Source organism: Leptinotarsa decemlineata, unplaced genomic scaffold, assembly GCF_025532065.1.
Source record: "Leptinotarsa decemlineata unplaced genomic scaffold, Ldec_3_MD MMD2_tig00078363_RagTag_RagTag, whole genome shotgun sequence".
NCBI classification, from domain to species: Eukaryota; Metazoa; Arthropoda; class Insecta; order Coleoptera; family Chrysomelidae; genus Leptinotarsa; species Leptinotarsa decemlineata.
Window position 1 is genome coordinate 775,424 of NW_027412728.1, and position 72,089 is coordinate 847,512.

Below are 72,089 nucleotides of genomic sequence, written 5' to 3' on the forward strand. Positions count from 1 at the left end.
AAAATGGTTTCGCTTCCTATTGGAGCTACGTCCGAACTTGTCGATAGTCATGATACAAAATGTTGCACACATCGATATGATTCCAAAAATATGCGTTTTTTAACGTCATTAGGGTGTTCAAAACTGGTCCTTTCAACGCATTGAATTTTTGTTGAATTTTTGATACGTTTTTTGGGGCGAAAATGAACGTTTTAACGCATAAAATTTTTGGCATTTTTCTGACAAGATTTTCGCGTCGTTTTTTGCATTATTTTTCATAGCGTGTTACAATGCAAATCATATGGGTTTTTGCACGAAATGATGGTTTGAAAAATAGGTTTTTTTCGATGCGAGAGTTTTGACAAAACTGTACATTCGAACATATCAAATTTTTGACTTTTTCTTGGTGCGATTTTCACATCAGTTCTACATTATTTATCGCATTATATTTTTGGAATGCAAAACATGTCATTTATGGATGATTTATTACTGAAATATTGTCGGCTTCTCTGAGTTCATCGAATATAGCTGTAAATTCATTGTCATGTGACGTATTTCCAGCATCTTTCGAAGCTATAAGCAGCTTTAATCTATTGCATAACACGTTTGAATCATCCCAATATACATACTCAAAAGGCTTATCATTATATATCCAATGATGAGTATCGATGGCGTAGGTTTGTAGAATGCTGGAACCAACATCATTGCTATCGTTACCTATACCAAGCGTTTGTCGCATAACTCGTTCGGATCATTCACTTTCCCAATTTCAGAGCTAGATACTTTTTTCTTATACTTTTTTGAGATTTTATTAATTTTGTTTTTGCGCACAACATCGACTTCTTTACTGAGTGGTTTCATATTGACGAATTGCGTTTCCATCTCTATTCACACACACTTATGTACTTGTCGAAGCCTTTTCAATATCGCCCTTTATTCATATCACATTCCCTGACAATACTTCCATACTTATCACGCCAACATTCGGCACACGTATAAGTTCTTTAGGTATCTTGTAATATGTATGACACAAATAAATAACATCAATGTCCTTATGCCGACCCATGGAATAATATTCACGATTTTTTTGCTGACCATCACAAGCTACATCATCGAATATGATCTTATCTAAAAACACAATTTTCTTTTGCAAACTCGTTATCAAAACCAGTATCAAAATAAATTTTCCAGTTTAGTCATTACCAGAAAAATCTTATTTCAATTATCTACCACAAAATTCTCCCATCCATGCTTCTGTCAACTATTTAATACATGTTCTTTTACGTTTACAATCAATTGTCAGTTTTCACTTCGAGTCGACAACAGTTAGTATTTTAAAAGCTGTAACAATGAGTGATAAAAAAAATGTGAAATTTTTTATTGATAATGAAACTGCAAAATTTTGGAATTATATTGCAATCAAAACAAAGATACACTCACCTAATGTGTTTTTGGACGTATTTGGAAGAAAAATATGTATACTCAAATGTATTTGTTGTGTGTTTTATGGTTTTTGAATTTTACAGTGATATTGATTTAGATGACATGCCAAGTAGTATTGAAATACCTGACTATTTAGTAAAAGAAAAGATTGAAAGGAGCAAGACTTTTATTTTGGCAATACATTTCCAAAAAAATTCAGAGTTTTACTCGTGCTCGGAATCTATTAGGGTATTTGTTGGACAAGTATGTATTTTGGTTAATGTTTACCGTGTTTCTAATTAAGATTTTTTATAGTGATTTAGACTTATCTGATATGCCCAAAAACATTTCAATACCTGTGGAGGTATTAAATTCAATGGAAATAAAGAAAGAAGTGATTGAGTAAGTTGATTCATTTCTTTCACAACTGAAATTCAATATTGACTTTGTCTTTAGATCTGAACCATCTCAACCTTCGGAATATGAGAACAACCTGAACCAACAGTCACAACTAATTGATGAATCATGTCTAAATATTTTGTGAGTTGTTCAAAACTATTTTCAGTATCGAAAAATTTCATTGTGAATAATTTCAGCTGTCCAAAAACTGTGACGATGTCCCCCGCTCCACCCACATTACTGCCTATTGATACACCTCATTCATCAATCATATGTAAACGTTGTGGAGTGACATTTTGTTTTTGCCCGTGGAGTCTCGAGTGGCATCAATCTCATCGTCAAGATCTTGCTATGTATTACGAATGTAACGAAATGATGCAGATCACTCCTGAATAAATGAAACATTTTGCTTGTCAACCGAAAACATAATTGAATGAATGAAATTTTAAAAAAATATTTTCGATTTTATTTGACAACCATCATTATCTGAATTTCAAGAATGAAATAGTGATTGCGTTTTAAGTGGTATAGTCAATTTGGAAATTAATGGTTCATCTTTCATTGAACCTCCACATCAAATTGCAAAAAAAAACATGCATGTATCAATATTAAAAATAATGTCAATGCCTGTTTCTCTTTTTTTTTTTTAAATCCAGTGAAGATACATTCAGCCACATGCCAAATGCCTTCTGAACTATATGCCGATACTTATTATCTAGCGAAGATACATACTAGCGAAAATTCGTCTAAGTCTAAGTCTAAGTGCATTTTCAAAAAATTTGATTGTGTATTATTGTCAACATAACCATACTTTTCGAAATATTTTTTGCACATCAACTTACGATGGCTCGGCCATAGCCGAACTCGGTACCAAAAAAAATAACAACCGTCTTGAAATGAAATGAATTGATCAAACCTAAAAGTTTTTCATTTGTAATGAACTGAATATTATTATTTTGAAACATTCAACCTAATATCTTACATGACAAATATTTCCCTGACTGAGAAGATTTCCCAAGTGATTCTGTCGCTATCGTTTTTGTATTACTTTTTTCTTTTTTGACAAAACGAAAACATGCTATTTTGAGAACGACTGATTTTTTTTGCAAAAAATCTACGGTAATATCATCAAAATTTCATTTTTTTCGTAAATACCTACATACTCTTTTTTTCGCTTTCACCAAAACAAAAAAAAACAATACTTTGTTTTGGTCTCAATTACAATTCGAGTCGATTTATAAAATTCCGATAGCGTTCGTTGTTTGCGATAATATTTTGAGTTCGTTCACTTTCCATTTCAACGGTCAACAAGTCGCTTCCCTTTCACTTTCTACACATACACACATTCCATACTTTTTTTTATGACGAAATGAGAGAGTCTTATTTTTCAAAAATCTTTTTTTCGGGGCTCAAAACGACTGACGACTTTGCGAAGTCTGTGGGGGCTGTCATGTTCTAGACGATAGCGTTCGCTGTTTTGCGGTAATCGTTTTCTGCGGTCGTGGAAATTTCACTTTGATATCGACGTTTATGTATTGCTGTCATAATCTTTCGCTACATTCACTTATGTTTCACTTTGCGAGCTTCTACATTGTCTCTGAGGTCTTTGACCAAAAAGCAGCCCACACCCCGGTCGTAATTTGAGGAACCACCCCCAAATCGAAGACCCAAATCGAGGGGCCAAATCGAGGTCCCAAATCGAGGGTCCAAATCGAAGTCCCAAATCGAGGTCCCAACATCAAGTCCAAATCATGCACCCACTCCAAAATCAAGGACCCACCTCCAAATGAATGACTCCTGGGTGCAATAGACAAAGCGATACGAAATGGCTACTCGAAACGAACATCAAAAATCGAAGACCCCGCCCCAAATAAAAAAACTTAAATCAAGGACTTCGCAACAAATCACACACCAAATTACAAATGACTTAACGACCCTCCCAAAAAATCGATGGCCCGCTCGAGGTCCAAAATTTGGGATTTATGACCCCCACCATGCGATACTTGGTAAGACCAATTCTCACATTTCTCTAGTACTTTCAAGATCTCACGTTGGCGTCAAACCTAAGGCTACCGCCTGGCACGCCGACGACCTGGGTTCAATTTCAACATAAAACTCCGACCACGTGATGACCGAAGCTGACAGCTGACACTGCTATCTGATGTTGACAGCTGGCAATGCTACCGACCACGCTCAGTTGGCAAGGATGTAACGAATGGGCGGGGTATGGCTTCGATAGGTGACAACTGGGGGAGTTGATGGATCCGTGACTGGTTGACCATGTGCGAAAGGGGGGCGGGGCTTCACACTGATTACCTGTTGCGGTCAAGGGGTGCTTGATTCTGATTGGCTGAGGGGGCAGGGGATGAAAAAAGTGGAGGGGGTGCTTGATTCTGATTGGCTGAGGGGGCGGGGCTAAAAAGTATAGGGGGTGTTTGATTCTGATTGGCTGAGGAGGCGGGGCTAAAAAAAGTGGAGGGGGGGTACTTGATTCTGATTGTCTGAGGGGGCATGGCTAAAAAAAGTGGAGGGGCTGATGTTATAACTGCTATCGTCAATGGGGCGAACTGGGTGAGGATTTCATCCGGAGATGGCACCCTCGGTGCCAAGTACAAGTTGACAAGTACTCCTGTACTTGTCAATAACACTAACCTTTGCGGATTGCCGCTTGACTCGCTTCGCGACAGACTCTTCAAACGAAGCAAGGGTTGCTTGCTCGTCGCACACCCCTCGAAGTTGTCGCCTTCTCCTCAACGGCTGCTTCAACCCTGCCTCCTTCTTCGAATAAGTGAGGGCTGACTGGTCGCACCACAGCACTCTCCTGCATTATCGACGCCACAGCATCGGTCAATTGCTGAGTGTAACCTTCCATTCTGAAAATGATAAAAATAAAAAGTAGATATAAAAAATTAAAGTACATTGTTAATTTACTCAAACTTGGCTCCTTGACGTATAGTACACTACTGCTGGTCGAGTATGGCTGGAGTGCTCTGGATCACTGAAGTTGTCGTACTGATTGTTGAGAAGCGTGCTCCTCGAGGTATCAACATCGTGCGAGCGTAGTGGGGCCACCTCACCCCCCTGGGAGTGGGGGGCGCGAGCGTAGTGGGGCCACCCCTCTGGAAGTGGGGGATGCGAGAGTGTTGGGCCACCCCCTGTGAGTGGGGGGCGCGAGCGTAGTGGGGCCACCTCCTGGAAGTGGGGGGCGCGAGCGTAATGGGGCCACCCCCCTGGGAGTGGGGGGCGCGAGCGTAATGGGGCCATTCCCTGAGAGTGGGGGGCGCGAGCGTAGAGGGGCCACCCCCCACCCTGGCAACGGTTGCACTCCACGCGGTCCCGCCGCCTCGATTCGCTACGCCACAATTCACCATGTAGGTTCAATTGATACTTCATCTGTTGATTTTGGTTTTGGTTCTAATTCTCTGACATTTGGGTTCATGTCCTGGATACCATAGTACTGGTCCATCTCTTGAATTACCATTATGTTTTTTCTCCAAAACTACAACTCTCTGCTCCAAAGCGTCATATTTTTTCACTGTAGATGCTGTTACATCGGAAATTTCCATTTCTACATCGCTATTAAGACTATCATATTTACGTGCAAGAGTTATCTGAGCCTCTGCAATTTTATCATCGAATGCTTGACGTGCATCGCGAGCAACATTACCTATTGTGGATTGTATTGCAGCTTGTAGGGCTAGAATTATGACCTCCTTTGCTCCATTAATTTCCCCCTCAAGATATGATACAGTTACACAATCACTCTTGTCAATTGGTTCACTTGTATTTTTCAATATTTTTCTTTGCATGTCATAATGACCATCTTTTGTTAATTTAAATCCATTCCCGGGAGGACCTCGAATGACATTACCACCCCACTTTCTTCTTCTACCAAACTTATCTATCGTTTCAGACATTGTGCACCTTACGATGATTCTTTTCAAACTGATATTCCTTTCATTAACATCATGCTATATACTTTGCAGTAATTGGTTAGGAAAATAGAAATAAAACAAATAATTCTTTGTTTAATCATTTTATATTCATCAAAGTAATACATATACATACACAATACATTAATATCACATTGCAGTTTTATTTATGAATACCTACAAAAATATCAATATTGGATTTTCCGGAATTGAAAAGAATTTTAATTATTGATCTCGACAGACAATAAATTGATTAGTTGATCCAGTGGACTCTCCTGAGTTTGTGATTCTTGAATAATATTAGTTATCCACCGAATGTTATCATTCGGATCGTTTTGATAAAATGGAATATCATTATGACCCCAAGGAAGAGTGTGGGTAATATTCGGAATGATAAATCGTTTATCATCGTGATATGATGATGCAACTTTATTCTTCGATTCAGTATACATATCATGCAACACGCTTCTAAAAATGAATTCATCTTTCTGAATATCATACCACCATGTTCCACGATTTTTTGGTAATCTTCGCATGTCAATTCATTCTTTAAAACCGAGCGTTTCACCCCTTTAGCTTTCTTGAATTCACCATCAATCCAATATTGAACTTTTTACTGGAATATTGAATTAGTTAACTATACTGTAATTGAATGTATCAAACCTACTTATGTTAGTTTTCATGAATTCATAAAAATTTTCTGTATTCACTTTCAAAATGAGTGAGTCGGTATCTGTGTACAGTAAAGAGACATTTTCACCAAAGTGTTGTTTGATGCATCCATAGAAAAAGTCGTACATGACTGTTTTTGATAATTCTAATATAGAAAATCACATATATAATGGTTTATCATAATGGACTTCAACTTCACCCAATTGAATGGCAACGAAATTTTCTGCGAAAATTGAACAATTTTTGAATTTTGGTCTGGATATGAGAGTGCTGGCACCTATATTTTCCTTTATATTTTCCCAATGTGTAACGAGTCTAACATCAATTCTGTTATCTACATTCTCCATTGTCTCTCCATACCGCATTATTCATTAGTTTATAGAAATCTTTAACAGATTTGTTGTTAGACATATTACGCATTTCAGTATTGAGATCTATATAGGGTTTCATCCAACGTGATTGTTTGAATTTCAATACTCTATGTGTATTCATTACAATCAAACAATTTTTGATGGCTTGCTGTAGATTCCTATAATGAACAATATATTTTCTTTCATCATTCAAATTTGAAAATAATTTGGGAATTTTCGATTGTGTACGAGGTGGTATTAATTATTCAACTGAAAATGGAAGATCAGAATGTTCATCATGCAACTCTTGTGGATAATGAATGTCCACTCCAAACACATACCCATACAGACTATCAGAACTCACATTCATCACATAAAGGTGGAGAATTTCATTAGGTGTCAACCATGTAAATTTACTTGTTGGTAGAGGTTGTGACATGCTATGTTCTTTGCATCTAAATATGTAATGAATGTGGAAGGTTAATTGGGATTATAATTTGGAAAACATTTCCTGTCACTACACTGACTAATTCCACCTCGTATACCTTTTTAAAAAAAGTGAATCATATTAATGTCAGTTAGTAATTCCAATTCAATATTCGTATACTTCAATATAGCATCCCAAGATAATTCAGGTGCAGTATAATATTGTGCTGGATCTAAGTTATAAATCTCCAAACTTGTAGTGCGAAAGTTTTCAAAAAATATCACATAATAGCAATACATCCGACTTCAAATACAAATCAGAGTATTCACCCAAATTCTGACACTCGAATAAATTCCACACATTTCTAGCCCTATCATTTTCTAATATATGTTCACAAATGAGTTTGTCATGAAACTGATTTTTTGTTGGAAGTGATGGATTCAATTTGTCAATGTCATCAACGAATCTATATGGAAATACACCTTTCTGCCTCATCAAATTGAATTTCTCAATTTGTGGGAAATGTTTATGCATCTCCAAACATTGATCAGAGGTCAAGTTAGCACCCAACTTCTCCAACGAATTAGTCATAAATTTATACCTATCGATAAATCTCATTTTGAGATATTTCTTCTTAACCTTTCCATTTTTATCGATATAGGTGTGTGTGAAGAGATGCTTAGTGGAAGATATGTATTCCTCTTTTGTTTGTGGGATGACATCAACTTTCTCTTTATTCCTATTCAATTCTTTTATGAATAAATGGCAATCATAGCCGCTTAAATTGTGGAAAATAATAGGTACAAAGTTAGGGATTTTGAAATTCAAATTACATTTTAAATGAGCGGCATGTGATCTTTTCTTTCCTGTAACATGACAATGATCTCTAACTTTGACTTCACCATCAATAAATTGTTTATTACATATACCACAAGTTCCGGCTGCAGCAAATTGTTCCTCTTCTTCGAGGGTTTGTGCATCTATTGGTATTGGGTATCTGGGATGATTTTCATATATCTTTTTCAAATCATCTTCAATGCTACTCACAAATTTCTGAGCTGCATCTACACCCCTATATGTAACAAATTTTGACAAATCATCATTATATGAACATTTTATCAGATAAGCAAATGAATATGGAGCATGTTTGAATGTTTCAATCGTGTATGAACTTTCTGGATTTGGCTCATTCACGTGAATCGGTTCAAGTACTGATTCAAAATCAGCATATACTACAAATGGTACCCTCATTTGTCTCTCAAAATTTTGAAACATTAATTTATTTTCCGCAACCATCCGACCATATTTATTGATCTTAAAATTGGTGGTTGGTGTTGTTGTACTAACGAGAATACAATCATTCATCTTATGACGTAAAAGCAATCTCTCGCTGGAAAAATATATCATACATCCATCACAAAAATATTTTTCGTGATCATGAGCTGATAGTTGACTAGGAACTAATCTTGAAAGATCTTTGATCCAACAATAGTGACTAATACCGGAGTCATCAGTTATAAGTAACAAATTGACATGTCTCCGGAGAATTCTCTGTGAGTATCGCAATGGACCAATCATATCATACTTCACTTTACCCTTATCAAATTTACTCTCTAAACCGTAAACATCAATTGGAATATCATTCCTATCTTCAAATCTCTCAATACTCTCAATATTAACTTCATCCGGAAAATCCATACCTGTGACATCTAAAACATTGGAAAAATGTGGATATGACGTAACTTCGGACACTTTACCATTTGCAGGATATAATGCTGATGTTATAGCCCAAGCAAAACAGTGTTGATCTTCGTTATGAACATTCACGACAGCTTTCCTCCATTCAATGCATTCAGGCAGCTTCACATATGAACGTCCTCCTAGTGGACTGTATTTATCAATATTGACTTCGAGAAATAGTATTTTTTCACAAGTCCAATCTAAATCACAAAAAAAATGAATATTACTACTCAATCTCGTTGGAGTTCAGAAAAAAATTAATACCTGAGTCACGTTCCTGGAATTCAGTCGTTTGAGCCACAATTACATCACGGAATCCATCAAAAACAGCATTCAAATCTGAAGATTGGTCAACTATTTCATTTTGGGAATTGAATGACTTCGTGTCCCTCGAATCTTGAGTCTGAAGAATATATTTCCCAAAAACTTCCATATTCACCTTGATGCTTTTATGGATCCTGATGTCCGATTCCAGTAATTCAATGACCTTCTGCCTAATCTCATTGAAAAATGACATCTAGCCACTGGATACAATCAAACTCTCAACTCTGTACGTAGCAATGCGGCAATTGAATGCATTCGTTATAATTTGAACACCTTCAGACAATTGAACACATGTATTATTTTCATGACTCATGGTTCTTCGGTGAGAGTTCACTTGTGTCATAGGAATTGTCACATTACAGCATTTGCAAGTATACATTGGTTTTGCATTGTACACTCTCATCCGTTTCACTGAAGGCCCTCCTTGGCAACTCTGGAGCTGATGCCGATGAAGATTACCACTACTAGTGAAAGATTTACCACAGTCACAGGAATACATTCTATATAATAGTTCTCACTAACTCACTTGATGTAAACTGACATAACCAACACTCGTCCGCTCCTTAAATACAGTCTGATCGTGCCCGTCAAGACGTCATAGCCAACCCCACCTCTCAACTACATGCGCCAAGCCCACCTCCCAACTGAATGCGATAACAGATGTCGATACGAACAGGCACTGGTCGTTGCGCTCTCGTAGAGGGTAGACGTTAGGCAGACAGTTCTCATTACTCAGCCACACGTCGTGGAGTGAAAATCTTGCTCTCTTACCTTTGGACGGATGCTGCTGTGACGTCACACCACTACTAACTTGGTGGGCTCACACCGACGGAACATTCATTACTTGAAGGATCTTTGAAGTATGCAGAGTATGTTTGTACATAGATAAGCACATGATGAAACCCTGTACCGTGCATTCTCACACACACACACACACCAATCAAATGGAATTACGTCACTATGTCACACACACACACACACACACACACACACACACACACACAAAATCTCATATGAAAAAAATTCTGAACGATCCATGCACCAGACCCTTCAAGGTCACATATCGCCTTGATGTCACTAAACAACAACAAAAAAAAGCAATTAATACGTCATAGTGGTGGGGGGGGGGAAGAACCAGCTGTAAACTGCTACTTTCTTCAATCAAATTGAGTACTGCTTCCTCAAGCTGTGGTGTTCGTACTTCTACATGGCGACCACAATCCTGCTTTCTTTTGTCGAATGAGCCATATTCTCGTTATCGTTGATGAAGTCGAGCAAATATCCTACACGAGGATGCTGCCGTTGAGGATACATTTCAGTATATTTTCTAGAAGCTTTCAAGCCATTCCCCTGATACAGACCGTAAACGTAATGCATATCAGCTATTTTCTCATTTGTGAGTAACATTTTAATAACAAGTGAATTATTAAAGTAACAAATTAAGAACAGAAAAACAATACACAATTAGTATTCATTCAATTTTGAAAATTCACAAACTGACAGCGTCATACCAATTCAATTGTCACTATCGCTAATAGAGACCTACTAGATAGATTAGTTTCGTATTTTCGCATTTATGACGATGTATCTCTGTAGTTGTTCGTAAAATAATTTTTTGCTGCGAACTGGTTTATTTTGGACAGAAAACCCATGAGACATTTTTTGTTAAGAAGGAAACAGGCTACCGGAAATAAATTTTCATATGGTAAACAAATAATAAGACAAAAACATTGGGAATAAATTTTAGGGGTTGCGTTTTCCACCCCTTTCACTATGGGGTAAATCAAATAAATTTCTGACTAAGTGTCTTTTTGGTAGTACAAAACGTCAGGTTAATTTCAATATTGTAACTTCTTTAGTGCTTGTGAAAAAAATTGTTATACAAATTTTATGTACCCCCTTTAAGGGGCTGTATCTTAACAAGGGATGCTCAAATTAAATTTCTTTACATGAAAGATCCTATCTTTTTTTCGATGAGGAATCACCTCAAATGTTTCACACTTATTTAGTTACACCCTGTGTTTCCAAGTGAAATGATTATTAATACTTTATGGTGGAATGGGTACCCCATTCGGATGGGTGGAAGGATTTCTCATTCCGCCGCTTCCTATGGTAAAAAATACCCCTTTCTCCTACCAACTAATTTCAAATTCACCAACTTGCTAATAAATGAGGTTCATGTCAATTATTTACATTTTGGCATACAATCCACTCATTTTTTCTTGTCAAAAAATTTTTGGATAATTTCTGCAAAAAAGGTTATTCGAAAAGTACTAAATAAATGTTACATTTGTTGGAAAACTCAACCCAAACCTTTATAGCCTTCAATGGGTAATTTGCCCATATTCAATACAAGTTCATCTTGAACTTGTATTAGATATGTCCTCCGAGGCCATTCTGGCTGCTTTACATAGGTTTATTGCCTGTAGAGTTACCTGCTTGAACATATACTCAGATTGTGGTTCTAATTTTATAGATAGTGAGTCAAATTCACGTCAGATATCTGCAAAATCCGCTAGATCTGAGTTTATCTCATGGAATTTCAATCCCCTTTATTCTTCTAACATGGGCGGAATTTGGGAGGCTTACATAAATCTTTCAAAACTCATCTCATACGTATCGTTGGCAATCAAATTCTCACATATGAGGAATTCAACACCGTAATCATTTAGATAGAGTTAGCGATGAATTCCAAACCATTGTGTTCTATCAGTACAGACCCTATTGATTTGGCAGTGCTCACACCTGCTCATTTTCTGACATTCTCACTCTTTCAGCTTTACCGGATCCTGATGTATCTCAGTTGACAATCAATCGTCAATTATTACAAAGACTACATCGTGACTTCTGGAAACGATGGCGCCTTGAATACTTATATCCCCTACAACAAAGATATAAATGTACCAAACCATTCGAAACAATTACTACGGGAACCATGGTTACTATTAAAAATGATGATGGTACTGACGGGGTCCCTCGAGTTGCTATTGTGAAAACTACAAAAGGTCTTATCAATAGACCTTAAGTTGAATTATGTCCTCTTCCTGATTCCGATAACCAGTTCAGAAATTGAGCTTAGTATTTTCAGAGTGGTGGGAAATTGTTCATTACCGAATATTACATTTTTATTTCTTTTCTTTTATTATTTTTGTTTTACACTTGTAAATATGATTCAGGTTGCATTTACAATTTATGCGATCAAATAATTTAAATTATTGTTTTCGAGAACCTTACTTTGATGAAATCCTACTACTTATTCCTACTTTTCAAATCTACTCATGCCAATCCTGTCCTTTTTTTTGTTTCCCCGAATTGGTCGTTCCGAAATATATTCAAGGGGAGGAGCAGAAAGACGAAAAACCTTCTTCGTCGTGATCGGGTGTAAAAACTGTAATACAATTACGTCGTGGTGCGAACCCACAAAGTTACATGTGCGATTTTTCCTTGTCTACTAAAGAACTATCACTCCAACAATACATCCTTCTTCCATACTACATCAAACAAGATGAGTTAACTTATTCATGTTGTAATTGATTTTTTATTCGTACTTTCACGCAAAGTTTGAGATCAAAACAAATTTTAGTTGTGAATCTGTGTCCCTATTTCATACACCGCTTTAAAATCGTTAATATTATGTACATGTATGAACACTTTTGATTTTTCATTTTAAACAAGCCTATGGTTTGCCACTTCCTTGAGTACTATGTCCGATTAAAAAACTCCTTTATATATATATATATATATATATATATATATATATATATATATATATATATATATATATATATATATATATATATATATATATATACAGGGTGTCCCTGGACTTCCTCTTTTCCTCTCGGGAATGTATAGATGGGGTCAAAATATCACCAGTACTTCATATAACATTTTTTCCTAAAATCCTTCGTTACCAAGTAACGGGCCCTCGAAGTTACAAAATTAAAAATGTTTTTCTTTGATAACTTTTCAAGTGAATATTGAAAATCATTCAAATTTTGGTAATTGAATAAACAATTGTTGAATTAACGTTATCATTATTATTTCTGCTTTGATAATTATTCATTTCAAATAATGGTGGACGAGCGGGTTTGATGTCGTCGAGTAGAACTATATTTTTATCAAGACTCGTTGCTCCGATCGACTTTCCACACGAGTACTTTTATTCATAAAATTGTACAAGTAACCTTATTTTGTTGAAAAATATTGAAAAATATCTGTCATTTCAAAGTTTTGGGGTGTGGACCATCGGGGGTAGTCAGTTCCTGACTTTGTAGCAAAACAACTGACTCCTGCATGAAAGCTCATCGACGGAATTCATTTGTTCAGTCAATTATCAAAATTTGGATGATTTTGAATATTCACTTGAAAAGTTATCAAAGAAAAACATTTTTCATTTTGTAACTTCGAGGGCTCGTAACTTGGTTACGAAGACTTTTAGGAAAAAAAATTATATGAAGTACTGGTGATATTTTGACCCCATCTATACATTCCCGAGAGGAAAAGGAGAAGTCCAGGGACACTCTGTATATGTTTTAGAACAATCCATAAGAAATTTTGTATACTAAATTGGATTTTTGTTTATTTGAAATTGGAGCTTTTACTTTACTGTATAATTTAGACATAAGGGCGACTGTAGACGAAATGTTAATTCTTGTGCATTAACAGAACATGTTAATTCGGAGGATCATAAAATGAATTTTGAAAATTAAAATATTTTAGATAGAGAAACCAATACAACGAAAAGAATATTTTTGGAAATAATACATATTAATAACGAAGAACATTCAATGAATAAACGAACTGATATTGATAGTCTTAGCAAAATTTACATGTACCTACTGAAATATTATAAAGAAAATAAAAAATCTAGTAATTCGAGTATCATTCAGAATTTTCCCACTTGACATTGTCAGCCAAAATTTTTATCAACTGTTATTTATTAATGTTTTTCTATCTGTTTTTGAACCATTTTATATTTTATTTTATATTTATTACTCTTTGATCATTCCCATATTGATTTCAATTTAAGAGCCACCGGTATACAGCTGTTTCAGCCTATTGGGCATCGTCAGTACCGGGCAGGCGGTCCTCGATTGAAGACAAAATGAGAAAAAACCAAGAAAGTACTTGATAAAAATAGCTGCGTAAACGCAAGCGAAACATAAGTGGAACCACCTATTGGTGTGACACCCAAGTCAACTTGCCAAGTTTTTATGTCAGTGTTGGTGGTTTGACCAATCAATATATATCTATTGCTATGTGGGATGGCAATTCGTTGTCGACTTTCTTCTCCATTGTGAAAGTGATGGTAGGTCTTACGCGGTTGATGTGTTTCACGAAGGCGTCTAGTTCGGTGTTCTAATGGTTCCATATTATGAAGGTGTCGTCAACGTATCTCAACCAGAGATGAGCTTTCTTGTGGGCTTCTTCAATGGCCAGAGTTTCAAACCACTCCATATATGTATTTATTATTATATTATATTTTATTATTATTTTATTATATTTATTATTATATTATATATTATATTATATTATATATATATATATATATATATATATATATATATATATATATATATATATATATATATATATATATATATATGTTGGCTATGACTGGTGAAAATGGCGATCCCATTGGTAGTACCTCATGTTGTGTAAAGAATTCGTTCTTCAGTCGGAAATAACAGATCCGTACACAGAATCCTAGCAGTTCTATAATCACTTCTATAGGTAAAATCATTCTATCTTTCTGGTTACCGTCTTCGGACAGCTTCCTCTGTATGATTGGAGTGCTTCTTCGACCGGAACGTTGGTTTAAAGGCTTTACACGTCGAAACTGATTAGTTGATCTTCATGTGTGACTTCAATTGCCCCTAGTAGTTTGAAAAATGCCTTGAATTCTTCACAATAGACGATGGTTTTCCTTGTAATGGTTGAATTATGGAAGTGAAAATCTAGGCAAGTTTCAAGTAGCCGAATCTAATTGTCTAGATTTTTATTTTTTTGTAGTTTTGTACAATTTGTTCCATTTTTTACTTGTAATTTGTTTCACTATTATTCCATTTCAGATTTTTTTTGCTCAATATAATTATTATTTTCAGCTATTCGTTAATAATCTTCTTCTTCAATTTTCCACTTCTTTTTTAGTTCTTTCATGGATTTCAAATCATTTTATATAATATCAGACAATAGAAGTCCGAACTAATACTACAATAGTACTAGTCAAGTCCTGTCATTTCATACCCTTATCAGATAATTCAGAAAGCACTTGCTACATGGATAGCATTTTACAAGTGTTGTTCATGACGAAGAATTTCAAGAACGAGGTTTTTACGATGAACGAGAATGTTTCCTACAATGGATCCTCATTCTAGTTTTGGCCTGAGTCGATGAATTGAATGATGTGGTAGTTGAAAGTCACTTGTTTAACAAAATTGAGTTCCCTAACTCCTGATATTATCAGTTCTCTTCAACTGAATGTTATCAACGTGGTAAGAAAATTACAGTGTAATTGAATTTCAACTGAATGTCACAATTTTACATTGGATACATTCGAATGGAGGCGGTTCTTGGAACACGAAAAAATCAATGTGCTTTTGCAGAAAGTTGCAGTCATCTGAACTGTTTACAGATGTATTCAGTTTCGAATTATCAGCAAACATCAATCTTCTGCAGTTCAATGAGCTTCACATATCGTTAATAAATAAACAAAAGACAATAATGGAACAAGATTATATTCTTGCGGGACTCCGCTAGTAGCGAAATACATATTTGAAGAAGAGCCGTGATAATATATCTGATCGCGTTCAGTAAGGAATGATTCCAAAAGATGGCAATGAATTTTATTAAAACCCAGGCAAGAGCGCTTGCGGATGAGTAATTTATGACTGCTCGTATCGAATGCTGTAGACAAGTCTGTGTACATCACATTGACTTGCCCTCTACTGTCTAACGATTCACATAAAAATCGAACAAAAACAGCTATATTACTGATAGTGGATCAGGTATTTTGAAACCATGTTAATGATTGGATATCATATATCGAGAGGACCAGTAGATTCGATTATCCTCGATTGTTTCTAGACGTTTGGCAAACTTATTGGGGATTGAGATTGGTGTGTAACTACTGATTTAATTTCGATTTTGAGCTTAATGTGTTAGACCAACTCAGCAGTTTTCCAAATTTCAGAAAAAAAAAGAACGTTTTCGAGAAAAGGTTTAAAATAATTGGTAGGAGGTTAATTGATATTCTCAAGCACTCTTTCGAAAGAAATGAAGGAATTTCGTCTGAACCTAGCTTCTAATATTTCCATATAATATGTTACTTGTTCCACACTAACATATATAAAAATTTTCTCAAGGATAAAACATAAGCACTGCAAAAAAATCCTTGAGGTGCTCTAAGAGCGGTGTCTGTGCGGAAATAGCCATTCACTTTGGATTTGAATCGTTGAGAAAACGTTCTCAGGTAGTTTATTCCACATAAACGCAGTTCTCCGAATGAAAGAGTTTTTAAACAGTGGAGTTTGAGGTGTACTGAGTTGAAGCTCAAATCGACGAGGAGCAACAGCCCGTCGCGTATTTCTGCTATGTATCGCTCTTGATATAATCAAATGTGCCAAGTCACTTGAAACCCTTCCGTGAGAGAAGATAGACAAATCTCCAACCTTTTTTTGATGTTCCAGGTCGGTAGCAGGTCGGTTCTACGTGGGTGCTTCATTTACTCACTCAATCGACCACTGAGTGAGTCGGAGGTTCAAGCCGCAGGCTAAACGTTCGATTCTCATTGGCTATCGTCCAATACGTGTTAGGAATCACACGTTAAAAGGTGATACCTTGAAGTCCTTAGCATCCACGAGTTTTGATTTCTGAGGGTTGTCGTTTGAGGGGTGCAACAACTGTTTAACGGAAAACAATTTTTCGAACATATTTCAAATATCGAGTTGCAAAATATGTTTGTGTCTACAGTCAGTCGGATGGCTTTTTTTCTGGTTGAAATCCAGCAGCTACAGGGTATGCTCAGAGGTGGAACTCCATACATGGGAACATTACTTCAAAGAAGATCTTATTTGAGATTCATAAAACATCAAAAGTTGCAAAGGTATGTACAGTTTTCTGGTTCGGAACAGTCTTCCAAGCTTTTGAGAAACAGCCTATACAATTCCAGCGACATGATTGTGCCAAGACATATTATTGGTGTCAATTTTAAGCACAAGCAAACTAATCGAAGCAGAAAATGGAATTGTCTGTTCTGACATTATTATATCTGGTTGAGAGACATTTATCTTTCTGTGAAAAAAATATGCCTGGGTTTTCGTGGCAATGAATTGAAACTTGTTACTTTAACCCCAATTCGAAATCACCTCTATATCTTCATTGAGCAGCCGAAGTCCTGAAATCCAAATGGAATGACAAGACAGGTGTGATATCGTCAGCAAATCAATATTTTGGATTCTTGTTGGAATACAATAAAAAAAGACATTATGGATCCCTGGGGAACACCAGCGTTGATGATAAAAGTATTCGAGAGATATCCATCGACGTCTACTTGCAGGAAACGTTCTGTCACTTGTATTTCATCTCACTATTATTCCATTTCAGGTTTTTTCGTCTAATATAATTGTTATTTTCAGCTATTCTTTTTTAATTCTTCTTTTTTATGTTCTTTCAGCGATTTCAAATCTATTTATGTAATATGTAAGTCTGAACTAATGAAATTCATCATGAAACATTGTCGATCACTCCCAAACAAACAATCGATAGTTATTTATCACCAAATTCAACACTTTGTTATATTCATTCAAAACGCGGTTACATACCGCGTTTTGAATGAATATACCGAAAAATGAAAATAAATCTATGATTGTGAAAGTTCTTCTAGCATCCTTAACACCAACAATGAAGTTTGTGCACTTGAAATATTTTTCACTCTAAAAGAGTAACGAAAGAAATATAATTTTTGGGAAAGAAAGGTTTACGCTTTCTACTTCTCAATAATTATACAATCAACGTAGAAACCATCCAAAGAGAGGAAGAAAGCAATTGATTCAAAACCAAACTTTTGACAAAGATGCAGAGAAGTAACTTTCAGACACAAACTGAAAATAAACGTCCTCTCAAACAACTACTTTCATATAAACATTGAATTACACGAAAAAAAAAATACTTTCGTTACAATTATTATTATATGAACATTGAATAATACAAAAGACACTTTTTTCTATTCAGTTTGTATTCCAAACATTCGTTGTGGAATTGTATCAGATATCATTCACAGACTAGCTATACAATATAATATGTGATAGAGGGGAACATTTCATTTGTATGAAACACTCTCACTGCCAATGGTGGATATTCGCTGTTTCGGAAAAATACTCATGTCTTAACATTAAAAGATGAAGCACTCAGTTCATCCAGTTTGTGTCTGAAAGTTACTTATTTGCATGATCTACACATCTTTGTGAAGAGTTAATTCCTAAAATGAATGCTTTCTTGCTTTCTTAAGAAGATTCCCATATTTTTCTAACGATGATGGAGAAGTAGAAATCCAAAACCATACTTTCTCAAGAATCGATCTCTTCCAATAACATACCTTTTTCAGTTAAAAAATATACATGATTTGTTTGATAGATACTGATTTTTTATTTATATTAGGGAATTTATTTTCTCCCTATTTGAATTTCAATTCAATTTCAATTATTCATGGAGTTAATGCATTTCTTGAAAGTCTTCAGAATAAACCGTGCAAGGTTTCACGAAATTATTACTATTGTTATCAGTTTGCACATTCGCTATCTAGCTAGCTTTCACCAACCAATTGGTTCCTAGGTATTTAATTTGAATTTTTATCAATGAAACGATGAGGGAAAATCAAAAGTTGTTGATGAAACACATGCTGAAATGATTATTTATCATATATTCGAATATATATAATGACTTCACATTTCATGTTATTGATACATTTCATTCAAGTCACACATTCTTTTGCTTTGGTATTTATGTCGATGAGTACATCGCTGAGTTGTTTCTTCAAATTATTGAGGCCACAGTCAAATTGTAAGCATCCCTTCGGAGTAATTTTCTCGATAACTTCTTTTTGTTTGTAGTAAACGTTTACGTGGTAGGTTCCAAGGAAAGATTTCCACAATTCAAAGTAGATGGTGCTTGCGAAGTATGGGACGTGAGGTTCATAATATGCACCTAAAGCCGAGAGTATTTGAGCAATGTTGATGTCGTGAGCGCTGTACATCCTGAAGAATTGAGCACTGGAAGAATTGTTCCGCATTTTTTCGAAATGTTCTATAACTTCGTTGAGGAATGTTCCAGCACCTGAAATATGATAAAGAGCGAAACCAAAATTATTCTGATATAAATGAAAGAATGGAGAATAAAAAATAATTTTTCATAAGTCCTCTTTGATTTCAAAGTCAGTTAGTTTTCAAGTATTTTGAGAGTGAAACCCTATCATCTTTCTTCTGAAACTTTCATTCGAATTAAGTTATCAGAAAAAGTTGATGAAGTTGATGAATTATTGGAATGAAATCAATTGTTCTATACCAAATAACTATGTTCAAAGAATGATCATGTGGAAATATGAAAATTGAAGGTGGAAAAAGCAAACTTCACTAAAACTCTGAAGTGGAAATATTACAAAATGGAATTTAAGATTACTGATCATGAAGAAATAATGAGATCAACAAAAATATATCAGGCGAATTCCATATTGGAACTTATTTTAGAAAAAAATCTTTTGGGTTCCATCTCCATATGGGTTAGAAGAAGGAAGAAAAATGCGTAGAATGAACTTCATGAAGATATGTAAATCATGCCTTGAAGTTTCTTTCAGTAAGAAACTGGAACAAAAAACGTTTTCGAAACAATTACTTTTTCCCATTCAGTAGAAACTGAAAGAGAATGAGAAGTTTTTGTCCGATTTGATGTCACGTTTTTTTGTAGCTTCATATCTCATGAATATTCATCCATGTGCCATGTTATACACTATACATTTGCCAACGACAATGTTGATGAACACGCTGTTCCAGGTTGGTTGGCGAAATTTTGCTCAGGAGATTTCAGCCTCGAAGATGAGCGCCGAAGTTACCGACAAATAGTAATCTAGGACAAGGATCCGAGGGCCCTGGTGGAGACTGATGGGTCAGTCTCCAAATGGTGGGTGGAATGGCGACAAAACTGGGCGGTAGCTCCCATGCGGTTTTTGATGATTTGAAACGTGTTGGTGAGGTCAAAAAGTTCGAAAAGTGGGTGCCCCACGATTTGAGCGATCGACAGAAATGGTCACGTTTCGAAGTCTGTTCTTTTTTGCTCTTCCGCAACTAAAAGGATCATTTTATATATCGAATCAGGACAGTGGTTGGATACAAATAAGACACCTGGGCACTTACCAGAGTTGAAAACCCATCAAAAAACACCATGGTTACCGTATGGTGGTCAGAGGCTGGTGTGATTCACTATTACTTCCTGCAACCAGGCCAAACCATCACAGCAGAGACATATTGTGAGGAAATCGACGAAATGTACCGAGCATTGCGTCAGCAGCAGCCGACAATAGTTAACAGACGATGTCCGATTCTGCTTCACGACAACGTTTCACAAATCACCGTAAGAAAGTCGAACGCATTGAGATTCAAATTTCTACCCCCCAGCATACCTCCCAAACCGCCCGCCAATTGTCTACTACTTTTTCAAGCACTTCAATGAATTTTCCACCGGTGGAACCAACGCCGATCAGGAGAAGTCGAAAATGGCCTTCGTCGATTTCATCGAAACACTAGCACACAATTTCCATGATGACAGAATTAGTCGACTCGCGTTACGTTGGCAAGAATACACGGTTTCGAATGTCACCTGATTCGTTCAAATTGAATAAATATTAACTGAGATATTACAGTTTGAAGTTGATTCATAAAACGGACGAAACTTTTTAAACAATCCAGTACTACAGTCATGTATTGATAGATGTCGTGAAAAGTCTTTGAAATGGAGTGAGGAATCATGATTAGTTCAAATCAAAACACACTCCAAATCACATATCATGCTATCGAGAATTCCAAAATAAGACAAAACCCAGAAACAAGGGTTGACGCATTCAGAACAACTCTCAGTAGTATTCTTTATGAATTATTGGAATGAAATCAATTGTTCTATACGAAATAACTATGTTCAAGGAATGATCATGTGGAAATATGAAAAAAACTTTAACTGAAAGTGTAAAGTGGAAATATAACAAAACAAAATTGAAGATTACTAATCATGAAGAAATAATGAGATCAACACAAGAATATCAGGCGAATTCCATATTGGAACTTATTTTGGGAAAAAAACATTTTGGGTCCATCTTCTATGCATGATTTACATATCTTTATGGGGGATTTTTACTGTAGTTATTTCCCTTCTTCTCTCCTTCGGAAATTTCCTACATTTTTTTTTTCATGATGGGGAAGTAGAAAGCCGAAACGCTCTTTACCAAAAACTAATCTTTTCTAGAAGTAGCCCCTTTCCAATTCGAGAGGTACTTTGTATTGCATCAAGTCACTTACTGAGACGTGCCAGTTTGGTGCTATAACCATAACTTTGGTACAAGTATCCTGCTAAAGTGCTTATTGGTTCCGGAAAAACTGCTTCTGTCCATGACGGTAAGGTATAGCCAAACTCGTTTTCAATAAAAAGGCTGTCAAATATTGACGAAACTCCACTCACAGATGTTACATTTTCGCCACTATGCTCTGTAAGGTAGGCGTACAAATCCCTGTACTCCTCATCGATATCTTTATAGAAAGTTTCGTTCACTAAAACGCTGTTCAGTTCTTCGAAATAAGCTTCACATTTGGGTAATGAAAGTATGATATTCGGATCTGAAGGATGAATAGGAATAGGACTCCAAGCGATATCCGGATTCCATTGTTCTGTCGGTGTTGGGGGAAACAGACCTAAGACGTTACATTGGGCTGACATATGAGTCCTATCAACATCGGTTGTTTGAATATGGAGGAAGTCACTGGAGTATGCGCTTGGTAAACTCGCATTATATCTTTCACGTGTATATCGGCCTAGTCTGAAGTGTTGTGTCTTTCCGGTCTGAAATGAATCTGAGTATTAATAATAATTTCTAAACAATCCTAAACATTCCGTTTTTCAGAAATTTCGTGAAACACGAATAGTTGTGCTAGGAATCGCAAGTTAGAAGGTAAGACCTCCTTGATTCTCAGCTCGCAAAAGTTCCGGAGGTTGTCGTTCGTAAGGGGACGAAAGCTGGTTAACGTTTAAATGAATTTCCAAAAACAAATTCCGAAGGTTTTGTTGAGTCTTCGGAGGAAATTAAGACCCTTCAGTTGCTGAAAAATTCGGTAACGAAGATTGAGTTGACTATGAGGAGTTGGTTTCATTATGAAAGTTGTTGCCAAAAAATATGCAGAACCTGCCTGCAAAATTCACTTGAAAAATAAAGGAAATACTGTTTTCAGAAGAAACTTTCTAGAACAATTTCACAGATTCTTCATCAAAACTTTACCATTGACGAAAATACCTAGTTATATGTAGATAATCATTCACGAGACTCGTGTGAGTTAAAACTCAACGAGTTTTTACCTTTTAACGAGCGATTCCTAGACCTATTCATAGTTACTTGAAGTGAGTTACTTTTCACGTCACTTCACATTCAAATGTTTTCAAAAAATGTTGAAAATTATGTATTTTATATTTTCACAATAATATTTTTTTAATAAATTGATGAATATAGCCGTTACTACACTTCGTGGTAAGAGATCATCATGAAAAATGAGAAATGAAACTGCAGTCTCGTTCTATAAGGACATTTTCAAACTATTACGATGAACTTAAAAATAATTGATAATATTAGCCCTTATATCACAACACTACTGTAGGTAATAACATAGGTACTTAACTTAATTGAGTACCTGAATTTTGTTAACCTGTGACAATATGGGTACGCTAATTTGTAAGCGGTGAGTGAACTAGATCTATTTGATCATTTATAAATCCTCATTATACCTGTACCAAAATTGAATATAGTTTATATTCAGATCTGAATTCACTAAGTGGTCTCGGAGCTGTTCATAAATATGTCTTCTAAAAGTGTACTAAGGGATGAGCCTATTGGAAAACCTGAATTCTGTTTACGAAATTTGTTGTTGAACTGTAAGTAACTCTGGTCTAATCTAATATATCTGAAATGAGATTGTACGGTATGTTGAAGAACATACTCTTTACATCGAATGAAACTAAAATTGAATGATGTGCCGTAGTTTTGTTACTTATTTTCTCTACTGAAATCAGCAAATTCCTAATGCTGTGACGTGGGACAAAATTCGTAATGTTTTTGAATTACTTATTTGGAACTATTTCAACTTCTCTCACCTAACGCTTCATATACAAAGCTACTGGTCTTTTGGGGTTATCTTCTTCATGTATTTTTTTCCGTTCGATAAGATAACTAGGAATGTGTCTTAACAAGTTATTGAAAAATATTAACAATTTTGTCCCATGTCATAGCATTGAAAATTCCTGACTTTAGAGGAGAAAATAACTGACCAAGCCACACCATATAATTCACAATTCAACAACAAATTTTATAAACAAGATTCAAAGTTTACCAATGGGCTCATCCCTTAGTCCACTTTCAGCAGACCTATTCATGAACAGCTTAGAGACCAACTTGGGTTAAAAGCATATTCATTTTTAGTGATAACAGTCATCACCCACTTTCAGCAGACCTATTCATGAACAGCTTAGAGATCACTGTAGTAAACTCCAACTTGAGTTAAAAGCATATTCATTTTTAGTGATAACAGTCATCACCCGAAGACGATTGTGGATACTTACAATCGAAACGTTGTGAAGTGACTTGGCTTGAAATCTTTTAATTTTCGGTTTTTTTTTTCATTGTTCAATTTTCAATTGTTGCTTGTATTTTCATTTTATTTTAATTCCTTTTCAGGGTTTTTTGCTTAATATAATCGTTATTTTCAGCTATTTACTTTTATTTTATTGATTTTTATAGAGATTTCAAATCATTTCATTCAAAACCCAAACGTTCCCAAATGTGATCATTCAGTTATCAGATTGCAAAAATGTATGATAATATCCCTTCTGAATTGGAAAAATCGAGTCAAAATTGTTTCAAAGTAACATTTAAGACATTAGTGTCAAAATCAGCACAATTACAGGTAAAATATATGATGGAATTGGCTGATATTTGATGAATATCCATAACTAATGTAGGTATTCAAAGAACACTTTATTGTGAGATTTTCACTAAACCTTTTTACAAAAGCGCAACACGTGTTTCGCCATACATTGGCTTTAAAGACACACCCGAAGAAGCTTGTCATGTGTTGCGTCTTTGTAAAACTTTTTAGTGGAAATCTCACAACAAAGTATTTTTTGAATACAGCAGGTGAAATGTGAAATATATAATTTACTACCAATGTATAAGTGCATACATCCATAATTGATGTTAGGTGAAATAAGGTACGGACTACAAACTCTGATAGTGAAGACAGATCAAGGTTGAGTGGAAGAACAAGTCATCGGTGATATTTTTGCTGAATGAATTGAACTTTGCCATTCATTTTTATTATTTAATTTCTAGATAAAAATGATAAGAAATCATTATTATTATCATATAAGACGATGGAAGTCCGAAATTCAGTTCGAAATTGTCCTGATAGGACGAATCTGCAGCAACTTCAGTGGTAAAACAGTTTAATTTTTCAAACTACTATTTTTCAGTTCCTGTGGATATTTGAACATCTCTACATAACCTATTTCAAATTATTCAAATATATCTGTAACTACAGATCCACGACTGGATTTTCAAGAGCAAAATATGATTTTCGAAATTACAACTCCACACTTACATTTGTGAGTTGTCCTGGTGCTACTGGCCAATATTCAGAAGCTGAATAAGGATCATTGGCATAGTGAGTTATTGGAGTTCTTTGGCCATGACGATATACCTGTGAAAAAAATTAAAAAGGTAAAACAATCAAAATAAAATCACCTGACTTCAATAAAGTTCCATTGATGTGCTTGTGCTCATTTAGGAACAAACTCTACCTGAACTACAGAAATCAAAGTGGATGTTGCCAAAATTGGTGTGATGAGAGTCACAAGGAGGACTAGAATATTAACTAGCATGATAACTGTTGAATTCAAATCACTTCTACAGCAGACTCCACAACTGTCTCAATTTTTTTTTGTTATATTTATATGATTTCGAACATGGTGTGTGGAGTCATATAAAAAAGATCGTATCAGGATTAATATTCATAAACTGCCAGTAATCAATTAGGATCTTTTAATTTTGTCAAATATTATCAAAGAGATTAGCCACTTTTATTATTTCCATAAATCATTTTCGACATCATAAATTTTTCAGACAATATGCGTTCAGTTTTTGGTTTGATTTGATGAACATGGAGATATAACTTCGTTTTATATGTTCATTTCAATGATTCATGTGGTATGTTATATTCTACTTGCACTGTTGTAAGCAAAAAATTCAATCTATTCGAACTCAGTTAGTTTCACCATTGCGATCAACGAAAATACGTTGCAATTGTGAAGCAATACGTAGCAATAGTTCGAAACCAGAATACAAATACAAAGAATTCGTGATCCACCACCTGTCTGGACACACTATAGGTTATAACCTAGTGATGTAAGGCTGTCCTCCGAGTCTTAATCTAATTTAAAAATTTAAATGTCACAATTAAAATTTAGAATTTAAAATCATGTACATTGAAACATATAAATAAAAACAGCACAATAAATAAAATAAAAAGAAGAAATAAAACTGTATTAGCAGGTTCCTATACTGAACACTTTGTAGGTCTAAAAGGTGCACTTTTAATTTTCTTTTAAATATATTTAGAGAGGTAGCATTCTTAATATCCTCCGGTAGTTCGTTGAATGCTTGAACTCCTTTAATGAAAACTGTATTATTTGAATTGACATTACTAGTCTGACGTATATGAAAGTTATTGCGATTTCTTGTATTGTATTCATGATATTCAAAGTTATACTTTAATTTGTCACGTAGATATACAGGAACATCACCAGTTTTAATTTTGAAAATAAATATCAATGCTAAATAACGAAAGTAATTTTTTACTGATAACCATTTTAATGTATTCAACATTAATGTTATATGTGTTCTTCTATCACAAGATAATATTACTCTCATTCCTCTATTTTGAAGTTTCTGAACTCTTCCAATTTCATTTTGGTTTAGTAAGTACAAGATGGTTCCACAATAAGTAAAATGAGGTAAAATCAAGCTATTATACAAAAGTAAAAGCGACCATTGGTTTAAGTGCTTAGATTGCCTACTTATGTAATTAATTTTGAATGCTATTGTTTTAATAATATATGAAGCATGTTCCTTAAAAAATATTCTATTATCTACAATTACACCCAAATATTTAATTTTTCTTACTAACTCAATTTTATCATTTGATATTTTAATATTGTAATTATATTTTTTGAAGTCATGGTACTGCTTCTCATTTCCTATAATCATGAATTTTGTTTTATTTTTATTAATTTTTAACGAGTTGAGGCAGCACCAGTTATATACAGATTTTAGTGTCTCATTTATTACATTATTTATATCAAGCAGATCATTTGATGCATAATATATTAAAGTATCATCTGCAAACAGATGAACAAAGCATCTATCAATTATAAATGAAATATCATCGATATACAATAAAAATAGAAGAGGACCTAACACGCTACCTTGCGGTACACCACACTCGTTTATAATTTCTGAAGATAAAATGTTATTCAATTTTGATTTCTGTTTTCTATTATCTAAATATTCCATCATCCATTTTAAAGCATCATCAATAATACCAAAGCTTTCTAGTTTTCTAATAAGTAAAGAGCGGTTAACAGTTTCAAATGCCCTCTGAAGATCTAAAAAAACAGCACCTGTGATTAATTTATTATTTTGGTTTAGTTTCCACTCATCTAAAACATACTGCAGTGCTGTTTCGCAACTGTGTTTGCCCCTAAATCCTGACTGTACACTACTTAACAAACTATTTTCTTCTAAATATTCAACAAGTTGCCTATAGACTACTTTTTCCAATACTTTCTCAATAGTACAGAGCATATTGATTGGTCTAAGATCAGATGCCTTATTCGAATTAGCAACTTTAGCAATTGTTGTTATAGTTGAAATTTTTAAGATTGATGGAATGGTACTGGTTTCTATAGAAGTATTTATGACATTAATTAAGGGCATTGCAACATTATCAAAACAATTTTTTAAATATTCTGCATTTATATCATCAGGACTTCCTTTATTTGCCAATTCAAAAATAATTTCCTTTAAAGTATCTCTGTTAATTAATTTAAAACTTTTTAAGTAGATATTGTTAGTTCTATTTACAATAGGAAAGTCTGGACCAATATAATCTATATTGTTGACTATTTCTTTGATACTGTCAACGTAATATTTGTTTAAAACCTCGGGCATTTCACATATATCTTTCACAACTTGATTTTCACTCACCTCAATCTTCGTGAATCTAAGTTCTTTATTATTTTTAGGTGTCATTTCCTTCAATATCTTCCACAATTTAACAGAGTTTTGTTTGTTATTTTCAATTTGTTGTTCATAGTATTTACTTTTTTCTCGTCGAATTACTTTAACTGCTAAATTTCTTGTCTGTTTGTATTTCTCTAGATTTGAAGGAGATTTGTTTAAAATATATGCCTGATAACTAATATCCCTAGCTCGGGTAGCTTTTTGAACAGTGTCATTCCACCAATTTTTATACTTGGGAAAAATCTTAATATCTTTTATTGGTGCTACTTCATCTAATATTTTTATAAGCTTTAAATAAAAGTCATTGTATCTTTGATTTATATCTAGTCTATAATTCCATTGTATTTCAGCTAGTTTTTCATTTATTTTAAGATAGTCAATATTTCTACTACGGCTTCTTATAACTACAGGTTCTCTATCATGTAAACTATCATTGGTATAGATCAAAATATTAAAATGTGTACTTATTTTGGGAATCTTTTTAATTTGTATACAGAAGTTTTCCGAATTTGTTAAAACTAGATCTATAATTGAACCACCGTTATCGTTATTAGATGGATGAATAATATCATTGACTATATTCTTTGAACCATTGTCAGAAATAAAATGCTTCAATTTAACACTAGCTGTTGTATCTACCAGCCAATCAATGTTAAAATCACCCGTAACAACTATATTACAGTTATTGTCACATAAATATGTCACTACAATGCTTTCAAAAAAGTCTAGAAATATTGGAATAGATCCATTTGGTGATCGATATAAACTAACCACAATATAACTTACGTTTTTAAACATGAATTTAATCATCATAAGCCAGTACTGCTTTGGTTCACCAAATGACCTATTCCAAACTACATTCACTTGTTTGTCTGCATAAATAATATCCCCTCCAGTATGTCGGCTATCACTGTTAATTCTATAAATATCATAGTTAAATATTGTTATTTCAGAATCAAATATATCATCAGTAAGATGTGTTTCTGACAAACATACCAGCAGAGGTTTTTCGTTTGAAATTAGCGTTGAAATTTCGTCAAAATGATAGGGCAGACTCTGAGCATTCATTGATAAAATAAAACATTGCTTTTTAGTTGTTTTAGTATTTATGTGTTTAAGATACCTAGACCTACCTTCCGAAAATTTTCATCATTATCTTTAACTAGATCTACCATCTGAAAGTTGGTATCATCTTTATTAATTTTTTCCGTCATTGATATATCTTCATTAATTACTACTTTAGTTTTACCTCCTTTTACTTCCTGTGTATTTACAATAATTAAATTACTAACTTTTCTTGGTTTATTAATTTCTTTTAATATTAATCGAGATATATTATAATTGCTTATTTTTCTTACATTATTTTTTGTTATGTTTAAAAATGTCAGTGAATGCTCTCTGTAATGATCTACCGTATACAAAAATTCTGATAACTTTGAATTAAATTTTAATACATACTTGTCACAATACTTACTCGGACTAAGAGGAGATAAAAATATCAAATTTGTATGAGTGCACAATTTTAACTTTTCTTTTATATATTTAAAACTAGGGTATTTTTTGCAAGTGAAATCATTGGTTCCTGCTAATACAACAATAAAATCTTTATAAGTGAAGTTTTGAGATACATTCTCGATATCTTCTATAACCTTATCGAAATGTGCTCCTTGTTTCCATATAGTCTGAACCATAGTACTTTCTTCACAATGTTTCTTCAATTCTCTGCCTATACCCTTTCCCAATTCATCGCTCAATATTAAAATTTTCCTTATGTTCTTGTCTTTTTTATAGATGTTATCTTCTGTATTCTCTGTTACCTTTTCCTTGTCGGACATTTCTTTGTTACCTTCACCCTGGTTTACTTTCAATTTCTGATATGTAGCAATCTCCAATTTAAGACTTTCAATTTTCCGTTCACTAATCTTATTATCCATTTCCAGTGCCTTTATTGCTCCAACCATTTGCTGATTTATGTTAATACATTCTGTCAAATTGGCATTCACTTTTTCTAATTGTGCCTCTTTTTCTTGTAATGCTGTATGAAGTTTATCCTTTAGACATTGTATTTGATTATTCTCGTTATTTAAATCTTTAATTGTTTCACTTTTACCTATTAATAACATTGTAAGGCTTTTCTCTTGCTCAAATACTTCATCTTCAAAGCTCTTGGTATTTTTTTTCAAGCGTTGTATGTATCTGTCTTTTTCTATAATTTCTTTTGAAATATTTTCGATCTGTGTATAAAGTTCCTCCTTTTCCTCTTTAGAGCTCTTTTCTAATTTTTCATATAAAATATCCTTTTCCATTAGTTCATCTTTAAGTTCTTTTATTTTAATAAGTAGTTCATCATAATCGTCACATTTCTTTATATCAGCGTCTTGACATTCTTTAGAACAGTAAATATCGTATCCAGTTAAATAAGATACATTTTTTCTCTTCTCGACACAGCTGTTATGATAAAGTCCATGGCAAATTACGCAACGGTAGCTTTTGAACTCCAAGTTTTTACAACATTTAAATTTTTTGAACTCCATCACCCATACAATCTCCGCTAATGTTAATTAAAACAGGTACGCCACTGGAACTCCATTTTAATTTGGTGTTTGTGTCTTATCACAACAGGTTTTTATTTCCTAGATTGTATTTAGTGAATTTGTTTAAAAAAAGTTTACAATTACTTAAAGTGTGTGTTATTCCTTTCAATTGTAATCAATTTTCAAAAAATATACAAAGTTTTCGAGATATGAAGATTCCGCAACTTTTGATACCAAATTTACCACTTTAAACTAGTTTTTTACCATTGAAAAACACAGTAAACTGGGAGCACAACAAATACGTGGTGTCAGTTACTCGACTAATGGAATAGTTCTCATTCTCATGGAATTTCAATCCCCCTTATTTCCCTAACATGGGCGGAATTTGGGAGGCTAACATAAAATCTTTCAAAACTCATCTCATACGTATCGTTGGCAATCAAATTCTCACATATGAGGAATTCAACACCGTAATCAATCAGATAAAGTTAGCGATGAATTCCAGACCATTGTGTTCTATCAGTACAGACCCTATTGATTTGGCAGTGCTTACACCTGCTCATTTTCTGACATTCTCACTCTTTCAGCTTTACCGGATCCTGATTTATCTCAGTTGACGATCAATCGTCAATTATTACAAAGACTACATCGTGACTTCTGGAAACGATGGCGCCTTGAATACTTATATCCCCTACAACAAAGATATAAATGTACCAAACCATTCGAAACAATTACTACGGGAACCATGGTTGCTATTAAAAATGATAATGGTACTGACGGGGTCCCTCGAGTTGCTATTGTGAAAACTACAAAAGGTCTTATCAATAGACCTTGAGTTATATTATGTCCTCTTTCTGATTCCGATAACCAGTTCTGAAAATAAGCTTAGTATTTTCAGGGGGATGGGAAATTGTTCATTACCAAACATTACATTTTTATTTTTTTTTATTATTATTTTTGTTTCACACTTGTAAATATGATTCAGGTTGCATTTACAATTTATGCGATCAAATAATTTAAATTGTTGTTTTCGAGAACCTTACTTTGATGAAATCCCACTACTTATTCCTACTATTCAAATCTACTCATGCCAATCCTGTCCTTTTTTTTTGTTTCCCCGAATTGGTCGTTCCGAAATATATTCAAGGGGAGAAGCAGAGAGACGAAAAACCTTCTTCGTTGTGATCGGGTGTAAAAACTGCAATATATATATATATATATATATATATATATATATATATATATATATATATATATATATATATATATATATATTTCTTCATTGCATATTGGTCAGCCCGGTATATGAACGGGGCGTTGGTCCACTCAGCACTTCCCGAATATATTTAGGTATATACTTTTCGGAATTCTCTTCAGTGATATGATTTTATTAATAGGCCCATCAGAGGGGTAGATTTTTTCTGAAAATAAAAATTTTACATATCCTTTAAACCTTTGTCAGCCCATAGTTATACAAATCGCTCTATGAAGAGCATCTTGGTCAGCCCGACAATGCTGCCACATCGAAGGGCTGACCAGGAACGCGATCCATTTCAATGTATCATTGGATTTAATCGTGAGGGTATCAAGTGTTTTAAAAATCCTGGCAAATCCAGTTTTTCAAAGGTAAACTATGTGTTAGTTTACCGGAAAAAATATATTAGGAAAAGAAAAAGATGCCGTTACTATTGACTATTTATGTTTCATATAGTTTCTGTATTATGTATGATTGATTACTTGTTTATTTTGTGGTAATTCATGATCACTTTAATGAAATGAATAAAAACACTTTTGTCTAAGTACCACTAGTTGATTTTATTTATACGACCAGTTTCGGGTTTGACCCCGCATTATTAAGTATTTTTTCAATACTTCAAATCAAATCAAAAATCTTCATTTCCGTAGACCTAGACGGCATGGAAAAAGTCACATAACTCAGTACAATTACACTGAGGTCACAATCATAAAACAACATAATTATATGATATATTACATAACATTCAGACCATAAAAGGGGTACAAAAATTAAAATTTAAAATTCCAAATCAGACTGAAAAAATTCATCAAGCGAATAAAATACCTTTTCACAAAATACTTTCCGAACTTTTTGTTTAGAGAGCTTTACACTAGTTATTTTTTAATGGATATTGGGAGCTTGTTGTACAGTTTTTTTGACATGATATGAGGTCCATTAGTCACCTTGGCTAACTTATGACTAGGAATTAAAATGTTATAGTTTTTTCTCAGGGTGAAGCCCGAAAGAAGACTTGTACCATCTCTGTTCTGAAACTTGGTGCAATTTGATTTAACGTAGATTACGCAATTGAAAATATACATGCAAGTAACAGTTAATATATTCAACTTTGCAAATAGTGGTTTTACAGGAATCGAGTTTTTTTTTAAAACAAATTGTTGTAATATTTTTTTTCTGGAAAATTAATAAGTCACTGATTCTTTTGCAGTTGCCAAAACAAGTAATACAGTAATTGAGGGCAGAGTAAATATATGCATAATAGTAACTTTTAAGAATTTCAATAGACACAAAATTACCCAGATTCCATATAACGAAACAATGTGTCGCTAATTTCTTCAGTATGAAATCAACATGATGATTCCAATTGAGTTGAGAATCAATAAAAACTCCTAAAAATTTTTTATAGTTTACCTGTTCAATACTTTTAATCTCAGACCTAACCAATACACTACAATCAGTTTCCTGAATTGTAAAGAAAATGGTGTTGGTTTTAAGATTATTTAGAATCAAGCCATTCTTAGAACAATAATTTTGCATGTTGGATCAGCATCATTTGCTCTTACTGACAATGTTTCACATTCCGAACCACTGACAGTAAAAGATGTGTCATCAGCAAATTGTATAGAGCACTGTGGATGATTAATTTTTGAAAGGTCATTAACAAATAAAATAAATAGTGTAGGCCCCAAAACACTACCTTGGGGCACACCTGTAACAACGTTTCGAAATTCAGAGAAAAATGACTCAGTCTGAAGCCTAACTTTAACAACCTATGTACGACCAGTTGAATATGTTTCAATCCTTTTCAGACTTGGACCACGAACGTCCATGTCAAACAGTTTATCAAGAAGAAGACCATGATGACTGATATCAAACGCTCGTGTCAAGTCGAAAAGAACACTTAGTGATTTTTCATCGTTGTCGAAGTTTGATAATACATGATTATGTAGAGAAAGGATGGCATCCTGGATTGACAAGCCCACTTGAAACCCATATTGGTTGTCAGATACACGATATTGTATTTATTTAAAAAGGACACAAGTTTTGAAATGATTCTTCAAATATTTTCGAAAATGGAGATAGTAAGGCAATACCTCTGTAGTTCGACATTACATGCTTATCGCTTTTTTTATAGACTGGGACGACCATTGCTTGCTTTAGTCGGGAAGGAAAAATACCTTCAAAGGAAGATAAATTGATTAGATAAATCAGAGGTTCCATTATTTTCAGAGCAGCCTTCAATAAAACATTGCCTGGCAATTCATCAACCCCACTGGAATTTTTCGAACATGCGAATTTAATTATTTCCACGAGTTCAGTTTCATCTATTGGATAGAGGAAAAGACTCTCAGTTTTTACACAACGATTTTCAATGCCACCAGGTGCAGTATTTTTCACTAATGACTCCACTGAATCGACAAAATAACTACTAAATGCTTGAGATATCCGGGACCATCGTCAACAAGTACACCATCGCCAATGTCAAAATAGCTGGGTAAACATTTAGATGAATCGTTTATAATAGTATTTTTCCTGATGATAGACCAGGCAGCTTCAGATTTATGTTGAGTCTTGAGAAATTGATTATTAAAGTATTGACTTTTTGAGAGCACAATTTTTTGTCTATAATTTTTAAGAGTTGCTTATATTGACCCAATAAATGTACATTGGTTTGGCTCTTGTTCAAATTATAAATATCTCTGAGTAATATACCTTCTTCAACAATATCCTTAGTAATCCATGGTTTGTGTCTACTTCGGCGACGAAATTTATAGGTAAGGTAATACTTGATAGTGGGGTCAAACCCGAAAACGGTCATATAAATAAAATCAAATATAGGTAATTAGACAAAAGTGTTTTTATTCATTTCATTAAAGTTTCAGTATCCCTACGAAATCTGCAATTGTTTGACACGCGTTAACTATTTTGGCGCGAAACTCTTTGAGAACCGTTACGATCTTTGCAATGGTCCTAATGCTATTTTATTAATTGGCTTGCCAATATTTTGGTATACTTAGAGAATAATTAGAGAATATATGGGTATATGACGATTAAAAATAAATATCATAGAATCTACTTAATTTTAAGTAATTCACTGTTTTCCAATTCCTTACTCAAATGAAATATCATTTTCCTGTGTTTTCATTTTTATTTCGAATGGATGTTCCAAATTTGGTATATCGATTTGATGTGAATGTGTGTAGAAAGTAGCAAGTATTAGAATAAATATGATACTTCACGAAAGCTCATCAAATTTTTTTTATTCAAATAAACGTTACAGTTTGTTCAGGACTGTTGTATTAAATATTCATCATGCATGTATTTCTTCAAGCATTACGATATCCATTTATCACTAGTGAATAATGAAATCATTACAGAAAAGCAAGTAGGCAAGTTCGTTGAATATGTCAATTTCATCCACCCGTCAATGAAATTTACCACTGAGAGGAAGATAAATAATTCATTGAATTACCTTGACTCAACCATTACATGAATTTGCAATTTTCCACAAACCATCTTAAGACATTACGGACATTATCATACATAATTCCTCTACACACTCTTACCAGCATAAAGTTGCTGCATTCAATAATATTCTTCATAGACTATTGAATAATTTCCAGAGAGAGCTGAGTTTGATCAAACAAATCAAACAAAAAGTACAAAAGCAAGCCATGGACCACATCTACCCAAATTCAAGATGCGATAACGTCAGTTATAAGACATTGTTATTTTTGGCTGAACCAATCAATAATATTTTTTTGAAGAAAGACTGCTTAAACTTAGCTCACAGAAATAGTAATAGTCCGAATAATAGTGTAAGTGCATTTATTAAAAACAATAAAGACAAAACTTCGGTATCGGATAGATCAGGAGTATATCAGCTGACTTGTGGCTCTTGCCCAAAACTGAATAATGGCCAAACAGGGAGATTATTTTACTAAGAATTAAAAGCTCAGATGTAATTTTGTGAATAGAAAGATCAATTTCACATTTGCAAACCACCTTTTAGCAGAAGTACACGAGTTCAGTCATGAATATGACATGTTATATTTAGAAGAGAAGAGTTTGAAATGCAATCTTCTAAAATGTCAAGCAATCAATAGATTCAAGAATTCGGGTAACTAACTAAATGATCAATTAGAATTGAATAACCGTTACTGAATATTTTTCAAATGTGGGGACTGGGACATAAGCTCAGGTCATTTAATCCATAACAAACTCAGGTACTTGAAATGTAGGTACTTTAAATTTTAAATTAGGTATACCAAGCATTAAATTTGTAAAATATAGTAGATAAAGATACGCCCGAAGAAGCCATTGTATGGCGAAACACGTGTCGTGTTTTTATAAAACTGTTTAGTGGAACATTTTTGACTGTGAGTTTTAGAAAGTATTTTGAAGTGTTTTGTGTGAGAAACTTTGCCAAAAATCCGACAGATATAATTCAACGCGACAAAAGTTGTTTCTTGTTAGGAACTTAACAATAGAAATAATTGTTGTATACGTTTTTGTGAGAGATTGTATCAATTAATCTAAAAAGTCGTTCACTTATACTTCAAGGTCCTTCTTCACAGTAAATTAGAAATCAACCCTGAAAAATCATCGTTGAATTCCTGATAAAATCACTTATCCAATAGATGGCATATATGGGGTTATTTTGTTTGATATTTTGAAGGGGAGTGTGTACAATACCTTATATTATTTCACAAAAATTAGGTGTTTCGGGAAATTTACATTACTGTCTTATTTATGGAGATATTGAACGTGGCTCCTTTCGAAAAAAATTCCCTATATGCAATCAATTATTTATATTTTGAGCTGTTTTGGAATCATCCGTACCTCTGAGTATAGGTTGGAAATGAGTCAAATCACTTTTCAGTATCGTCCTTCCATTTTTTATTTTTATCATTCATTTTTGGATCCATTTTCAACCCGTTTGATATCTTGATTGAGTTTTTCAACACACTGATCTTATTTCAGATCATCAGACACGCACAGTTTTGAAAACAATAAAACCTTCTCAAAAACAAACTTGGTCTAAGGAGCAAAACGAAATATAGTCAAAAAGTTTTTCGCTCCGAAAAAAAAAGAAGTGCTAGAATTGAATTGAGTTCTTGTTTGTATCTAAAATATAAGGAAAAGAAATATTCATCATTATTAAAAAATAGAAACTGGGCTGCAATCAAAGAATACGTTTACAGATGTTATAGAAAGAAGAAATAATATTAATATTTTTCATTTGATATTTTTTTACCCATGTTGTAGTTTCATTTCATTAGAAATTATGTTATTTTTTTCATACTACGTGATTATTAGTTAACCGAACAATTTTTGTCAGCAGTTCTCAAATTGAAGAATAATACTCCATTCAAATAAATGTTTATTCAACCTGATCAAATTTTTTCTGTGCTGAAATATTCCAAGTCTTTTTTATTTTGATTGAAATGTCTGCTGCAGGTTATAATCGATGATGATATGACGTATTCATCGGCATGAACAGTCAACATAATAAAAAAACGTTAGCTTGATCTCCACTTCATTATGTTCAACCTGAACAACATCATACCTCCAAAAACTGAAAGGGAGTTTTCGAAAAAACTATTGCTAAGAGAAAGAGAATTGAAACTTATTACTAATATCTGTTTCACAAATTATATCTTACCTTATGTTAGTCACTCAGAATTTCGTTTCGTCATAGAAAACATACTTAGTGCGATTTTTACCTAATTTTTGAACTAAATTATATATCGGAAATCCGTAGTGCTGCTGCGGATTTTTATATAGAATTTATTCAAATTGTAGACATTCTGGATAGTCACTATTCATTTCTCAATAAATTCATTACCAGATCATTCATCACATTTTAGATTTTTCGTTTGTGAAAAAAATGTCATTTCTCATCTACTCATTTCTACTCAGTCACACTTCGATTATTTTTGTGCAGTCAGGTTTTCAAATCTACAATTTCAAACTCAAATCCGAAGTTTCCTGCTTAATGTCTAAAATTGATTTACACAACGCGATTTCTGTTGAGGCGTCCATGCCAAATAATTAGAATTTAAAAATCTATATTTGAAAATACAAACAGGAAACGGTTTAAAATATGTCTGTCGCACCCCTACGAACGACAACCCTCACAAGTAGAAACTTGTACTAGCTAAAGATTAACGAGGTCTTACATTTTAACGTGTGATTCCGAACACTATATTGATATTTTCAACTTATAACATATTCAAATTTTTGTATCTAAGATAGCGCAGAAGTTAAAATTGCTTCGACAAGCTAAATGGAATAATGCACTGTTAGTAATTATATTATTATTATCCTAACTAGAACGGAAACAGTACATTTCCGTACTCGACACCGTTATCCGAAAAAGCTGATTTCGGGTAAGTAGTCGAATGTGGGAAAGTATGAGTTCAGATCAAGCATTTTTCTACAAGTGAATATGTTACGAAGCTCTGATAAAACTTTTATATGCGAAACAATTCCTGATTTAAATTGCTTGTAGATATAGGGTGATGGACGCATACGCACGCTTGTACAAAAAACATACAAAACAGGAACTTTTTCATAAAATTCTACATCTCTCAAAAAATTTTCCATCTCTATTATCGAATTTCTGCACCACGACAATCTAGTTAGAATCATGAAATGCAAGTGCAGCGTTGCCCGATTGTGGGCTGACCAACATGCTATCCATTGAAAGGGTTCGTATAAACCTGGGCTCACAAAGACACTATTCACATCAGGTGTATACAATTACACAGCCACGCCTCCTGGCGAAGTTTTGTGAAAGTAGGTGGTGTATCATCTATGTGTATATGGTGTAATGGTCGGCCCAACCGATATATATATATATATATATATATATATATATATATATATATATATATATATATATATATATATATATATATATGTATATATATATATATATATATATATATATATATGATATCTGGAAACTTCAGATATTTCTATCTTTTGGTAACCAAGTGTTGCCCATCCTTACACTTGGCTGCACCATACTGATGATGGGCCAAAAGCCCGAAACACGTGTCTATGGTTTGCCACTTTCTTGAGTGCTATGTCCGATATTAACTTCTGTTTCTATATCAAGACACTCAATAACTTTCATATTCGTATAATTTCCTGGACCCGGATGTCACGCAGGTAGCTATAGCTGCCTCCGTGGTGATTTTGATAGTTTTCTTGTAAACACAATATTTATCAACTGAAACCACAAATGTGCGGTTGGCTCCTGCTGGTGGCTCCGTGCATTTGTATTTCTATCTTTTGGTAACCAAGTGTTGCCCATCCTTACACTTGGCTGCACCATACTCCATTGGCCTGATCCCATCCCGGAATATCCTTTTCCAAATCGTTGAGTTTTTTCTCGCACGTGGATATTTCAACATTCGGGTCCAAAAATACTTTAGGAAAGCTAACCGTCCCACTTTGTTTTTCTCTCTTCAACGCATCACGAAGAATCGACCTTTTCTCAGCAACAATATTTCCAAAAGGCATACCCCTTACATATAGTTCATAGGCCAATTCATCGCTAAGTAAACGGTTGACATTCATGGTCATTTATGAATAGTCAATTATTTTTATGTTATTCTATTTCAATAAACTGGAATATAAACCCGACCTTTCCAAAAAAAACCAAAAAAAAAAATAAAGCAGTACACATTGAACCTTAAAAAAATGTTCACTTACTTAGTTCATAATAATTCAATAATAGGTTTGTTGAAAATAACTGTGCAAAGCCTTTCACTTAAGTTGTGTGTGTTGCAAAATGAATTACACCTTAGAGCAAATAACCTGTGAACCGACCTTCGCAAAAATTTGCCTCGTGAAATTTTCTACCTTGGATGAAGAAATACAGATTCAAAAGAAGAAGAATCTTTGAAAATGACAACAGCGACAGTGACAAATATAACTAACCACAATGTTGAATTTATATATGGGATGAATGTAAACAATCTATATTAATCAATAGGAACCATTGTCAGAAACAACCTGAACATGAAACCTAGAATAACACACTTTATGGGCGCCAATTTGTAACATCCGTTGTCGTAGATTGAAACGGGTTACTTTGTTACTTAGGGACTAAATTATGGGCTGCCGGAACTCAGCGGAGAGGGATGGTGGGTAAATATAAGTCCACTTGGAGGATAAGTGTATTGTTTCTTCAAACACACCAAGCTTATGGTGATTACAAGCTTATGGCCCAGAAGTATACTTTTGGGTTCACAGATATAAATGTAAACAATTTATGATTAAACTTGAGGTGTGGTAAATATTTGGTTTAGTCTAGAATTCGCAAAATTGTGCGGCAATGTTGATTCGAGGTCGTGCGGGAGGATGTAATACATAACAGGAAAGACCTTACATGCATGGGATATGGGAGAATAGTCTCCAGCAGCACGATCCATCCCCTGTACGCAGTCCACTCAGGCAATGATCTTTTCCATGCAGATAACTTGCTCCTCGGAAGACCGTAATCGGAGATATAAGGGGTGTAGTGGTCTAGCCTTGCGAGAGATATACCAGGATATAATTCACAACATCGACTTGAGGTGGTAATAAGAAGGCCTAAAATGAGATTAAGATTTAGAAGGATATACCCTTTAGGGTATTTTCGGGAAGTGGGTTCTTACCGTAGTTGTTGTGTGGCCTGAAGATTGGAATTTGACAAGAGAACGGGTACTTAATAAAAATCCCCAATATTGTGGACGAGTTATTCCTTTAGATAACCCAAATATAGTTATTCCCGTATTGAATATTTTGGTCTCTTCAAAGTGAAGAGCTCAAAATTCTTGCTCCAGAGAAGATAACCAAACTCAACTCTCATTACCAGAGAAAAAACCCTTTTCTTTTTCCTTTCTTTTTTTTTTCCCTATCAACGTTATTCAAGGTCGAATTATTTTGATTGTCTTTAGGCACAAAAAACTGAACTGAAGTGTTTTGAATATTATACAGGGTGGATGCTGTTCATAAATATATGATTTCAATACATTACAACACCAACAATCTAGATTTCATATCATTTCTAGAAACATGTGGATTCGTTTTCCGATGGCATTTCAGGTTAGCTTCCCAAATTTCTGCTACCGCAGTTGTCGGTTGATTGGTCAAACCACCAACACTGACATAAAAACTTGGCAAGTTGACTTGGGTGTCACACCAATAGGTGGTTCCACTTATGTTTCGCTTGCGTTTACGCAGCTATTTTTATGAAGTACTTTCTTGGTTTTTTCTCATTTTGTCTTCAATCGAGGACCGCCTGCCCGGTACTGACGATGCCCAATAGGCTGAAACAGCTGTATACCGGTGGCTCTTAAATTGAAATCAATATGGGAATGATCAAAGAGTACTAATCTATATATATATATATATATATATATATATATATATATATATATATATATATATATATATATATATATATATATATATATATACATATATATATAGAAACAGACGTTAATATCGGACATAGCACTCATGAAAGTGGCAAACCATACACACGTGTTTCGGGCTTTTGGCCCATCATCAGTATGGTGCAGCCAAGTGTAAGAATGGACAACACTTGGTTACCAAAAGATAGAAATACAAATGCACGGAGCCACCGACAGGAGCCAACCGCACATTTGTGGTTTCAGTTGATAGATCTCGTGTTCACAAGAAAACTATCAAAATCACCACGGAGGCAGCTATAGCTACCTGCGTGACATCCGGGTCCAGGAAATTATACAAATATGAAAGTTATTGAGTGTCTTGATATAGAAACAGAAGTTAATATCGGACATAGCACTCATGAAAGTGGCAAACCATAGACACGTGTTTCGGGCTTTTGGCCCATCATCAGTATGGTGCAGCCAAGTGTAAGGATGGGCAACACTTGGTTACCAAAAGATAGAAATACAAATGCACGGAGCCACCAACAGGAGCCAACCGCACATTTGTGGTGCCTCTGTGGTGATTTTGATAGTTTTCTTGTGAACACGAGATCTATCAACTGAAACCACAAATGTGCGGTTGGCTCCTGTTGGTGGCTCCGTGCATTTGTATTTATATATATATATATATATATATATATATATATATATATATATATATATATATATATATGACCTCATAGTAAATAACAGCTCGTACGTTGAACTTTCCTCAGACCCAACGTTGTCAATACAAACAAAAAGTAAAAAATTGATCAAATCTTTATATATGAACAATGAGATTGATGAGACAATGAAGAAAAAATAAACATCATATAATTCAGTATCTCCAAAATTTTACTCGCTTCCAAAAATCCATAAACCTACATTATCTGGTAGACCAATAGTAGCTTCCATAAAAGCACCCACAGAATCCATTGCTTCCTTCCTTACTGATATTCTCACCAAAGCATATGATTACAATAATGATTATTACATTAAAGATTCCTTTGAAGTGAACAATATCTTCAATGGTATGACACTTCCAAATAATTTTGTATTAGCTAGTTTAGATATAGTTTCCCTTTTCAGCAATGTTTACTTAGATACCTGTTTGAGATCCATAGAGAGGAAATGGGACTTGATCAGTGGTTTTTGCAATTTAACTAAAGATACTTTTCTAAATCTAATCTCCTTTTTATTCAACAACACTTATTTCAAATATAACAGTAAATTTTATAAACAAACTTTTGGCACCCCAATGGGAGCCAAAATAAGCCCTATTTTGGCAGCTTACGTCATGGACGACTTGCTGGACATCGTCCTGGAAGTACTCCCTTACAAACCGTTCTTCCTCAAAAAATATGTAGACGATATTATCATATCCATCCCCAGAGAATTTCTTGATGAACCCCTGTCCATTTTCAACAGCTACAATCCATATATACAATTTACACTAGAAAAAGAAAATGAAGGAAACAGTGTTCCTTTCCTAGACACTCTCTTCATCAGATCACCGAATAACGTGATATACATAGATTGGTATAGAAAACCGATGAGCTCGGGTCGCTATATCAACTATTGGTCATATCAAAACCAAAACATGAAGACGAACGTAATAAAACAAATGAAAGAAAGGGTTCTCAAGATCTCTGACATATTTCTTTTCACAAAAAAAACCTAGATCTCCTTTACAAACTTTTTTGGCAAAACTCATATCCACCACAGTTCCTAAAAAAAATATTGTACAGCACTTCATCCATAGACAATTTAAATACAAACAATTTCAGATTATCAAATAATAACAATATCAACGATACTTTAACTAATGTGAATGATCATTCACATGTTACATTGAATGCAGAAACTGCAGGTCCCACTGAGTTGGGTCAAATTTCCAATTTTTATGCACATCTTCCATACATTGAAGATATCAACCCAGGATTATCCAGAATCATGAAATCTGCCAATAATAATATCAAAATTGCAAACAAAAATGTTGTAACAATCGATAGGATTTTTTCAAAATTAAAAGACAAAACTCCCTATAACAACTGTTCGAATGTAGTTTACTGTATACCATGTAGAAACTGTGACAAAGAATATATAGGACAGACATCTAGATTATTAAAAGATCGGATCACAGCACACAAAAGTGACAGTAGGTTACACCCGGAAAGATGTGCTTTGAGTGAACATGTATCTAAACAAGGACACTGTATGGATTATAATTCAATTAAAATTTTATCAACTGAAAAAAACACTACCAAGAGGCTTTTCCTAGAAATGGTACATATAGCACACTCACAAAACTCCATGATAAAAAAAACTGATTTGAATCACCTAAGTGAAATTTACTCTTATTTAATTTGTATGGATAATCACAAAACAAGAAATCATCAAATCTCATCTAATGGTATTCTTCTCACAGATTGAATCTTCCATATACAATACATCATCATCCTTTCTCATTATTACTGTTTAATATAAAATCCATTAATCCATTAGGATAAGTTTTACTCAAAAATTGTTCCAGATATTGTTTAAATACAAAATTACTTGGTTTTAAAATGTAATGGAATTCAAACGTGCGATGTCTACAGCCAGACATTGCCCGAAAATCAATTTGTGACAATGTTAAGGTTTTATGCCACAGATCAAACAATTTGTTTGATGTCGAATGTCAATTCATTTTGAGCCCCGTAATTGGCGTATACAGCGCTTGCTAAATTTGGATTACATGTCATATCCCATTTTTTTGAATCATGAACGTGGTTTCCTCTTCAAGGAAGAGGTGGTTTTTTAAATTTGATAATATAATGATATATCATTAAGTCTACTATATATTGTTTGTCTGTAACGTCCTAGGTGACATCTTAGTAATTTTTCATATATGTTACGTCCATATTTCTTTCAACCTGCCACATAACCTCACATATACTGTAAGCTGGCTTGAATTATTATTTTATAAATATGACTGTTTTTTATCCTTATTGTAGCATCCCTGATGATGATAATAAAGATTATCGAAAGCTTGGAATCTGTTTTATAAGAGTACACAAAAAAATGTTTGGCCTGCTGCCATATATATATATATATATATATATATATATATATATATATATATATATATATATATATATATATATATATATATATATATATATATATATGTTCTTTTTATTTTCTAGAACATCCCGATAATGTTCTGTAAGAAATATGAAGAAAGTTCTTAACTTCACTAGTCCGTAATTTGTCTTCTCGATTTCTGATGGTGCTGGAAATGGCTTGAGGAAGGAAAGGAGGAATTAGGAAAAACACCACCCTTAACCCAATGAATACCGGATCAAAGCACGCTATAGTGACTTTCACCTTTCAGCGTAAAACTATACCGAATTACCGTAAATTGTTTAAACAATCGGACCGACCGACTTCCGATAATTTTCTTCTTGCTACTGTCTCTGACCTCTCGAATTTTTATTCGCAGTTAAAAACTTCTGAGAAGCAATGTTGCCAAATAATCAAACAAAAATTCTTCATTCTAATAATAAAGACTAATGTTACAACATATCCCCCACCCTGAAAAATTGTTTTTCAGCTAACTTGTTAACACCATGAACAAATAGGTGGGAGATACTGAAACGGTACAACAATAAATATCTAACCCATTATGGTAATACCAAATGTAAATATTCCCAAAATAACAATTGCATGAAGAATTACAATTCAATAAAGTAAATAAAACAATATTTGAAATAAAGATATAAGAAAAACTCTTTTTATTGAGTAGGTAAAGGACACACCTTAACCACCGGTCTAAAGTAGGTGCCTTCATTAGTCCTTACTGTTACATTACGAATAATTCCATCCTTTCCTGAATGAACATCAGTAATAATAGCTAATGGCAAATGAAGCGGTGGCAAATTATCATTTTTCAAAATAACGGTTGTCCCAACCTTAATATTGGGATATTTTGTATTCCATTTCTCTCTCACTTGTAAAGTAGTGAGATACTCTGAATGCCAACGCTTCCAATAATCTTGAACCATCCTATCTATTAGCTGGAACCGATCAATCCTGTTTATATTAATATCTGTTAAATTATCTGCAGGTAAACCTTTCAATGGAATTATTGTCAAAAAATGCGAAGGAGTCAATGCCTCAGGTGCTGATGGGTCCGCTGATAAACTACAAAGAGGATGAGAATTCAATAACGCTTCAACTTGTATCAACAAAGTGTTGAATTCCTCAAAAGTTAAAAGTTGCGTGCCTATCACTCTGAAGATATGAGTTTTCGCACATTTAACATGGCTTTCCCACAATCCACCCATGTGTGGAGCCGCCGGAGTATTGAGTTTCCACTCAATATCATTTATAGCTAATTCTGTTTGAAACGCCTTTTTGTACCGTTCGGAATTGACGAACTCATTAATTTCTCGAAGAACAGTCTTCGCGCCTTTGTATAATTGAGCCCCTCTCCGTCTTCCAAGGGTTATACTGAATGGGCCGAAATAGTCAATACCCGTATGAGAGAAAACTTTAGCTTGATGTAATCTTGATGTCGGCAAATCCGCCATCAGAGGATTTATCGTCTTGGGTTTCAAACTGAAACACCTATTACATGAATGAACTCGTTGTCGAATGACGTTCCTACCTCCCAATATCCAAAATTTTTGTCTCAAAATTGCTTCCATCAAATATGGACCGGTGTGAAGATATATTTTATGATAATAATCTATTAATTTCTCCGTGAAAGGATCCTTACCAGGCAGTATGATAGGATGCCGAGCCGCGAAAGATATGGGAGCATTCTCTAACCTGCCCCCCACCATTAGAACTCCGTTTTGAAGAAAGGGTTTCAACTTGCGCAATCTATTTGAAATTTCATTTCCCGAATTCAAAAGTTTAATATCGGATGCAAAATATTTGCTTTGCACGATTCTCAACAAGACCAGTTCCGCTCTATTCATATCACTTGCTGTGATTATTTCTTTCATCGGAAGGAGCTTCACAAAACGAAGCACTCTCACCGTTATCCGCAAAATTGAAATGTATGATGACGACCTCATAACCATCTCGTACAATGGATGCGTTTCCGTGTTCTCCATTGAAACGAGACATTTTATGGAATCGATGTCCTGCTCACAATTCTCAAAACAACTTTTCTCACTAATAGGCCAATTTTCAACCGGTAATTTCATCCAATTTGGACCCGAAATCCACAAGTAGTTTCCCATCAATTGGGAAGGAGTTGCACCCCTAGACAAAATATCCGCAGGATTCGTTAACCCAGATATATGACACCACTCAGCATTTGAAATATTTTCTTTTATTTGTGCAACCCTGTTGGCGACAAATAAATCTTTCAACAGGGTAGAATTCATCCATTGAAGAACTGTCGTAGAATCTGAAAATGCAAATATTTTTGAAATACAAATTTTATTATTGAAAATTTTCAAAACATGCTTGACCAACCGAGATAAAAGAAGAGCTGCCACTAACTCTAGTCTAGGAATTGTAACAATCTTGAAGGGGAAACCTTGGATTTCGCACACAACAAATTAACAGCAATTTCTCCGTTTTCTGTTACTGTTCGCACATATACCACAGCTCCATATCCCTCCATGCTGACATCCGCAAACGCTACTAACATTATTGGAGATGTTCTCACGGTTCCCATGTAACGCGAAAACTGAATCTCCCCAAGTACCGACCATTCATCTTTCAGATTCAACCACTTCTGGGAAACTTCATAGGAGACTATGTAATCCCAGTCTATTTTGAGTTTCCATAGCTCCTTTATCAGAAGTTTCAAATACAAAATGAATGGTGCCACCAATCCTACTGGATCATAACATCGCGCCACTGTGGACAAGATTAAACGTTTAGTGCAGCTAAAAAGCACAGGCTGTGATAACCTCTTTTCAAAGGGGATTTTCTGCAACAATTCCAACGAACTCGAAGACCACTTTGTCAAATCGAACTTTCCTTCTGCAAACATTGCTACCGATTCTGAATATAGCCGCTGAGCTTTCTCTTCCGAAGGTACACTATACAACAAATCATCCATGTATAGATCCGTTGATACCACTTCTGCTGCTAATGGATATTTATAACCTTCCTCTTTTATCAACTGTTTGACTGTACGTAGAGCCAAGTAAGGACTTGTTCTGACCCCAAATGCCAACCGATTGAACTCGTGCACTTGAACTGGTTCATCTGGACTGAAACGCGAAGGAAGTCTCTGAAATTGCCGATGATAGTTCACTAGTTTGATCTGGTGGTACATTCTACGAATGTCTGCAATTCTAAATTCTAAAAAGTCTAAAATTCAACAACAAAGAAAAAATATCCGTCTGCAATTTCGGGTCTCCGTATAAAATATCATTCAAAGAAATATCACTATCGGAGGATGCACTAGCATCCAGCACTATTTGAATCGGAGTGCTGGAACTATCAGGTTTGAAAATAGCATGGTGAGGAATGTAGTACGTTGTATCCGCTGCTTTCAAATATTCATCCCTTACCCAATGCATATGACCTTGTTCAATGGATTCTCTCATAATATCATTGTAACCTGAACGCAATTCAGGAAATTTTGTCAATCTTCTTTCTAAGGAATACAATCGTGTCATAGCGCCAGTTTTAGAATCACCCAGTGTACTAGGTGAATTCTTAAAGGGAAGAGCTACCGTAAATCTCCCTTCTGAATCTCTGTTATCACATTCTAATTCCTCAACATTCGGTAAAGTGTTTTTTGGAACTTGCTCAATTTCCCAAAATTTTGTCATAAGTTCATTCAGAGATGATTCTTCTTTCAAATTGAAAAATACATTCGAGTCTGAAACCGAGTTGAATATTGGAACTTTTCCCATTATAACATACCCAAAAATAGTCTGTACCGCCACTGGTGATCCCGCTGAAGCAGCATAACTCTTGTTCCCCATCACCGTTGCAAAGAGCTCCGCACCTATGATACCGTCAATTTCTGTCGGCTCATCAAATTTATTATCAGCTAGTTGAATATCTCGAAAACTACCCAAAAAACTCCGTTCAATTTTTACTCTTGGAAGTGTGTCAGAAATTTTATCAACTAAAAGCGCCTGCATGAAATATTTCTTCGATGAATTATACCGAGACGCCACGATGATGTCTGTGATACCTCTTACCGAATGTGTATTAGAACCAATTCCTTGTACCGAAACAGAACAACGAGATATTTTCAATCCCAATTTTTTTTAACATTTCTGAGTGATGAGATGAACCTGACTGCCGCTATCCAATAAAAATCTAGCCGTTTGACCTTGACTTGACCCGTTCAGAACGTTTACTGTATTATTACGATTCTTTATTGCCGTCCCACAAAAATTTTCCGATGTAGTATTCGTATTCGAGACATCACTACTAGCATTGACTTCACTTGGTACAGGCCCATGTATTCCTTGTTCATGTTGTACCCCGACCAAAGGTCTCCCTAAATGCAATAAATAATGATGTTTTCTGGTACATTCCGAACAAACCCGATCAGACGGACAAGATCTTACACCATGAATTTCATTAGTTCGGACTTCCATTGTCTACTATATAAAATGATTTGAAATCCCTGAAACAAGTAAAAAAGAATAATTAAAAAAGAATAGTTGAAAATAACAATTATATTAAGCAACAATAAACCTGAAATGAAATGATAGTGAAATAACCTACAAGTAAAAATATAATAATTGAATAAAAAAAATTAAAGGAATGAAAAAAGAAAATGATAAAAAATAAAAAAGTGTAGAGATTCCAAGTCACGTTAGTTCACGACGTTTCGATTGTTGGTATCTACAATCGTCTTCGGGTGATGACTGGACTGATTCCTCCGAGAGATGACTATTTTATAGGTCGTTGAAATACTTTCACTTTCTCTACTTTCCATTTTCCGCTTCACTGATTCCGTGAGAGATGACCGTTTTGGCGGGAGTTGGTCATTTTTCGTTTGATGATGGGTTTCCATATGTTTCGTATATCTACGCTGGCCTGGCTGAATACGTTGTTGGACAACATGTATGCGGCTTCCTTAAATTTTCTCCTGAATCAATGTTCCTCTCTGTGCAAGATCTCAGCTTGGGACCACTCGATGTTGTGTTGATGGGTCCAAACATGGTCTGCTATTCCTGATTTGCTGGTTTCTCCTCGCTGTGTGTGCTTCTTGTGCTCGGCAATGCGAACATTCAATGGCCTCTTAGTTTCACCAATATAGGATTTTCCGCACTCACAGGGTATCCGGTAAATGCAATTCTTGGAATCGCAGTCCGCGTTTGGGGGCCTGGTTTTCGTGAGGCTGCTACGGATAGTGTTACCGGATCTGAAACAGGTTCTAATGTTGTACTTGGAACCAATTCTCCTTATGCTCTCCGATAATCCTCTGATGTAGGGAAGTGCAAGCACTGGTTGTGACGGCTTCTCTTCCTTGCGAGGCTCCTGCTGTCTTTTAGCCAAAGTCTTTTCTACCATCGCTTTGGAGTATCAATTCCGCTGAAGATCATTTTTGATGATGTCTAGTTCCTTCTCGAGACCTTCCTTTGTATTACAGAGCCCAAAAGCACGGTCTGATAGAGTCTTGATGATTCCTCTTTTTGTCGATTGATGGTGGTTGGATTCGTGGTTCAGATACTGTCCCATATGAGTGGGTTTTCGGTATACAGATGTTTCCCACTTAGTGTCGGTCCTCTTCACCAAAACGTCTAACCATTCTTAGACGTTTTGGTGAAGAGGACCGAAAACTATCCGTAGCAGCCTCACGAAAACCAGGCCCCCAAACGCGGACTGCGATTCCAAGAATTGCATTATCCGATCTGTTATCTTGGGTGACACAGAAAGATTTATTTGTTAAACGCGATCTCGTATCAACACAATTCCCCCTACCAGTTGTAGCATTTCGGTTCAAATTGAGTATTTTAGCTTGCTGTTCAACAAATTTTATTACGTCTTCATAAGCTGGTATACCCTTACCACGAACAGACATTTCGAAAGATTTAACCGTTTCCGAATCCAGTTTTACAAGTGCCTGATGCACCAAAATAAAATCTGCCAAATCCTCCATCTTCAGGTTTTTCAAGGCTTGTACCGCACAATCGAATTTTTCCAAAAATAATTCAAGATTTTTTGCTGATTCCCCCTGTATATGCCTAAATCCCAAAATCTGATCCAAGTAACTAGTCGCTAATGAACGTTCATTTTGATATTTGTCAACAAGAGATTTTCAAATAATATCATAATTGTCCCCAGTAGGAGCCAATCCCGTGCAAACACTCAATGCAGAGCCCTTCAAACGGCCCACTAAATAATTGACTTTATCAACATTCGTCAGCAATTTATTATCGTGTATTAAACTTTTGAAAATTGAGTAAAACGTTTCCCACTCTCGGATATCACCAGAAAATTCAGGAAGTTCAATGTTTGGAAGCGAAGGAAGATTTTTCGTAAAACTGGTGTTTCCCAGAAGACCCGAATCACCCTGAGAAGCACTAGAATGCTGTGAAGTTGACGCCGCTGCACTGCTTTGCGAAGCATTCGTCTGCTGTTCTTCTCTCTCTAATTTTGCAGCCGCAATATGAATGTAATAACACATTTCATCAATTGTTTGAATAATTGCATAATTTAGTGTGAACGCATCATCAACATCAAAACTAACCTCCATGATATGGTCAATAACCTTGATTAAATCCGCTTTCGTCGAATCTATCGACTTATATAAGGCTGAAAATCTAGATTTTTCCGTTTCATTTTTCATTGATTTGGATAAATCCAAAAGATTTTGCAAAATTGAAAATAATGACTCTTTTTTAGCCGTGAGCATTTTCAATTGTCTTTCCGCTGCAGTAACTCCCATCCCGAATATCGAAACAATCTTTCAAATTTTTTTTTTATCTGAGAAACAATTTCACAATGTTCAAGGTATGAAATAAGTTTTATAGAGCTTCTATTACTTTTCAGTACATTTGGCAACACCGCCTCCCTAAACCCGTAAAGGTGCGGACTAGCAGCAAAAACAAGTACTGTAAAAAATGACAAACTGCCTGTGAAATAAAAAAACTCCCTAGAAAGATTATATTCAAAATGAGGTGAAATGAATGAACAACTAGACTTTTTCAAAATAGGCAAGATCGCAATTCCTTCTCCCGGTCGAAGTCAAAACTCCTTGTTTTCGAAGATCGCAGCTGGCAGCCATTGGAGAAAATTTTAAAGGGCTCGTGGAATAAAAAAAGTTTGTGATAACAACTCCGTTGGAGGATTATATTCCTGGGCCCGAGATTAGTGGAAATTATACCCTACAAAGAAATTAATTCAAACGAGTTGGCTCTATAATTTCTTGGATCTCTGGAATGTTCTCATGGATAATTTTTTTGTTGTAATATTGTAGATAGTTTTTTAATTCTTCTAATTAGGAAGCAAGGAAAACTGAACGTGATACTGAAAATCAAAGAGAATGATATAGGTGGTTTCTTTTTCAAATAATTTATCAAGAATTGGTTCCACGTTCTGAGAGGAAAAAAAAATTATACAGTCATGTAAATACAGGGTGAATTAGCTTTAAAAAACGTTTAGAAAGGATAGAATTTTTTTAAATTTTTTTCAATTGTGCTAATCGTCTCATAGTTTTTTGTCCTTCTATAATAGGATGGTACATAAGGGTTGTCTCACCTTGAATTAAACTGTTGATGATTTTGTTGTATATATTTCACAATGAAGACAGCTGAAATTAGTTCATTCATGTGCTACCTATAGCTATCCATACGAGGATTAAATAGTGAAGAATATCGGAATATCGTCCAAGTTTTGTTCATGACAGATGATTATTTTCCTAGGGTTTTTTTACGGAACTTAAATCCAGACTTTTTGACGTTTTTGTTAAATGGAAGATGAATCCATATACGAGGTTATCGAAGAGTTAATCTCACCTTCATACGGAAGGGTTCATGGTCATCAGCACGAAAGGAAGGAAGCTACTCGGAGACTTCGATATTATCATTAGTCCACTTACAATTCAAGAACATTTTGCTCATCTACAATCACCGTGGGAATTCACGCGAGTTATTGCTTCTTCTTTTTTTTGTAAGGCGGAAATTTAATGTTTTTTTTATGATTTTTGAATTGCGCATACGCTTGAGCTCTCGCGACGCATTATAACTTGTCAACATTTGAATTTCTGCATCAAATTCGGGTTCGTTTGTTATTTTGAATAGGTTGTGATACATGCCTTTTTTTTTGCTAAATCCATATTCATTTACCGATCGTTTCTAACCTTGGTACCTACTGTTTGGTGCTTATATGTATATATGTTCTTGTCTATTTGTTGAATAATCTTTTACAATCTCGAAATAATTATTGATCTACGATATCCTTTGAACTATATATATATATATATATATATATATATATATATATATATATATATATATATATATATATATATATATATATATATATATATATATATATAGAGAGAGAGAGAGAGAGAGAGAGAGAGAGAGAGACAATAAACGCCTTTCGAGGCGTTTATTGTCTCTTCATCGGGAACTCTACAATAATTATTGAATAAACAAACGGGTATGGACAACGTGTTCATACTTACGAAAGTGAGGTTAAAATGAAGTTAACGCATAAGTAACAAAGAGGATCCTTATATATGTATGTCAAGATTAAAATTGGTTAAAAACATGTAATATTCAGTCAGAATTCTGCAATAATGTGAGATGATTGCACGAATAATGTGAAACAATGAATTTGAAAATTGAACTCAACAGGTAGTCAGACATGATTGACACGAAACATTAAGTTTGGCAGAATTTCTTGTTCTGACCAATGCATTGCTGCCAATGAGATTTCACAGAACTGTAAAATGATGAATCACAGAGAGTGAAGGTAAGGGGTTTCTGTTCTGAAATTATTGAGTATTATCAAATTTGTTTTCTTCATTTAAGCAAAGGCTGAGCCTGATTTAAGCAAATCAGGCTGGGACTTTCAATGTCTGTCCTGGAATTATTAGTATTTGAATTTTTAACTATGTGACACATTTCTAAGAAATTTCTTTTTTGAGTATTATTTTCTGAGTCTGAAATTTCAACATTCTCGAAGGAAAAAGCATGATTCAAATTCATGGTGTGATTAGAAAGGGAACATGACGGTTTATTACATCTTATGTCACTCTTGTGTGAAGTGATTCTGTCTTTTAATTTTCTACTAGTTTGTCCAATGTAAATCTTTTCACAACTGGAACATGGGATGGAATAAACCACATTGGATAGATTGATTATATCTTCTTTGTCTTTTAAGTTGGAAACAAGTTTCTTAATAGTCTTCAGATTTTTGAAAGCTAATTTCACATGTTCAATTTGACTAAAAATTTCTTTAAGATTGTATGAAAGGCTACCTAGATGAGGTAACGAGAAATAAAATGTCATTTGTGGGGAATTGTTATTGTTAGTAATATTAATATTATTATGCAAATTATTATTTTGATACAAATTGTTATTGTCTAGGAAAGTGCAGGCACTGGTTGTGACGGCTTCTCTTTTTCGCCAGAGTTTCAAACCACTGGTGGCTATGACTGGTGAAAGTGGCGATCCCATTGGCAGTCCCTCACTAGGATGCTGTGTACGAAACTGTTATTTCTAACTGAAGGACGAATTCTTTACACAAAATGAGGGACTGCCAATGGGATCGCCACTTTCACCAGTCATAGCCAACATATATATGGAGTGGTTTGAAACACTTGCCATTGAAGAAGACCACATGAAACCTCGATTCTGGTTGAGATATGTTGACGACACCTTCATAATATGGAACCATGGGAATACTGAACTAGACGCCTTCCTGAAACACATCAACAGCGTGAGACCTTCCATCAATTTCACAATGGAGAAGGAAATCCACAACGAATTGCCATTCTTAGACGTTTTGGTGAAGAGGACCGAAACTAAATGGGAAACATCTGTATACCGAAAACCCACTCATACGGGACAGTATCTGAACCACGAATCCAACCATCATCAATCGACTGAAAGAGGAATCATCAAGACTCTATTAGACCGTGCATTTGGGCTTTGTAATACGAAGGAAGGTCTCGAGAAGGAACTAGACATCATCAAAAATGATCTTCAACGGAATGGCTACTTCAAAGCGATGGTAGAAAAAACTTTGGCTAGAAGACAGCAGGAGCTTCGCAAAAAAGAGAAGCCGTCACAACCAGTGCTTGCACTTCCCTACATCAGAGGATTATCGGAGAGGATAAGAAGAATTGCTTTCGAGTACAATATCAGAACCTGCTTCAGATCCGGTAACACTATCCGTAGCAACCTCACGAAAACCAGACCGCCAAACGCGTACTGCGATCCAAGAATTGCATTTACCGGATATCCTGTGAGTACGGAGATTCCTATATTGGTGAAACTAGGAGGAGAATGTTCGCATTGCCGAGCACAAGAAACACACACAGCGAGGGGAAACCAGCAAATCAGGAATAGCAAACCTTGTTTGGACCCATCAACACAACATCGAGTGGTCCCAAGCTGAGATCTTGCACAAAGATGAACATTGGTTTAGGAGAAAATTTAAGGAAGCCGCATACATGTTGTCCAACAACGTATTCAGCCAAGCCAGCGTAGAAATACGCAACATATGGAAACCCATCATCAAGCGAAAAATGGCCAACTCCCGAACATCTCCCACGGAACCAGTGAAGCGGAAAATAGAAAGCGGGGATAAGTGAAAGTACTCGAACGACCTATAAATAGTCATCTCTCGGAGGAATAAGTCCAGTCATCACTCGAAGACGATTGTAGATACTAACAATCGAAAAGTCGTGAACCAACGTGACTTGGAATCTCTCCACTTTTTATTTTCATTTCCTTTTTTCATTTCTTTATTTTTATTTATTCAATTGCTCTATTTTTACTTGTATTTTATTTCACTATCATTTAATTTCAGGTTGATTTTGGTCAATATAATTGTTATTTTCAGCTATTCATTTTCAATTCTTCTTTTTTAGTTGTTTCAGAGATTTCAAATCATTTCATATAGTAGACAATGGAAGTCCGAACTAGTGAAATTCATCATGAAACATTGTCAATCACCTTCAAACAAAGAGGAATATTGGTTCAGAAAAAAATTCAGAGAAGACGCATACATGTTATCCAAAAATGTATTTAGCCAAGCTAGCGTAGAGATACACAACATATGGAAACCCATAATCAAGCGAAATATGGCCAACTCTCGCCAAACGGTCATCTCCCACTAAACCCTGTGAAGCGAAAAAAGGAAAGCAGAGATAGGTGAAACTACTCAAATGTCCTATAAATAGTCAGCTTTCGGAGGAATTAGTCCAGTCATCACCCGAAGACGATTGTGAATACTATCAATCGTAACGTCGTGAAGTAATTTGGCTTGGAATCTCTTAACTTTTCATTTTTTATCTTTTCATTTTCATTCTTTATTTTTTTATTTTTATTCTTTGTATTTTTATATCTTTTTGAATTTTTGTATTTTTTTTGCTAAATATAATTGTTATTTTCAGCTATTCGTTTATAATTTCCTTCTTCAATTTTTTAATCCTTTTTTAGTTCTTTCAGGGATTTTAAATAATTTTATATTATATCAGAAGATGGAAGTCCGAACTGATGTAATTCATCATAAAACATTGTTAATCACCTTCAAACAAACCATATTAGTACACTATCAAAAAGAAGCAAATCCAATATAATCCATACAAAGAACTTTGTCAACTCAGAATCGGGATAGAAGCATGGATCTCCCACCCAAATCAAGTATTTGTATAGTGTCGAGAACTGTGTGGCGTTAGGGTGGATGAAAATTATACGTCGTTTGCGATACACCACCCAAGTAAAGGTGAAAGGTTAAAACGTGCCAGGAACTGTGTGGCATTAGAATGGATAAAAATGATATGTACATCTCAGTTATATATAATGCCTTGCCCCTCTATTAGACCTCTGGGAGGTCGACCGTTAAAATGTCTATCACTCGTGGGAACAACATGATAAAAAATAATATAACTAAAACGAGAGAAAATAAAACGGAAACTGCAACACAACGGAAAAGAAGGCTTGAAAAGGCGAAAGGAGTTATTGAGGCCTTAGAATGTAACAAATTGTCAGGAAATGAACCTTGTGATACTAAGGCACTAAATGTACTGAACAGAATGAAACAAAATTGGAAACTAAAAACTTGAAAACAAAACAAGTAGAAATTGTTTTTTGCTAAATGGTATTATTGAAAAAAAGATAATGATGATATAGATAATGTATTAAAAATTAAAAAAATATTCAAAGAGTCCTACGTAGCAGTCATCACACCAGTCATCTACGGTATTGATCAGATAAAAAAATATTGAGAGCATTGGGCGTAGTATTGTCCTCCGCCGAGGTAAAAGGGTTCACTTGAGGGGGCGTGTCCCGCGACTCCGCCCCCATCGACCCCATTTACCCTTCGCCGTGATGGTCGGCTGGCCTCCCAGACCTGATCCCTAGGGATTTCAGAGCTCAGTTCCTATCTGGGTACGACGGAAGGTTGGTTTGCTCCAGTTAGCTCTTCGTCTGGAACTTGGGATTCGTTGAGGTACTGACCCCGCCATGAAGCAACCCAGAAGTCTCTCTCGGCTTCAGGGTGACCCCCTGGCATTCCACCACCCCCTAGCACTTTCGCTAGGTCGTCAGTAATTAGCTGAAACCGGGTACGAGGCGCTCCTGAGCGCAACGTACCCTTATCCTCCCAGGGATCACTAAGTGTTCCCCCCTGGGGCATCGCAACGCCTGGCGTCGAACAACCTGTTCCTTTCGTCAGCATCTCCAAAGACTTCTTTGCTTTGAAAATGCTGTCCTTCACCGCGTCTCTCGAAACTTTCCTTGTTTCTAAAGTTTTGTCCGGTGGTATTTCTTTCGAAACTTTCCCTGTTTCGAACTCCTATCCAAAATGGCATGATTCTCTTGTAGGGTTTGACAATGGCAATGTTTCTCTTACGATTTCGGTTTCCACAGGATGACTGTACAACCTGCGTATTCTTGGACTTGGGGTTACCACATAAGTGGATAACTCCTCCGTAGTGTTCCTCAATGGCTCGCTTTCAGACAGAACTATCGGTTTGGGAGGGAAAAATCCTACCGGTTGTCGCCGTCAATTTCTGCATTTTGTTCCGGTTGGGAATAAAAATGCGATTTTCTTGGTTTCGGAGCCGATCTCAGCAAAGGAGATCGTCTCGAATTTTCAACATAACGCGAAGCCCTAATTGGGATCCGCTTTACGGTCTGGCTGAAACATCTCCTCGGGGCTGATGTCCAGTTTCTCGAAGGGACGTCGCCTGACGTTTCTGAGCGTTGTTTACCTCCTGGAAAAACGTTTTATTTTCCACCTGGAAAATACTGCTTCGTCGACTCTGGGAAGTATTGAATTCCCTAATATGATTTAATACTGTTTGATAAGCCGAGGTTTTACAGCGATTCGAGGACTGTCCTTTGTGACATGTCGAGTTCTTTAGCTACTCGTCTTGCTGAAAAACCACCAATGCTCGGGTTTTGTCGCTCTGTGACCACGGGAGAGGTACTGGTGACCTCATGAGCGAAATGACTACGGTGAGTAGAATCTAGCCTCAGACTGGCCGATTCTACTGGAAATAGATTCCTGGGGGATTCCATGTCTGCTCGTCGAAGTTGCACTCAGGCGGCTAATGGTGTCTGACGGGAAAATGGTTCGACCGAAACTTGTGATCTCGCTATGTGGCACTGATGTACTTTCTGCAAGCTGCGCTCGCGCTTGTCTTGCCCTAGTCTACATTTCGATTTCAAAATGTCTCTAATGTGACTCTGACGAGAAAATAGTCAGAGGGAAGGAATCACGGAAATCTAATATTTTCAAGTTCACCCTTGGATCGCGAAACTTATTTTTCCAATCCAAGGCCTACAGGGTGAACTGAGCTAGTGACTTAGGAACAAGGAGCCTAATGGTTGAACAGCACCCTAGGATGAGGGCCGCTCGCAAAATAAGGTAGAAAGGTATCGTAATCCTGGAAGGTCCCAACGGTTAGGTTGAGTCGTTCGCCCGAAGGACGTAACTAATGATGTCTTGACCCTCCCGAGTTTAATCTCGAAACACCTCGACAGTTTAACACCACGAGGTGGTCGGGTGGAGTGAGACCGGGCAACTTTAGTAGGGACATGCTCTTCCTTTGCAGGATTTGGGCTGCTTTTCTCTGGCGGAGTGCCAAAAGGAACCTGAACAAACTTAAGGTATGATTAGGCACTTCAATAAAAGATTCCTTATTCCAGTAGAAATTCCTCCAATTCCACTGATTATTGGTAACCGCAGATCCCTGAAGACTCCTGTGCTATGATTTGTCTCTATTGAGTTCGAAAAAGAACTAGAGACTCGAATTCATTTAATAAATCCCAACCGCAGCTTCAAACTGTCGAAAAATCTCCGGATATTCAAGACGACTGCTACTCGCTTGATGTTCAAAATTTCACTTCCAGTCAATCGGCGATGGCAAAAGTCGTGCGATTTTGCCTGACCTAGATTCAATGTTTACACAACGAAAAAAACTCATTTCGTATGTATTGCGAGCATTTATGTCCTGTTTTTATGCAGGCGCTGTGAAGTAGGAATACCGCTCTTATACTTTCCATTGACGTCTATATGCCGCTGTTCCCGTCTCATTCCTTGCATGTATCGTTTCGCTTCCCCAATTTGCGGTCTTCGATAAATGGAATCGAACAGTCTTCGGCCTCGCTCGGAAATCTTCGAAAAATCGCGAAAATTCTAAATTTTCATTCTCCTCGATTTTATATAGAACTCAGCATCCTAAGACAAAAAGTCTCATGTCGCGTCTCGATATTACCATTCCTTCTTGCAGAAAAATGCGTTTGAAAAATATAACATTTTTCGAAGCTCAAATGCTAATAAAAATTGAATCACGAGCACTGGAACCGTGATCGAGGTGTCAAACGAGGACTACTAAGAATCTCTATCGATACTCCTTTGAAGAAATCACGATTTTCCTATCTAGATAGCTGAAAAAGCCATTTCCCGTAAAATCGACTTTTTTCCTCTTTTAAAAAATTGGCGAATGCTATTAATCTTGCGAAAGTTTTTCTTTCGCTTAGGAAACGATATTTCTCACCTTAATTTCCAAAAACAAGCTGAAATATCTTGGGAAAACCAATGTTTTTCCTCATTTTCTCAATATTCATTCTGAGTGGACGGTCCTTGTACTGGAGCTCGTGAAATTCCAAACTAGTTTTGTTTCACGACACCCCCCTCCTTTTAAAAAGGTTTTTGTCTTGGCACGCCGCCATGGCTCCAATAGGACAGTACTTGTTCCGCTCACAGGGTTCTAGTGTACCAGGGCTCTGGTCACTATCACCCTAGATCCAACGCATTCATCGTCGCTATCACTGTCACCCTCCCCAGTTGCTGCAGGGTACACCTTCTGCAGATCGTCTCTTGGCGCAGATTGGCTCTGGTCACATTGCGTACTGTTGGGTTCGAGTGATATGACTTGGGATCTTCGTCGGTCTTCAATACGGCGCTCACCCGTGAATCGTCATTGTAGTAGATGAACAAGGCGGATTCTGGCTCAACGAGTGGGGCTAACCTATCAGCGTCATCGAAATCGACGCAGGATGGAACGAGTATCGTAGCGATTCAAGCATGGAACTCCGCCCCTCGGCCCCCTTGGTACTCTACCTAACCTATCAACTCCCTTAGTACTTCGCCCTCGGCCCCCTTTGGGATTCAGCATCAGCGCTCAGGCCCCCTTGTCACGTGATTTTAATTAAAAAAAGTTTATAGTTATGAGATTCGAACCTGGATCGTCCGCGTCGTAGACATTGTCCTTAGACTCTACACCATCGTAAGATATTGAAGTTGACTGCGAATGTTGGGTATTTATAGCGTTAGTTTTGTCGGGACCGAAATTGACTTCACAGCATTTTTTTTATTTCCGTAGACCGTAATCATCATTATCATATTGAAGATAGGAAAATATACTTAGATTTGGAAAATAATTAATATTTCATGTAAAGATGTGTATGTGTGTGTAAGAGCGAGAGTCGCGTGTGACGTAATCGATGCAAAGAGAGATGGAGATCGAGGTTTTACCGGTTGCTAGTGCAAGCAGGTGTTGCCAGTTGTACAATAAATTAATGTTTATGGAGTAATGTAGCGTTGCCGGTTTGAAAATTAAGTTATAGAACACACAGAGTCATCTATGAGTCACTAGCTGAACTATCTATTGGTTGAAGAAGGACACTGTAAACACTAGACTCATAAGACTGCATCTGTCAAATGTCAATACATGCCAGCATGGCAGGTTCGGCGTTGCCAGTTGTACAATAAATCATTGTTTATGGAGTAATGTAGCGTTGCCGGTTTTGGAATTAATCGTGAACTACTCGACGGAAATTGGAAGCGTGAAAGTGATATATTTTATAATAATGAATCAGATTTCAGAAAAAACATTACAGATTAATGAGGCTGTATCGTTTCAAAGTGTGATCCCTCAATGTTACAAGGTATCTCAAAATACATCATTGAAAACAAACATGGCGTCGAAGTGTACAGGGTGCGTCAAAATATATCATTTAAGGAAAAAAACATGTCGATTTGAAATATGATATTAATGTGTATACAGGGCCGTTTCAAAATACATCATTTAAGAAAAAAACATGTCGATTCAACAGAAGTCTAGCGTTCCAACATGTCGGAAGTCTCGTATCTTTGTTAACCAAGTTAGCATCATCAGGAGAAAGGAGAGATCCAAAAGTGTCGAGAGGTTAAGCTTTGTGGACTCAACGTGAGGGCAATGGGAGAGCGAAGTATTCGACAATGACATTTCAAAATACGTGGTTTTCCGTGCGTTTTCGATCGTTTTTCGTGCGTTTACGATCGTTTTTCGTGCGTTTACGATCGTTTTTCGTGCGTTTTCGATCGTTTTTCCTGCGTTTTAGACCGTTTTCCGTGCGTTCATTCGTTATCGTTTCATCGTTGTGGAACACCCAACCTATCTTCTGTTACAGAGTGGTGTCGGTCAGCCAATCAGAATGGTGAAATCAAATATCGCTCGATTGATTGTGCTAGATGAAATTGAACTGGAGAATGAGGGTCGAATAATAATAATAATAGTGATAAAACATTAAAAGCTTGAAAGTGACGTAGTCAGCGTGATAGGTGGTGGCGTGTGTAATAATGAATGAGTTATTACAAAGAACAATAGCGCAACTGTCAGAAGGGCACTGAGTTGTATATTCACTAATAATGATCGGATCGTCGCATACAGCACGTCAAATGAAAGGATAAGAAATGGAGAATTCATCGACAGAGAAAAATCAAATATGACGTAATAAATATAATATCCAACGCCTAATGTGAAATAACATAGGAAGAATTACAAATTAAACAAACTTGTAATTGAAAAATGTTGGGTTATGAACAACTATAAGTTTATTCCAATTGCAGAAGCTTGATTCAAAACGCAGAATTTATTGACAAAGAAAATGAAAAAAATCATTGGATACTGAAACATATGATATATTTGGATTCCTTAGGGTGAGAAGGATTCGAATCCATCAAAAAACGACCACTTCTGGTTTTCACTTCCGGTCCTTCGATTTCGATGATTTCAACATCAATGGATTCGTTTAGATGTCATGAAACATAATTAATCATTTGTCGAAGCCAAAAGGGCCTTATAACCTATTTTCATTATACTAGCAGCAACGGACCGATGTGGGTACTCATTTCAAATGATTCCATTTGTAGATTATGAAACGTATAATATCGAGCGCCTAATGTGAAATAGCATAGAAAGAATTTCACATTTGAAGAAAATCATTGAACATATTTGAAATTAAAAGTTGTTGGGTTATGAACAACTACGAGTGTAATGTAATTGCAAAAGTTTGATTCAAAACACATAATTTGTTGACAAAAAAATGAAATAATCATCGTATATGAAACATATGGTATTTTTGGATTCCTTAGGGTGGGAAGGTTTCGAGTCCGTCAAAAACAGGTCACTTCCGGTTTTTACTTCCGGTCGTCCGATTCCGATGATTTTGACATCAATGGATTCGTTTAGATGTCAAAAAACATAGTTAATCATTTTACGAAGCCAAAAGGACCTCATAACCTATTTGCGCTATACTAGTCGCAACAGGTCGGTGTGGGTACTCATTTCAAATGATTTATTATGTAGACTATGGAAAATATAATATCGAGCGCCTTATGTGAAACAGCATAGGAAGAATTGCAAAGAGAATCATTGAAAAAACTTCGGATCGTTACGTACATCATGTCAAATGAAAGAAGAAAAATTGTAGAATTCATCGACAACGAAAAAACAAATATGGTGCAACATGTCAGAAGGGCACTAACCCACATCTTTATTAATGATAACTGAATCTCAACGTGCAGCACATCAAATGAAAGGGAAACGAATGCAGAATTCATCGACAGAGAAAAAGCAAATCTGACGCAACATGTCAGAAAGGCACTAAGCCACATTTTCGTTAATAATTGTCGAATCGTCACGTACAGCACGTCGAATGAAAGGAAAAGAAATGCAAAATTCATCGACAGAGAAAAAACAAATATGGCGCAGTATGTCAGAGTGACACTAAGCAACATCTTTGTTAATGATAGTTGGATCTCAACGTGCAGCACATCAAATGAAAGGGAAACGAATGCAGAATTCATCAACAGAAAAAAAAAACGGAGACGATGCCAAGAGGGCACAAAGTTGTATCTTCACTAATAATAGTCGCATCATCACATGTAGCACTTCAAATAAAATGGGGGAAAAAAAGCAGAATTCATGTGTTTGTTGCGCTATTCAAATCCAAGGTGACATGAATCAATGTCAACGCTGAATATGCATCTAACAAAGACTCTTTGATTTTCTTTTGTTTCATTTCAGAATATGTCATCACTAATTTTTATATTCAAACCCAAAGTGACATTGATCACTGTCAATGTCGAATCTACATCCGGAGATACGCAGTTCTCAAAGCGACGAAACAAAGGGTCTCTGTTGCATTTTAAAATATGTCATCACTTATTTTACTATGAATACGTCATGCATGGCGAAATGAGTTAGTTGCATTCGTTGAAAGTGATACCAGTGACAAGTGCACCGATTCTATTTGAAAGTAAGTGTTTTAGGTTTGACTTTTTCCTCAGATGAATTTATTCAAATGTAATTCAATTGAAAGTTGTGGAGAATTGTTGAATCCTTTGATTTCCAAAATTTTTCTCGATATATATGTTGGATGATTTCAGTCAAATGTTTTACATGTCGTGGTTTGTTTGAGATAGTATTCGCATATATTGTGAATCAAAACATAAAGCTTTCATTTTTTATTTTTCACAGATGGATTTACAAAAGTTGAATGCAAGTTCGATCGTGAAGAGAAAGCCAAGTATCAAAGTAGCAGATTTGCCTGTGGAGATGCCGCAGAGGATATTCACTACCAAAATCGTGGAAGGAAAATTTGGTGAGGCGGTCTTGTTAGATTTGGGAGATAAAGTATCATTTCTGCCCCACCGAGTGACGGAGGCGCATCGTCCTCACTTAGAAGAATGTTCATCAGGAAAATACGCTATTGTGTTCAAAGGGTTAATAGACATTGGGAAACCGAATCTTGTCGTTTCATTTGAGATTGTACAAAATTAAGGTTAGTATTGTTTCCAATTTTTTCTTTGTTTTATAGGCAAAGAGTTTTTGGGTGTATACAATATTTTTCATTCGGGTCAAAAATTCTCACTCACAGATATGATCCGCATAAAGTAGTGTTTTCATACAATATATTTCCTTCACTTAGTACGTGCAGAATATGTGTTTTAAATTCTTTATTTTGAATGACACTTGATTTTTTATTTTCATTATAAGTATAGCAATTACTTCATAAAAGACATTACCCTCTCTGTTGCCAAAACATTTTTTTTAGTGTATGTTTATATTGAAAAATCGAATTTATTTCAGTGTATTTTTTTATTGAAAAATCGAATTTATTTCAGAATAATACATCAACGTGTGCAGTATCAGTCAGAGTCATCTCAACAACAACATTCAAAACCGTCATAGCAACCTTTCCAGAACGAGATTCAAATCTCAGCAGTTTCCATTTTTTTCAGTCTATAGTTGCACATTATGAGGCTAGAATTTGTCGATATTCAGTGATTTGTTGGACAAACTGCGTCTATTCAATATATACACAACCGTAATGAATTTGGAAGACTTTGAAGATTCATCGTGGTGTGTTCCAAAATTCAAGAAAAACACGCCGTTCTGTATGGGTCATTTCAAAGGAAATTTGTTCAGCTGCAGTCTCAATAACGTTGATATTTTATATAAATGGCTTTATAATATACTACCAAAATAAATAAAATACATATCACACACATCTTTTTTTGAAAATGAAAACTTATCTTATACAGGGAAAGTTGTCAAAAATATGCAATAACAAAAAATTATATACCAGATTTTATAGAGATGAAGAAACATCATATTGAAAGATACTAAGTTGACAAAAACAGGACATTTTAGAAATAAAGGAAATAAGTTTGTCTGTCATTTTAAATTCTGATTCGTTGGGTCGATATAACAAAAAGTGGCATTTTATATCTTGAATTTTATTCAGGACATTATCATAGATGATTGACATTTGTCATTAAATTTCAAGTGTGATATTTGGAAATTCATTTCTTATTGTAGTTTTTTCGAAATTCCCATTCAAAATAGCATCCTTTGATATAGATACCACCGGACGAGTCTATTATGTGTAGATAACCTGAGTTTCAATTGTTCGGAGTTCTGAGTTCTTGTACATATAAACATAACAAAATAACGATACAGACAAATATGAAAAATCGTCATAAAATAATTCAAATCCATTCAAGTGAATACATGAATTGAAAGATATTTTAACCTCAACTTCGATATTCTGAAACAAAAACACACAGTATTCACAATTCCATCTTTCGTTATTCCAAGTTCATAGTTAAATCACTACAATACTCGTTCCATCCAGCGGTCCCCTTGGTACTCCCCCTAACCTATCGGCCCCCCGTGGTACCCCACCTAACCTATCAGCTCCCTTCAATCCCAATAAAATTGAATGTTTGGTGGTCATACAATCGGGATAATAATGAAAATATGGATAATGGGTGTTGGTCATAGAGCATCAAACACGTCTACAAAGCGTTAAAACGTTGTTTTTTTCTATTTCCAAATCCCTTGTATTCAACGGATTCGAAATGATAAACAATAAATATTGTCATCTATGGTGTATCCCAACAAACATCCTCCAGAGGGCGCAACCAGTGAATTTAATGGAAACCTTAACTTAACTTCAGTAGATAGAAGCGTTCCGCAGCTGAGTTTTGTCTTTCTGTTACAGATATTTGGAAAATTTGAAGAAATTCAAACATTTTTCTGCAGAAAAAAGCCGCTCTTCACTGACTTGTTGTACTATATCTGACATTTTTTTGGGTTCCACCTTCTGCTTCAATAAGTTTTTTGAGGTTCAAATGGACACCAACATATCTTGGAATAATCACGTCGCTGGAATTAACGAAATTGCACGCATCATTCGATACCTAACAAAGCATACCAGAACTTATAGTCACCGTAAGATCTCCTTTGGTATCTTCTAAACATTTCAGTTTTGAGTGAATGAATCATGTCAAATGCGACGATCCGACTATTATTAACGAAAATATGGTTCAGTGCCCTTTTGGTTGCCTCTTTTGTTTTTTCTTTGATATGCTGCACGTGACGATGCGACTTTTATTAACAAAGAAGCAGGTTAGTGCACTTCTGACATGTTGCGCCATCTTTGTTTTTTCTCTGTCACTGAATTCTCCATTTCTTATCCTTTCATTTGACGTGCTGTATGCGACGATCCGATCATTATTAGTGAATATACAACTCAGTGTCCTTCTGACAGTTCCGCTATTATTCTTTGTAATAACTCATTCAATATCACACACGCCACCACCTATCACGCTGACTACGTCACTTTCAAGCTTTTAATGTTTTATCACTATTATTATTATTATTCGACCCTCATTCTCCAGTTCAATTTCATCTAGCACAATCAATCGAGCGATATTTGATTTCACCATTCTGATTGGCTGACCGACACCACTCTGTAACAGAAGATAGGTTGGGTGTTCCACAACGATGAAACGATAACGAATGAACGCACGGAAAACGGTCGAAAACGCACGAAAAACGATCGAAAACGCACGAAAAACGATCTTAAACGCACGAAAAACGATCGTAAACGCACGAAAAACGATCGAAAACGCACGGAAAACCACGTATTTTGAAATGTCATTGTCGAATACTTCGCTCTCCCATTGCCCTCATGTTGAGTCCACAATGCTTAACCTCTCGACACTTTTGGATCTCCTCTTTCTCCTGATGATGCTAACTTGGTTAACAAAGATACGAGACTTCCGACATGTTGGAACGCTAGACTTCTGTTGAATCGACATGTTTTTTTCTTAAATGATGTATTTTGAAACGGCCCTGTATACACATTAATATCATATTTCAAATCGACATGTTTTTTTCCTTAAATGATATATTTTGACGCACCCTGTACACTTCGACGTCATATTTGTTTTTCAATGATGTATTTTGAGATACCTTGTACACATTGAGGGATCGCACGTTGAAAACTTACAGCCTCGTGGAACTGTTATGTTTTTTCTTAAATGATGTATTTTGACGCACCCTGTACACTTCGACGCCATGTTTGTTTTCAATGATGTATTTTGAGATACCTTGTAACATTGAGGGATCACACTCAGCGATACAGCCTCATTAATCTGTAATGTTTTTTCTGAAATCTGATTCATTATTATAAAATATATCACTTTCGCGCTTACAATTTCCGTCGAGTAGTTCACGATTAATTCCAAAACCGGCAACGCTACATTACTCCATAAACAATGATTTATTGTACAACTGGCAACGCCGAACCTGCCATGCTGGCATGTATTGACATTTGACAGATGCAGTCTTATGAGTCTAGTGTTTACAGTGTCCTTCTTCAACCAATAGATAGTTCAGCTAGTGACTCATAGATGACACTGTGTGTTCTATAACTTAATTTTCAAACCAGCAACGCTACATTACTCCATAAACATTAATTTATTGTACAACTGGCAACACCTGCTTGCACTAGCAACCGGTAAAACCTCGATCTCCATCTCTCTTTACATCGATTACGTCACACGCGCCTCTTGCTCTCACACACACATACACATCTTTACATGAAATATTAATTATTTCCCAAATCTAAGTATATTTTCCTATCTTCAATATGATGATGATGATTACAATCTACGGAAATCAAAAATAAAAATGCTGTCAAGTATAATGAATGAGTCAATTTCGGTCCCGACAAAACTAACGCTATAAATACCCAACATTCGCAGTTAACTTCAATATCTTACGATGGTGTAGAGGCTAAGGACAATGTCTACGGCGCGGACGATCCAGGTTCGAATCTCATAACTATAAACTTTTTTTAAATAAAATCACGTGACAAGGGGGCCTGAGCGCTGATGCGGAATCCCAAGGAGGCCGAGGGCAGAGTACTAAGGGAGTTGATAGGTTAGGTAGAGTACCAAGGGGGCCGAGGGGCGGAGTTTCATGCTTGAATCGCTACGATACTCGTTCCATCCTGCGTCGATGACGTCACACGTTTCCGCCACTCCTGTTTGAACCAAAAATTGCAGAAAGTTCAGCTCCATAAGAAAATACATGGGATTTTGAGCCAGAACCCGCCTTGTTCATCTCCTGCAGATCCGCCCTACCTGTTTCCTGAGGTTTTTCCCCCTTGAATTCCTCTTTTCCTTGTCCTCTAGGTGGTTCACAATCTTCTGCCGAAGACGTTTCCACACCCCTGACAAACCGGTGGCAAGTTCGCCCCTTCACGTCTTTCACCAGCTCCTTGGTATGCTGCAAGCTAGCCTTCACGGTCCTGCCAAGGCGCTTCACCTTTTCTTCCACCTTCGGGTCCCGCGTATCAATCGCGATGTCCTGTTGCTTCCAGGGAGGTTCCGGTGGGTCTCTAGGCGCCACTTTCCGCATCCCCCGAAGTCTTTCCAGTTTTCGTCCCTCGTGGGCTCTGTTGGCGGTTCCTCTGCCTGTGCCACTTCCTGATCGACCACCTCTTCCGGTGGCGAATCTTCATCATCCACTTCATCGACGCGCACGTCTTGTGGTCTTGGTAAGACCTTCCTGACCTGGCTCCTGATATCATCCAGATGAACCAGTTGGTCTACGCCGCCTCGTTCAATTTCGTAGGTGTCCGGACCTGCAATCCGGATGATTTTGTATGGCTCTGTAAGGGTCGGTGTGAAGTTGCCTCCCACGAAGTTCCTGACGAGTACCTCGTCTCCAACTTGGTACCGTCTGGGAGGTACCTTTTCCTTATCTGGAAACAACTTCCTTTGGTAGACTTCCTGCCTGCGTTTCGCCCTCTCGAGTCTTTCAGCTCTAGCTGCGAGTTGCTCTGGTAAGGGTCCTCGTCTATTAGGTATACTTCAATCTCCTAGTCTAGGTGGAGTATAACCCAAGAGTATATCTTCGTGGGCTCTGTTGGCGGTTTTATCTTCTCTTGAAGATGATCACTTGGTGATCGAAACACGTGTCGAGGTGTGAAAACAATGATTTGGTGTTGGGAAAAAATTCCAGTAATATTCATTACTACACCAAAGGTTCCAAACAGTACATCATAAGTAAGAGTATATTTGTCGGTGTTTCTCCGGTCGCCGCATTCTTGCGATTTCGTAGACAGTACAGCATAGTGGAGATATGACTCTCCCACTGCTGTTCCGGCTGTCCAATTAGTCTTCCTCTCAAGACTTCCTTCAATTCCTGCACTCTTCTTTCAACGGGATTCGCCTGTTGATGGTATATAGGGGTAGGTACTTGTTCGATATTTCTGGCACTGCAGAAACGTTGCATAGCGAAGCTCTCGAATGCTGACCCATTATCTGAAATAAGGGTCTCTGGGCATCCCCATCGTGCCACTACCTCCAGGTCCACAAACCGTACGATGTCCACTGTTTCTGCTTTTGCTACCGCTTTAGCTTCAATCCACTTGGAGAATAGGTCCGTGCATATAAGCATGTACCGATTACCTTGGAGAGAGGTAGCATAGGGTCCAAGCACGTCCCTCGAGATAGATTGCCAGGATCGTTCAACGACGTGTGGTCGCAACGGCGCATGGGTATCGTGTCGTCTTGATTTAGTAATTTGGCACACCAAGTATCCCCTCACGGAAGCTCAAACATAGTCCTCCTGTCCAGACCACCAGAAGTGCTGGCGGATCGCTCTCAGCATCTCGTCCTGACCCGGGTGACCAGAGGTTGGGTGTTCATGGTTATAGCTAACCATGTCTTCTCTCAAATCTTTAGAGAGGTATAATGCGTCTCGCTCCGGTAATCTTCTGTAGAGAATTCCATCTCCCACATTATACTGTTCCCTCAACTGCTTCTCAGCATTTGTCGTGGGTTCTCGTGTATTCAGTTCAGTCCGCTTTTCTATCAGTATTTGCACGTCCTCATCCGTGCGCTGCATCCTGCATGCAACCTCGTATGGACTTTCCACGTTACACACTTCGCGTGTTGTTGGCAACTCTACTTTCATCAAAGGTACGTCAGCATCCAAATCCTCGTCATGCTCGCCCCTCGGGTTTCACGAAAGGTAGTCAGCCAGCTGGTTCTCTTTCCCCGGAACGTGCACCACGGTAAATGAATACTCATGTAGTAACAGGGCCCAACGAGTCAGTTTTGCCTTGCTGTCCTTGAACTTGTCCAGCCAAGTTAGAGCCTTGGAGTCAGTCATTAGAATGAAAAGGATATCCTTCAATTGATGCTTATAACGCTCAATGTCCCACACGATCGCTAAGCATTATGCTTCGTTGACATGTTAATTGAGTTCAGCCCCCTTCAGCTTCGCGCTGGTATGGCTGATTACTTTTCGGACTCCTTCGACCTCCTGGTATAGCACGGCCGCCATTCCAACACCTGAAGCATCTGTCTGCTCGGTGAATGGCAATGACATATCTGGACAAGCTAACACCATTGGTTCCGACGTGGCTTCTTAAATCTTCACGAAGGCTTCTTCATCGGCTGCAGTCCACTGCATCTTGCCGTTCTTTAAGCTCTTCGTCTGCATGAGGTCCGTCAGAGCCCCTTCTAGCTCCGCGAGCCTAGGTATGAACTCCCTGAGCCACCCTACGACTCCAACGAATCCTGTCAATTGCTTCAAATTCTTCGGCCTAGGATACTCTCTGATTGACAGAACATGTTTCTCCATTGGCCGGTTTTCATCCTCTGTGATGACATGTCCTGAATATTCCAATTTTCTTTGAGCGAAGTGACACTTGACTGGACTACACCATAGTCCATGTGCCCTGAACCTTTCCAATACCAATCGCACATGGTACAGGTTCTCTTCTTCGGTCGCCGAATAAATAATAACATCATCCAAGTACACTTTCACGAACCGGCCCACGTATCCTACTAATACTTTCGTCATCAGACGTAGGAACGATCCTGATGCATTGCATGATCCGAACGGCATCGAATTGAACATGTAACAGCCTCCCTCGGGAGTCGCAAACGCTGTATATTGCTTTGACCGTTTTTCCATTGGCACCTGACAGTATTCCGATTTCAAGTCTAGGCTGGTGAACACTTTCGCCTGCCCTAGCTCCTCAATCGTCTCATGGATATCAGGCAACACTGATGCTTCTGTAATCGTCTGGTTGTTCAATCGCCGGTAATCCACACAAAATCTTGCCGTGCCATTCTTCGTCGTTACTATCACCACCGGGCTCTAGTATGGCGAATAGCTCCTACTAATGACTTCTGACGCAAGCATTTTGTTCACCTCGTCTTGAATAAGCAGCTTCTTTCCATCGCTCACCTTTTACGGACACATTTCAAACGAAGTGTCGTCCTTCAGCCTATTCTGGTGCTCTCCGGCTCTTGTGATTGGCTGGCGTGGCGATTCATAAAAAAAATCTGCAAATTCCTTCGGTAATTCTTGAAATTCTTCTGCCGCTTTTTCTGGCAATTGCTCCAGAGTCACCTCAGGAACTGGCTACTCCTCTGGTGGTAGGCATCCTGCCTCCGACCAGAGGATAGTTTGCCTAGGTTTCGGGCCAATATATATCGTCCTCCGCGAGAAGTCGACCATCGCCTCGTGCGCTGTTAGCCAAGAGCACCCTAGTAGTAGATCTTCTTCGAGGTCCTAAACAACATGCACCGTCACGTCGTTCTATGAGTACCACGACATCAGTCGTGCCCGTACTCGACGAACCTACTCCGGCACAGACCATTTGAAAGGATATTCCACGATCAGCCTCTACGCTATAAGTGTCTGCCAGCGCTGATCGGCGTAAAAGATTCAGCGAACTGCCCCTGTCCACTAGTGCTCTGAGCCGCTGGTCTCCTATTCTAACATCTATCTAACATCTATCTAACATCTATCAACCACACACAGGGTTTTAAACCCTCAGTAGATTTTAAATTTATTCGTCGCTAATTTCAAGATGTAAACCCTATTTTGTATGCAACATGTATAGATGATGAATGAATATATTATTATTATTATTATTATCCTCGGCAATTTTTGATACAGGTCACCGATTACATTACTACTACCTTTCAGGATCGGCCTTTTGACCCTCTCTATTCTGACGTCCATAATTGTCACGACGAGGCCCTCTGTCTCTGTCGTTGTGGTTCGGTTTAGGCGGAGTCTCTCTTTGACTCCCTTTGTCGTGGCTTCCCGCGTTGCTACTTCGAGGCTCTCTATCCTCGTGGTAGTTTACTTAAGGCGGGCCCTCTCTCTGACCCCCCTTGTTGTGGCTTCCCGCGTTGCTACGACGAGGCTCTCTGTCCTCGTGGTACTTGCGTTGTGTT

General features: G+C 36.1%; 2 protein-coding genes and 2 long non-coding RNA genes across 5 annotated transcripts; 2 read left to right on the forward strand and 2 right to left on the reverse strand.

The window, feature by feature from the left end:
- The first annotated feature begins 1,608 nt into the window (after positions 1-1,608).
- LOC141487081 (uncharacterized) lies at positions 1,609-2,134 on the forward strand. Its single transcript, XR_012468190.1, has 3 exons — positions 1,609-1,803; positions 1,858-1,941; positions 1,998-2,134. It is a non-coding gene; the product is annotated as an uncharacterized lncRNA (long non-coding RNA).
- A 17,013-nt stretch (positions 2,135-19,147) lies between these two features.
- LOC111507822 (prostatic acid phosphatase) lies at positions 19,148-30,638 on the reverse strand. 2 transcript variants are annotated; one of them, XM_074185889.1, is made up of 4 exons: positions 29,496-30,638; positions 25,148-25,246; positions 21,809-22,346; positions 19,148-19,580 (listed from the first exon to the last, which is right to left on the reverse strand). In XM_074185889.1, the coding sequence occupies exons 1-4, from the start codon at positions 30,378-30,380 to the stop codon at positions 19,219-19,221; spliced, it is 1,884 nt and encodes a 627-aa protein (XP_074041990.1). In that variant the 5' UTR covers positions 30,381-30,638; the 3' UTR covers positions 19,148-19,218. The 2 variants fall into 2 exon arrangements, with proteins under 2 accessions (XP_074041990.1, XP_023018946.2); XM_023163178.2 differs by lacking the exon at positions 29,496-30,638 and adding an exon at positions 25,347-25,505.
- A 15,952-nt stretch (positions 30,639-46,590) lies between these two features.
- Positions 46,591-48,034, reverse strand: LOC141487099 (uncharacterized). The gene is made up of 2 exons (XM_074185900.1): positions 47,491-48,034; positions 46,591-47,411 (listed from the first exon to the last, which is right to left on the reverse strand). Exons 1-2 carry the CDS (start codon positions 48,032-48,034, stop codon positions 46,591-46,593), a joined length of 1,365 nt encoding a protein of 454 aa, XP_074042001.1.
- A 15,674-nt stretch (positions 48,035-63,708) lies between these two features.
- Positions 63,709-64,535, forward strand: LOC141487121 (uncharacterized). The gene is made up of 2 exons (XR_012468209.1): positions 63,709-63,808; positions 64,152-64,535. It is a non-coding gene; the product is annotated as an uncharacterized lncRNA (long non-coding RNA).
- Positions 64,536-72,089: the final 7,554 nt, after the last annotated feature.

Coding starts and splice junctions, on each gene's coding strand:
- LOC111507822 (XM_074185889.1), bottom strand. CDS start 30,380: ATGGAGTTCAAAAAATTTAAATGTTGTAAAAACTTGGAGTTCAAAAGC. Junction 22,347..25,147: donor CACCAGGACAACTCACAAAT/GTAAGTGTGGAG, acceptor GATTCATTTCAG/ACCGGAAAGACACAACACTT. Junction 19,581..21,808: donor CACCAAACTGGCACGTCTCA/GTAAGTGACTTG, acceptor ATCATATTTCAG/GTGCTGGAACATTCCTCAAC.
- LOC141487099 (XM_074185900.1), bottom strand. CDS start 48,034: ATGGGGAACAAGAGTTATGCTGCTTCAGCGGGATCACCAGTGGCGGTA. Junction 47,412..47,490: donor TGCTAGTGCATCCTCCGATA/GTGATATTTCTT, acceptor GTTGAATTTTAG/ACTTTTTAGAATTTAGAATT.